We start from the raw sequence: 72,089 nt of genomic DNA, 5'->3' as shown, positions 1-72,089 counted from the left end.
ACAACCAAAACTACCAGCATAACCTTCACTTCTTTTATTTGAGAGGAAGGGTACCTGAAATTTTCGGCAGCAGTGTAATACTTGTTTTGGGGAACTACTCACACAGTAACAAACAGATACTTCTGCGATTTTGAGTGCCTGCACTTCTAAATTTCCATTTCAAGTACCGAGAATAACATAGCAAAACTGTAGCATATACGGCTTGTTTACATGCCAGCATTTTTAAATTGGTTAGTGGGAGATTTTGAAAAGCAAATTGGGGGAATGTATTTTCTCCATAGGCTTATATTGAAGTATCAGAGATATTTTTTCTTTGGGGGGGAGTTGCTTGGTCAACTAAAATGAAACCATTCTTGCTTAAAAATTCAGGAGTTTCCTGCTCGAATCGGGTTTATTGGCATATATGGGGTTGGGTGATTAATAAAAACTGTGAGAAATGTCCTAGCAGACAGCCCGAGCTCTGAGCCATCAATCAAGGCAAGCTAAGCCCATCTAGCTCATAATCACAAGACAGTAATACAACCCAGACAGTCGCCACAGGCAAAGCCAATGGCAGAAATGGTCTATGAAATTTGCATAATGAAGACAGACTGTTGTGCTGTGTGGATTGGTCTAAATTCTTTTCGGTGGGTGCTAATACCTATGCCAAGAGGCAAACTTCAATTTGGCTCAGTGAAGGCCATTATATGGATTTACATTATTCAGTATAAATAGGTTGCAAGTTATTTCTCGGCAGTGACATTCTAAACAAGGTTCTGTCTGTTTTTCCACGTTAGGGTGTTGATATTGCAACACTTAGAGCGTCACCTAGTCATAATAGTCCTTTTATGGAAAGCCGTTCATGTCAAAATTACAGCTCCCTATATAGGACACCTCCTGGAATGCATAGCGTGTTGCAAAATTAATATGACCTACACCAGAATGAATGTACTATGTGTCAAAATAAGTATGATACCTGGCAGATTGAATCTAACTTGAACCAAAACAAATATGAAACCAGGCAAAGTGAATATGCTACTTAGTGATTATTATGAATAACTCACACTCAGAACTGAATAAGAGATATACTGAACTATATATAAATCATACTGAAATAAATATGGCCCTCACTGTAAATAATAAAGCAATCACTGAAACACATACAATATTTGTCAAAAAGAATGAGACATTTCTTGAAATGACTGACATATGCCAAGAGGAATATGACACACATTGGAATGAATATGACAGCTTGAAATGAATATAAGGTACTGAAATTAAAATGCATTATTCTGTATGGAATATAATGTGCAATGAACATTACATTTATAAAAAAATGAATATGGTTTGCATTGAAAGTAATATGATACACATTGACATGATTATAATATGTGTAGCAATTGGTATGAGTCATGTTAACATCAATATCATGCATTAATATGAATGAGACATCTATTGAAAGGAATATGACACATGCTAAGATGAATATGACATGAAATAAATATGAGCCCTTTTGAAATTAATTCAACATGCCTTAAACCGAATATGACCAATGCTGACATTAAAATGAAACTTGTCAAAATGAATGTTATGCTTTGAAATCAATGTGATACACAGCGAGATGAATATTGCATATATTGAAATGTATTTGACCTATGTTGAAATGGATATGACCTATATTAAAATTATAATGTCAGGTGTTGAGATGAATATGACATCCACTGACACTAAAATGCCATTCGTTTAAACAGTATGACACATGTAAAGATTTATATATACCATTTTCAAATGAATATGATATCTGATGAAGTTGATTTGACCCATATCAAAATTAATATGACATTCATTAAAATTAATATGACAGTTATTGAAATGGATATGAAACTATATGAGATAAATATAGCATGCTTTGAAATTAATAAAGCACATATCGAAATGAACACAAGCCATGTGTAAAATAAAATGCTCACTGTTTAAATATGGCTTGCCTTGAATCGATGTTGATTTGCTTTAAAATTAACAATACATATTGAAATTAATATTACATATTCTCAAAGGATATGGTATGAACACAAATCAATTAACTAAAATAAATATATGTTTTCGACTATGTGCTGCATATAGTTTTTGCCGGCTTTTGGACCATGAGCACTTTACCACTGCTGACCAGTGCTAAAGTGCAAGTGCTCTCTGTCTAAAGTGACCTGATGATTGGTTTATCCCTGATTGGCATAGTTGTGTTACCCGTAAGTCCCTAGTATAGTGCAACATGTGTGCCCAGGACCTATAAATAAAATGCTACTATTGGGCCTGCAGCACTGATTGTGCCACCCACATGAGTAGCCCTGTCAATATGTTTCAGACCTGCTACTGCAGTGTCTGTGTGTGCAGTTTTAAACTGCCATTTCAACTTGGCAAGTGCACCCACTTGCCAGGCCCAAAGCTTCCCTTTTACTACATGTAAGGTACCCCTAAGGTAGGCCCAAGGCAGCCCCATGGGCAGGGTGCAGTGTATTTAAAAGGTAGGATATATACTGGGGTATTTTACATGTCCTGATAATAAAATACTGCTGTAGGAAAGTACCATCTTTCTTGGCATGTTACCCCCATTTTTACCTGTATGTCAGTATGTTATTGCCTGTCTCACTGGGATCCTGCTGGTCAGGACCCCAGTGCTCATAGTTTATGGCCTAATGTGTGTGTCTATATAGTGCTTGACTGTGTCACTGAGGCTCTGCTAACCAGAACCTCAGTGCTAATGCTCTCTCTGCTTTTAAATTTGTCACTGTAGGCTAGTGACTTAATTTACCAATTTCAATTGGCACACTGGACCCCCCTAATAAGTCCCTAGTATATGGTACCTAGGTGCCCAGGGCATTTGGGTTCCAGGAGATCCATATGGGCTGAAGCATTTCTTTTGCCACCCATAGGGAGCTCAGACAAACTCTTGCACAGGCCTGACATTGCAGCCTGTGTGAAATAGTGCACACACTATTTTACAGCCATTTTCACTGCACTTAAGTAACTTATAAGTCACCAATATGTCTAACCCTCACTTGCTGAAGGTTAGGTGCAAAGTTACTAAGTGTGAGGGAAGCCTTGCAATAGCAAAGATTCCCCCACATAGTCCAGGGCCATTTCCCGGGACTTTGTGAGTGTGGGGACGCCATTACACAGGTGCACTACATATAGGTCAATACCTATATGCAGTTTCACAATGGTAACTCCAAATATGGCCATGTAACATGTCTAAGATCATGGAATTGTCTCTCCATTCCAAATCTGGTATTGGGGAGCCAATTCCATGCATCCTGGGTGTTCCAGCATTGCCAAACCAGCTCTCTGAGACTTGCCCTGCAGCTACAACTGCTGCCACCTCACAGACTGGGTTCTGCCCTCCTGGGGTCTGAGCAGCTCAGTCCCAGGAAGGCAGAACAAAGCATTTCCTCTGAGAGCATGGTGTTACACCCTCTCCCTTTTGAAATAGGTGTTACAGGCTGGGTAGGGGTACCCTCCCCAAGCCTCTGGAAAAGCCTTGAAGGGCACAGATGGTGCCCTCCTTGCATAAACCAGTCTACACCGGTTCAGGGACCCCTTGTCCCCTGCTCTGGTGCAAAACTGGACAAAGGAAAAGGAGTGACCACTACCCTGTCCATCACCACCCCAGGGATGGTGCCCAGAGCTCCTCGAGTGTGTCCCAGACTTCAGCCATCTTGCTTTGCAAGGTGTGGAGGCACTCTGGAGGGCTCTGAGTATCCAGTGCCGCAGGTGATATCAGAGACCCCACCTGATAGGTTCTTACCTGATGAGGTAGCCAATCCCCCTCTAAGGGCTATTTATGGTCTCTCCTCTCGGTTCTCTTCAGATTCTGCTTGCAAGTTTTCTCCAGCAATCCTATGCAACTACTACTTCACCCTCTGACCTCGGATCAACCGCAGCCTGCTCCAGTAACCGCTGTAACAGCAACAAAGTATCCACAAGGGATACTTTTCTTCTGCAACTTCGGCTCGAGCCAGCAACTGCAACAATTTCCACAGTGTGTACGCTCTGGGAAACTTCCTGTCTTCATCCTGCACAAGGACCGAAGAAATCTCCCGTGGGATGACAGAGTCACTCCCCTGCTCACGCAGGCACCTTTCAAGATAACAACCAGTACCCTTGGACTCCTCTCACAGCGACGAGCGTGCTCCTAAGGACACAGAGGGTGGACCCCATCGACATAGGCTGTCCTGAGGTCCTGCTGATGCAATTTGGAGGAGGTAGGACCTTGCCTTTCCTGAGAGTAACGGTACCCCTGTGTACTGCGTCTTCTTCATCTCCTGAGGCCTCTGTGCACTATTTGCAGAATTCCTTTGTGCACATCCTGGCCCAGGTCCCCAGCACTCCATTCTGTGATGCGCAACTCGCTGAGTTGTTCTCCTTGTAGGTTAGAAACATATGTTTAAAGGAGTGTTTTGTGGTACAAGTACATACCACCGAAACCTACTCTGAAGTGACATGAGTCTGCATTTGCTATGCCACATGTCCACACATGCACAGGGAAGATACTTTCCGTGCCCACCATGCAAGCCCTTTCATTGTCACTCAAGTGTAAGGGTGAAGTCTGTACTATGATAGTTGCCTGTAGGGACTATATGCATTGAGTCAGTGTTGCAGAGAGTAAATGTGTTTGTCCAGTCAGGCCTAACGAGTTTACCCTTCGGAAACCACATTGCTGTGTGGTGTTTCATTGTGGCTCACATCACAGTACATGTTGCTGGGGCATCGAATACCTGATGTCTTTATGCTTGCTTAGTCATTGTAGGCCTTGAGCAGGGTAGTGGATTAGTCAGCAGATGAATCCAAAATTGTGTAGTCATGTCCCTGTACTTATTGGCATGTGATTCACACTTGTGGTGTGTTTACAAATTGGCCATTTTATGCTTGGTGTTTCTGACATGTGTGACACAACCATTTGAGCAAAAACTTGTGTTTGTAATCGCTTGATTTGTTTCTTGCATCCATATAGGTAAACAACCATCGAAAGAAGAAGATTTGGAGAGCCATTGTCCAGGAGGTGCAGATCTGGGGTTCCATAGCCAGCAAAGTGCCCACTGTTGCAAGAGGTAGAAGGACTTGAGGTGCTGGGCCAGAAGATCTCAGAGATTCAGATAGGGCTGTCCTTCCAATGTGGGCGGCCACACCTCACATATAGTTGCATGCCAACCTGTCTTTGGAATTGGACATATGTAATGGGGCTACATTTTATGTGGTGCCACAGACAGGAGTGTGTCACCATTGATTGTTGGCTCACACATACTCTCACCCGTCATTGCATGTCATTTGGCATGTACAACTTCAGTAGCAATGAGAGATATGACATGTAGGGCTAGAGTTTTTACACACACTGCCCATTCCCATGCCATTGATGTGGCATCAAGGGGCAAAGTGCAATGCACATGTTAAATGGGAAAGATTTGTTGCCTCACTGTTGGCACACATCATGGAGTGACTTACAGTTTTGTTGGAATCACATGTAGTTGGGTAGAACCATTCATCCACGGACAACTGGGTTTGCAGGACCAAAATGGAGACAGTGATGTAGCTTCCCATTGAGCAACATGCCCAGGGCCTTCTACAAGTTAATGTAAATCCCTGGGCCTCTCCAATATGCAAAGAACTAATGGCTTCTACTGATGCAATCAGAGTTTGTCATTGCAAGGGGTGCCATGTAGTAGTGGTGATTTTCCGGGGGCTACCTGTTTCATTGTGTTATGTATTTTAGCAACATATCTCCCTGTCAATTTGCACATTTTGACTACAGTGTACATTTCCATGCCAAATATGTAGTATATCTGATCAACATTGGTACTACCTCCATGACTCAATTAGGACAATTTACACATGGTGAAGTGTGCATTGTTGACATGTTTCCAGTGTGACGTGAGCATTTCCATGTCACCTTCTTCAGGAGACTGTACTGCTTTCAGCAACATGGCAGGATTTGGAGCATCATTTCTTATTGTTGTGTTATTGAGCGGGTGACAAATAGATGTTTGCATGACCTTGTGTGGGATCTGTTGGAATGAACTTGGCGTTGGCCTACTATTGTAAGACAACAGGTATGCTCCATAAGGCAAAGCGTTGAAGGTGCTATGGTCTTCTACTTGTTCAACAGTTATTATGACTGCACACCTTCACCCATGCAATTGGAGATCTGAGACCTGATTTTTCTGTGGGCAACTGTTGACAGTTCATATGACATACATGCATATGTATGATTCATGTAGGAACCACCTTGAAGTAGTTTGTTGCTAGGGCTTACTTGACATCATGGTACTGTTTGTAAATCACAGCTTTTGTTCAGGTGTGATCAGGAACATGTGGAGACCCTTTTCCCCTTTGTATTTGTAGCATCATCCCAGGCAAGTGAAGGAGACAGGGCGAAACCAAGTGGGGAAGCATCTGGCCATGGCACCTCCAGTCATGACACCACGGACACGGAGGGAACCAGTGGCCTGGAAGGTGAGGAGAGTGCCAACGACGACACAGGATCAACCTCGTCATCTTTAGATTCTACCTCCAGTGGCCACTCCCTAGTGGTGGGGGACCCATCAAGACCTGTTCCTGTACCATCCTTATCTGCCACCCCCAGTACTAGCACCACCCTTCCTCTTTGCTCCCCACCCGGTTGGCCATGCCCACTCACCTAGGAGGGTGGGCGACTCCTTTGCCCTAGGTACCTCAGTGCCAGCCCCTGTTACTCCTGCTGCCCTGAGTGAGAAGGCTATTGACCTCCTGAGGAGTGTCAGGAGGTCAATAGCCTTCTGTGGAGCTGACTGCCATTGTGAATACCATCCAGGAGTTGGTAAGCCAACTTCAGACAAATGGTTTCCTCAAAGACATTCATAGTGACATGGTAATCAATCAATCAATCAGGAATTTGTAAAGCACACTACTCACCCGTGAGGGTCTCAAGGCACTGAGGAGGGGAGAGGAGAAAGGGGGAGTATTCCTACTGCTCAAACAACCAGGTCTTGAGAAGTTTCCTGAAGGTAGGGTGTTCTTTGGTCTGGCGCAGGTGGGTTGGAAGAGTGTTCCAGGTTTTGGGGGCGAGGTGCAAGAATGATCCACCGCTGGTTGTAGTTCTGCGGATGCATGGAACGCTGCTTTCGAGGGCGAGGTCGGCAGAGCGGAGATGCCAGGTCGGGGTGTAGAAGGAGAGCCGTCTGTTGAGGTATTCTGGTCGGGTGTTGTGCAGTGCTTTGTGAGCGTGGGTGAGAAGTTTGAAGGTGATTCTTTAATTGACTGCGAGCCAGTGCAGGTTTCCAGGTGGTCTGTGATGTGGCAGTGGTGGGGGATGTCCAAGATGAGGCGTGCAGAGGCGTCCTGGATGCAGTGCAGTCTCTTCTGGAGTTTGGCCATGGTTCCCTTTGTAGAGGGCATTGCCGTAGTCCAGTTTGCTGCTTACGAGGGTTTGGGTGGCTGTTCTTCTGGTTTCAGTGGGTATCCATTTGTAGATCTTTCAGAGCATGCGGAGGGTGTTGAAGCAGGAGGAGGAGATGGCGTTGACTTGTTGGGTCATGGATAATGGGGAGTCCAAGATGAATCCTAGGTTGCGTGCGTTGTCAGTGGGAGTCGGAGCAAGTCGGAGTGGGTGTCGTCAGCGTGTGAGATGATGGTGAGGTTGTGGGATTGGGTGATGTTAGCAAGCAGGGCCATGTAGATGTTGAAGAGGGTCGGGTTGAGGAACGAACCCTGGGGTACGGCGCAAATGATTTTGGTGGCCTTTGAGCGGAATGGGGGGAGGCGGACAGTCTGGGTTCTGCCGGTAAGAAAGGAGGTGACCCAGTCCAGGGCTCTGTCGCAGATTCCTGCATAGCTGAGGTGTGAGCGTAGGGTGTGGTGGCAGATGGTGTCGAACGCGGCCGAGAGGTCCAGGAGGATGATGACCGCGGTTTCACATTTGTCCAGTATGGCTCTGATGTCGTCGGTGGTGGCGATGAGGCCGATTTCTGTACTGTGGTTGCAGCGGAATTCGGATTGGGAAGGGTCCAGGGTGCAGTTTTCCTCAAGGAAGCGGGTTAGTTGTCTGTTGACAGCATTCTCCATGAATTTTGCCGGGAAGAGGAGCAGGGCGATAGGCCGGGAGTTCTTGAGGTCCTTACGGTCCACCTTGGATTTTTTGAGGAGGGCGTTAATCTCTGAATTTTTCCAGCTCTCCGGGAAGGTGGCATACTCGAAGGAGCTGTTGATGATCTTCCGTAGTTGGGGTGCAAAGACAGAGCTTGCTTTGTTGTGGATGTGGTGAGTGCAGGGGTCATATGGAGAGCCGGAGTGGATGGTGTTCATGATTTCGATGGTGTCTGGCCTACAGAAATCTTTTCAGGCTCTGGCCTCCTCAATGATTACAGCAATCTATCCCAAATCCTCACTCCCACATCCTCTCTCTTCCCTATCCAAATTCCCTATTCCCCTACTTGTCCTAAGCACACAGACACATCCGCATGCACCAACCTCAACACACACAAGCAGCACACAGCGACACAAACTCTACCAGGCACACCGGCATGCAGGCACTCAACATTCACCAACAGACACCACATCAGCCACCATTTCAACAGACACTCCCACCGACCCACACACCAAATCCACCATTCCCACAGACACCACCACAACACCCAGTGACACATCCATCACATCCACCATACACCCAGACAACATCTGTGAGAAAGTAACCTCATTGTAGCATGGTTACCCCACTTTTGGCTTGTTTGTGAGTGTATGTCAGTGTGTTTTTACTGTCTCACCGGGATCCTGGTAGCCAGGACCCCAGTGCTCATAGTTTGTGGCCTACTGTGTGTTTTGTCATTAATGCTTAGCTGTGTCACTAAAGTATGCTAACCAGAACTTCAGTTCTTATGCTCTTTCTGCTTCCAAATTAGTAACTATAGTTTAGTGTCTTCATACGCCAATTCCAATTGGCACACTGGATCCCCCCCTTGTAAGTCCATAGTATATGGTACCTAGGTACCCAGGGCATTGGGGTTCCAGGAGATCATTATGGGCAGCAGCATTTATTTTGCCACCCATAAGGAGCTCAGACAATTCATTTCACAGGACTGCCATTGCAGCCTGAATAAAATAGTGCACACACTATTTCACAACCATTTTCACTGCACTTAAGTAACTTATCAGTCACCTATATGTCTAACCTTCATTTACTGAATGTTAGGTACAAAGTTACTAAGTGTTAGGGCACCCTTGCACTAGCAAAGGTGCCCCCATGCAGTCCAGGGCTAAATCCCCAGACTTCATGAGTGCGGGCCACCATTACACATGTGCACTACATATAGGTCAATACCTATATGTAGCTTCACAATGGTAACTCTGAATATGGCCATGTAAGGTGTCTAGGATCATGGAATTGTCCCCTCATTCCAAATCTGCTATTGGTGGGCCAATCCCATGCATCATGTGTGCTCCATCATGGACCCACAGTACTGCCAAACCAACTCTCTGAGGCTTGCACTGCAGCTACACCTGCTGCCACTTCACAGACAGGGTTCCGCCCTCTTGGGGTCTGAGAAGCCCAGTCCCAGGAAGGCAGAACAGATCATTTCCTTTGGGAGGAGGGTGTTACGCCCTCTTCCTTTGGAAATAGGTATTATACGTTTGGGAGGGGTAGCCTTCTAGAGCCTCTGGAAATACTTTACAGGGCACACATGGTGCCCTCCTTGCATATGCCAGTCTACACCAGTTCAGGGACCCCCTGTCCCTGCTCTGGCGCAAAACTGGAAAATGGGAAGGGGAGTGACCACTCCCCTGTCAATCACCACTCCAGGGGTGGTGCCCAGAGTTCCTGTATTGTGTCCCTTGTGTTAGCCATCTTGTTTTCCAAGGTGTGGGGACACTCTGGAGATCCCTGAGTGGCCAGTGCCAACAGCTGACATCAGAGACCCCTCCTGATAGGCGCACACCTGGGTAGGTAGCCAATCCCCCTCTCAGGGCTACTTAGGGTCGGTCCTGTGGGTTCCTCTTCAGATTTGGCTTGCAAGCTTCCACCAGGAATCCTCTCCAACTCCTGCTTCATCCTCTGACCTCAGATCAACCGCAGACCACTCCAGGAACCGTTATAACTGCAACAAAGTATCCAGAATGGCTACTGCGACTCTACAACTTCAGCTCCAGCCAGCAACTGCAACAGTTTCCATGGTGTGCACACTCTGGGGACTCCCTGTCTTCACCCTGCACCAGAACGACCGAAGAACTCTCCTGTGGAGTGACAGAGTCACTTCCCTGCTCCAGCAGGCACCTTCTAAGATGACAACAGGTTCTCTGGGACTCTTCTCCCGATGACGAGCATGTTCCTTAGAACACAGGTGGTGGACCCCTTCGACGCAGACTGTCCTAAGGTCCAGCTGCCCAAATTTGTAGGAGGTAAGAGCTTGCCTTCCCCGTTTGCGACAGTACCCCTGTGCACCAAGTCATCTTCACCTCCTGAGGCCTCTGTGCACTATTAGCAAGAATCCTTCATGCACAGCCTGGCCCAGGTCCCCAGCACTCTATCCAGTGATGCTCAACTCACTGAGTTGATCTCCAGCGTCGTGGGACCTTCTTTTGTAGTGCTGCAGCAACCAGAATTTGCACCTTCTTTGTCCCCGTGTCCTGGGACCTCTGTGGGTGCTGCCTGGTCATCTGTAGGTTCCCTCCAGTGTTGGGAGCTCCCTCTGCCTCCTCAGTCTGAGTTGAGGTCCCCAGGTGCCTTCTGGGTCCAGGCAGCACCATTTTGACACAATCCGCGACATTGCTTGAACCAAGGCTTGTTGGACTAATCCAGCGCTACAACTCACCTGCATCCAACATCTCCACGTGGGACATCGTTTGCATCATGCAGGAATCCACAGCCATCTTCTTTGGTGCTCTTCTGCAGACTTCTTCAAACCGGAGAATCCTCTTTTGCACCATCTTCTAGGTTGGCAGGTTCTCCTGTCCTTCCTGGAATCTTCTGCGACTTCTAGACTTGGTCTCCTCTCTTTACAGGTCTTCAGGTCCAGGAATCCACCATTTGTTTCTTGCAGTCTTGCTTGGTTCTTGCAATAACTCTATTCACAACTTTTAGAGTATCCTAAAGAACTTTGCAGTACTTTACTCCTACTTTCCTGGGCTCTGGGATGGGGTATTTTATCAACCTCTGTGGTTTTCTTACACTCCCAGTGCCCCTCTACACACTACACTTGCCTAGGGGGGAATTCGTGATTCGCATTCACTTTCTTAGTATATCGTTTGTTTTGCCCCAAGGCCTATTTCTTCCTATTGCATTCTATGGTATTTTCTATTGTTTGCACTAACCTATGACTATTTACTTACCTGATGTTGGTGTCCAGTGTATATATTGTGTATAATGCTTACCTCCAGAAGGAGTATTGCCTCTAAGATAGTTTTGGCCTTGTGTCACTAAAATAAAGTACCGTTATTTTTGATAACACTGAGTATTGTCTTTTATTGTGTATAAGTACTGTGTAACTATAAGTGGGTTTGCAGGAGCTTTGCATGTCTCCTATGTAGGAAAGTACCATCTTGCCTGGCATGTTACCCCCATATTTCACTGTATATATGTAGTTTTAGTTGTATGTGTCACTGGGACCCTGCCAGCCAGGGCCCCAGTGCTCATAAGCGTGCCCTGTATGTGTTACCTGTGTTATGACTAACTGTCTCACTGAGGCTCTGCTATCCAGAACCTCAGTGGTTATGCTCTCTCATTCTCTTTCCAAATTGTCACTAACAGGCTAGTGACCAATTTCACCTATTTACATTGGCATACTGGAACACCCTTATAATTCCCTAGTATATGGTACTGAGGTACCCAGGGTATTAGGGTTCCAGGAGATACCTATGGGCTGCAGCATTTCTTTTGCCACCCATAGGGAGCTCTGACAATTCTTACACAGGCCTGCCCTTGCAGCCTGAGTGAAATAACGTCCATGTTATTTCACAGCCATTTACCACTGCACTTAAGTAACTTATAAGTCACATATATGTCTAACCTTTACCTGGTAAAGGTTGGGTGCTAAGTTACTTAGTGTGTGGGCACCCTGGCACTAGCCAAGGTGCTCCCACATTGTTCAGGGCAAATTCCCCGGACTTTGTGAGTGCGGGGACACCATTACACGCGTGCACTATACATATGTCACGACATATGTATAGCGTCACAATGGTAACTCCGAACATGGCCATGTAACATCTCTAAGATCATGGAATTGTCACCCTAATGCCATTCTGGCATTGGGGAGACAATTCCATGATCCCCCGAGTCTCTAGCTCAGACCCGGGTACTGCCAAACTACCTTTCCCGGGGTTTCACTGCAGCTGCAGCTGCTGCCAACCCCTCAGACAGGTTTCTGCCCTCCTGGGGTCCAGCCAGGCTTGGCCCAGGAAGGCAGAACAAAGGCCTTCCTCAGAGAGAGGGTGTTACACCCTCTCCCTTTGGAAAAAGGTGTCAGGGCTGGGGAGGAGTAGCCTCCCCTAGCCTCTGGAAATGCTTTGATGGGCACAGATGGTGCCCATCTCTGCATAAGCCAGTCTACACCGGTTCAGGGATCCCCCAGCCCTGCTCTGGCGCGAAACTGGAAAAAGGAAAGGGGAGTGACCACTCCCCTGACCTGCGCCTCCCCTGGGAGGTGCCCAGCGCGCCTCCAGTGTGCTCCAGACCTCTGCCATCTTGGAAACAGAGGTGCTGATGGCACACTGGATTGCTCTGAGTGGCCAGTGCCAGCAGGTGACGTCAGAGACTCCTTCCGATAGGCTCCTTCAGGTGTTGCTAGCCTATCCTCTCTCTCCTAGGTAGCCAAACCTCCTTTTCTGGCTATTTAGGGTCTCTGCTTTCGGGAATTCTTTAGATAACGAATGCAAGAGCTCATCAGAGTTCCTCTGCATCTCTCTCTTCACCTTCTGCCAAGGAATCGACTGCTGACCGCGCTGGAAGCCTGCAAAACTGCAAAAAAGTAGGAAAGACGACTACTGCAACCTTGTAACGCTGATCCTGCCGCCTTCTCGACTGTTTTCCTGGTGGTGCATGCTGTGGGGGTAGTCTGCCTCCTCTCTGCACTAGAAGCTCAGAAGAAATCTCCCGTAGGTCGACGGAACCTTCCCCCTGAAACCGCAGGCACCAAAGAACTGCATCACCGGTCTTCTGGGTCTCCTCTCAGCACGACGAGCGAGGTCCCTTGAACTCAGCAACTCTGTCCAAGTGACTCCCACAGTCCAGGGACTCTTCAGTCCAAGTTTGGTGGAGGTAAGTCCTTGCCTCCCCACGCTAGACTGCATTGCTGGGAACCGCGTGTTTTGCAGCTGCTCCGGCTCCTGTGCACTCTTCCAGGATTTCCTTTGTGCACAGCCAAGCCTGGGTCCCCGGCACTCTAACCTGCAGTGCACGACCTCCTGAGTTGTCCTCTGGCATCGTGGGACCCTCTTTTGTGACTTCGGGTGAGCTCCGGTTCACTCCAATTTGTAGTGCCTGTTCCAGCACTTCTGCGGGTGCTGCTTGCTTCTGAGAGGGCTCCTTGTCTTGCTGGACGCCCCCTCTGTCCCCTCACGCAATTGGCGACATCCTGGTCCCTCCTGGGCCACAGCAGCATCCAAAAACCCTAACCGCGAGCTTTGCAGCTAGCAAGGCTTGTTTGTGGTCTTTCTTCAGGAAAACACTTCTGCACAACTCTTCACAACGTGGGACATCCATCCTCCAAAGGGGAAGTTTCTAGCCCTTGTCGTTCTTGCAGAATCCACAGCTTCTACCATCCGGTGGCAGCTTCTTTGCACCCACAGCTGGCATTTCCTGGACATCTGCCCACTCCAGACTTGATCATGACCCTTGGACTTGGTCCCCTTGTTCCACAGGTACTCTCGTCAGGAAATCCATCGTTGTTGCATTGCTGGTGTTGGTCTTCCTTGCAGAATTCCCCTATCACGACTTCTGTGCTCTTTGGGGAACTTAGGTGCAATTTGCACCCACTTTTCAGGGTCTTGGGGTGGGCTATTTTTCTAACCCTCACTGTTTTCTTACAGTCCCAGCGACCCTCTACTAGGTCACATAGGTTTGGGGTCCATTCGTGGTTCGCATTCCACTTCTAGAGTATATGGTTTGTGTTGCCCCTATCCCTATGTGCCCCCATTGCATTCTATTGTGACTGTACATTGTTTGCACTGTTTTCTATTGCTATTACTGCATATTTTGGTCTTGTGTACATATATCTTGTGTATATTTGCTATCCTCATACTGAGGGTACTCACTGAGATACTTTGGCATATTGTCATAAAAATAAAGTACCTTTATTTTTAGTATATCTGTGTATTGTGTTTTCTTATGATATTGTGCATATGACACTAGTAGTACTGTAGGAGGTTCACTCGTCTCCTAGTTCAGCCTAAGCTGCTCTGCTAAGCTACCTTGTCTATCAGCCTAAGCTGCTAGACACCCCTCTACACTAATAAGGGATACCTGGGCCTGGTGCAAGGTGTAAGTACCCCTTGGTACCCACTACAAACCAGTCCAGCCTCCTACATTGGTTGTGCAGCGGTGGGATAAGTACTTGCAACTACTTACCACTTTTTCATTTTGTACTTTTCATAAGAGAAAAATATACAAAACAAGTTCAGTGTATGTACACCTAACCAAAAAGGTTTGCTTTTCTTCTCTTACTCTCTTTGCTAAGTGCTGAAAAGTACCTCTAAACTTTCAAAAAGTTCTTTAAAAGTTTTAAAAGTTTTTTTTCTGTTATTTAAAAAGTTCTGAAACTTTTTCTTTCTTTTTCTGTCCCTTAAACCTTTTCTATAATGTCTGGCACAGGTCAAACTGTTGATCTGACCAAACTTGCTTATGATCACCTTAGCAAGGAGTCTCTGCATTAAAAGAGGTTTAGGGGTAGGGAAGAATCCCTCTAGAGAACTGTTAGTTAACATGCTCATTGAACAAGATAAGACCTTAGTTGGGACTTCTGTTAAGAGATTAGCTGGTGGTTCCCACTCTGATTCTGGGGCACACCTAGTAAAGGAGTTAGAAGGGAACCTTCCCAACCTGCCCATTAGCAGGCCACCTAGCATTGCTGGTACTAATGTGAGTTCTCATCACAGTAGGAGTGTTACTTCTGTAGGCCAGAATGTTAGAGTGCCATCTGTTAGGGACAGGTCTCCCTCTGTTCATTCTCACCATTCTTCTGTGTCAAGGCATGCTCAACCCACCGTCCCTGAAGACAGAGTGTTAGAAAGGGAGCTCAATAGATTGAGAGTGGAAGAATCCAGGCTGAAGCTCAAGAAGCAACAGCTGGATTTAGATAGACAAGCATTTGACTTAGAAAAAGAAAGACAGGGGGTGGGGTTAGAACCCCATGGTGGCAGCAGCAGTATTACAGATAGTAATCCTGTAAAAGAGCAAGATTCTAGGAATCTGCACCAGATAGTTCCCCCTTACAAGGAGGGGGATGACATTACCAAGTGGTTTGCTGCACTTGAGAGGGCCTGTAATGTACAGGGGGTCCCTCAAAGGCAGTGTGCTGCTATCCTATGGCTATCTTTCAGTGGAAAGCGTAGGGATAGGCTCCTTACTGTGAAGGAAAGTGATGCCAATGATTTTAAAGTTCTTAAGAATGCACTCCTTGATGGTTATGGCTTAACCACTGAACAGTACAGGATCAAGTTCAGAGAAACCAAAAAGGAGTCTTCACAAGACTGGGTAGACTTTGTTGACCATTCAGTGAAGGCCTTGGAGGGGTGGTTACATGGCAATAAAGTTTCTGACTATGAAAGCCTGTATAACTTAATCCTGAGAGAGCATATTCTTAATAATTGTGTGTCTGATTTGTTACACCAGTACCTGGTAGACTCTGATCTGACCTCTCCCCAAGAATTGGGAAAGAAGGCAGACAAATGGGTCAGAACAAGGGTGAACAGAAAAGTTCATACAGGGGGTGACAAGGATGGCAAGAAGAAGGAGTTCAAGCATTTTCTGCACCTCTTGCTTTATGCAGTCTCTGACATGGTCAGTCTGCCTATAGATCTTACTTTTGACAGGCAAGCTGTCTCCAGTATCTATAGTGTGCTCACACCAAGAAGTGGTGCCTGGCACAGTAGAGAAGAGTTCAGAAAACTGACCCAGGAGATTTATGCAGTGGTCTTTCTGCTCAGCAGTAAGACAATCTGCTAGTACTACACCTTCCACTAGAGCATCTTGTTCTGTGGAAGAGAAGAGATCAGGGAGAGGGTCACTCTCTTCTTCCTGTCCCTCATCTGTTGCCATGAGCAGGGTGAGATCAGCCCTGTCATAGTAGGGTTTCAGGCGATTGACATGGAGCACCCTAAGGGGACTCCTGGCAGTGCCTAAGTCAACTAAGTAGGTGACTTCACCCTTCTTTTCAACAATTATGTGGGGTCCACTCCATTTATCTTGGAGTGCTCTTGGGGCCACAGGCTCCAAGACCCACACTTTCTGCCCTGGTTGGTACTGAACCAAAACAGCCTTCTGGTCATGCCATTGTTTTTGGATCTCTTGGCTGGCCTGAAGGTTTTTACTGGCCTTTTTCATGTACTCAGCCATTCTAGATCTTAGGCCAAGTACATAGTCCACTATGTCTTGCTTTGGAGCTTTTAAAGGTTGTTCCCAACCCTCCTTAACAAGTGTTAGAGGACCTCTCACAGGGTGTCCAAATAGGAGTTCAAAGGGGCTGAAGCCCACTCCTTTTTGGGGTACCTCCCTGTAAGCAAAAAGGAGGCAAGGTAATAGGATATCCCATCTCCTGCGGAGTTTTTCAGGGAGTCCCATTATCATTCCTTTGAGAGTTTTATTAAACCTCTCAACCAGTCCATTTGTTTGTGGATGATAGGGTGTAGTGAAGTTGTATGTCACGCCACATTCCTTCCACATGGCCTTTAAGTAAGCAGACATGAAATTGCTTCCCCTGTCTGATACCACCTCTTTTGGGAAGCCCAACCTGGAAAAGATTCCCAGGAGGGCCTTTGCCACTGCAGGAGCTGTAGTGGTCCTTAGAGGAATTGCTTCAGGATAACTGGTAGCATGGTCCACTACCTCAAGATAAACCTATTGCCTGAAGCAGTAGGAGGGTCAAGGGGGCCAACTATGTCAACCCCTACCCTTTCAAAGGGAACCCCAACCACAGGTAGTGGAATAAGGGGTGCCTTTGGAGTGCCACCTGTCTTGCCACTGGCTTGACAGGTTTCACAGGACTTACAAAATTCCTTTGTGTCCTCTGACATTCTAGGCCAATGAAACAAGGGAACAAGCCTGTCCCAAGTTTTCATTTGCCCCAAATGTCCAGCTAAGGGAATGTCGTGGGCTAGAGTTAGGAGGAACTTTCTATACTCCTGAGCAATCACCAATCTCCTGGCAACTCCAGGTTTTGGATCCCTTGCTTCAGTGTACAAGAGGTTGTCCTCCCAGTAAACTCTGTGAGAGTCACTGACATCCCCATTTGCTTGTTTGACAGCTTGCTGTCTTAGACCCTCTAGTGTGGGACAGGTCTTCTGTGCCACACTCAGCTCCTCCCTGGCAGGCCCCCCTTCACCCAAAAGCTCAGCAGTGTCTGCTTCCAGCTCCTCTGGTGTAGGTTCTGCACAGGGTGGAAATTCTTCTTCCTCAGAAGAAGAATCTACTGTAGAGGGAGGGATAGTAGGTAGTGTTTTACCTTTGCTAACCCTAGCTTTAGGGAGCACTTGATCCATTCTTCCAGGATCCAAGTCACCCTGTCCTTTTTGCTTTTTGGCCTGAGCCCTGGTTAAAGCAAAAATATGCCCTGGAATGCCCAGCATTGCTGCATGAGCCCCCAACTCCACTTCTGCCCAAGCTGATGTCTCTAAATCATTCCCTAATAGACAGTCTACAGGTAAATCTGAGGCAACCACAACTTTGTTTGGGCCAGTAACCCCACCCCAGTTGAGATTCACAACAGCCATGGGGTGGCTAAGGGTGTTGTTATGAGCATCGGTTACTTGGTACTGGTGACCAAGTAGGTGTTGTTCAGGGTGGACCAGTTTCTCTATTACCATTGTAACACTGGCACCTGTGTCCCTGTAGGCCTGAACCTCAACACTATTTATTAGTGGTAGTTGCTTGTACTTATCCATGTTAAGGGGACAAGCAACCAAGGTGGCTAAATCAATAGCCCCCTCAGAGACTAACACAGCCTCTGTGGTCTCCCTAATCAGGCCAACCCCAACTAAGTTACCAAAGGTGAGCCCAGCTACTCCCTTGGACTGGCTATTAGTAGGTTTGCTCCCACCACCGCTGCTATTACTAGGGGCACTAGGTGTAGCAGCAGGGGTTGTAGTGGTAGGAGGCTTGGTGCTTTTCTATGGACAACTGGGATCTGCTGTCCAATGGCCTTTTATTTTACATAAATAGCACCATGGTTTATTTTCTTTGTTTTGATTTGAAGAGGATTTGGGCCCACCACCCCCACCAGAGTGTTTTTGTGGGCCTGATGAAGACTTATTTTTAGATTTGTCCCCACCCTTGTCAGAAGACTTACCATCCTTCTTCTTGCCATCTTTGTCACCCCCTGTATGAACTTTTCTGTTCACCCTTGTTCTGACCCATTTGTCTGCCTTCTTTCCCAATTCTTGGGGAGAGGTCAGATCAGAGTCCACCAGGTACTGGTGCAACAAATCAGACACACAATTATTAAGAATATGCTCTCTCAGGATTAAGTTCTACAGGCTTTCATAATCAGTAACTTTACTGCCATGTAACCACCCCTCCAAGGCCTTCACTGAATGGTCAACAAAGTCTACCCAGTCTTGTGAAGACTCCTTTTTGGTCTCTCTGAACTTGATCCTGTACTGTTCAGTGGTTAAGCCATAACCATCAAGGAGTGCATTCTTAAGAACTGTAAAATTATTGGCATCACTTTCTTTCACAGTAAGGAGCCTATCCCTACCCTTTCCACTAAATGATAGCCATAGGATAGCAGCCCACTGCCTTTGAGGGACATCCTGTACAACACAGGCCCTCTCAAGTGCAGCAAACCACTTGTTAATGTCATCCCCCTCCTTATAAGGGGGAACTATCTTGTGCAGATTCCTAGAATCATGCTCTTTTGCAGGATGACTATTTGGAATACTGCTGCTGCCACCATGGGGTCCAAACCCCAACCTCTGCCTTTCATTTTCTAAGTCAAATGCTTCCCTGTCTAGATCCAGCTGTTGCTTTTTAAGCTTCAGCCTGGACTCTTCCACTCTCAATCTATTGAGTTCCCTATCTAACACTCTGTCATCAGGGTGGGTGGGTTGGGCATGCCTTGACACAGAAGAATGGTGTGAATTAACAGAGGGAGACCTGTCCCTAACAGATGGCACTCTAACAATCTGGCCTAGGGGAGTAATTTCTATACTGTGATGAGAACTCACATAAGTACCAGCCTTGCTAGGTGGCCTGCTAAGGGGCAGGTTGGAAAGATTCCCTCCCAAATATTTTGCTAGGGGTGCCCCAGAATCAGAATGGGAACCATCAGCTAATTTCTCACCAGAGGTGCCACCTAAGGTCTTATCTTGTTCAATGAGAGTATTAACTAACAGTTGTCTTGAGGGATTCTTCCCTACCCCTAAACCTCTATCTACACAGAGACTCCTTGCTTCCTTCCAGCTAAGGTTGTCATAAGTTGTGCTGGCCAGATCAAGAGTTTGGCCTGTACCAGACATGATAGAAAAGGTTTAAGGGACAGAAAAAGAAAGAAAAAGTTTCAGACTTTTTGAGGAACAGAAAAAAACTTTTAAAACTTTTTAAGAACTTTTTAGAAAGTTTTAGAGATACTTTTCAGTACTTAGTAAAGAAGTGAGAGAAGAAAAGCAAAACGTTTTGGTTAGGTGTACATACACTGAACTTGTTTTGTATATTTTTCTCTTATGAAAAGTACAATGACAAAAGTGGTAAGTAGTTGCAAAGTACTTATCCCACCGCTGCACAACCAATATAGGAGGCTGGACTTGCTTGTAGTGAGTACCAAGGGGTACTTACACCTTGCACCAGGCCCAGGTATCCATTATTAGTGTATAGGGGTGTCTAGCAGCTTAGGCTGATAGAAAAGGTAGCTTAGCAGAGCAGCTTAGGCTGAACTAGGAGACGAGTGAAGCTCCTACAGTACCACTAGTGTCACTTGCACAATATCATAAGAAAACACAATACACAGATATACTAAAAATAAAGGTACTTTATTTTTATGACAATATGCCAAAGTATCTCAGTGAGTACCCTCAGTATGAGGATAGCAAATATACACAAGATATATGTACACAATACCAAAAATATGCAGTATAGCAATAGAAAACAGTGCAAACAATGTATAGTTACAATAGGATGCAATGGGGAAACATAGGGATAGGGGCAACACAAACCATATACTCTAGAAGTGGAATGCGAACCACGAATGGACCCCAAACCTATGTGACCTTGTAGAGGGTCGCTGGGACTGTAAGAAAACAGTGAGGGTTAGAAAAATAGCCCACCCCAAGACCCTGAAAAGTGAGTGCAAAGTGCACTGAAGTTCCCCCAAGAGCACAGAAGTCGTGATCGGGGAATTCTGCAGGAAAGACCAACACCAGCAATGCAACAATGATGGATTTCCAGACGAGAGTACCTGTGGAACAAGGGGACCAAGTCCAAAAGTCACGATCAAGTCGAGAGTGGGCAGATGCCCAGGAAATGCCAGCTGTGGGTGCAAAGAAGCTGCTACTGGACAGTAGAAGCTGAGGATTCTGCAAGAACGACAAGGGCTAGAAACTTCCCCTTTGGAGGATGGATGTCCCACGTTGTGAAGAGTTGTGCAGAAGTATTTTCCTGAAGAAAGATTGCAAACAAGCCTTGCTAGCTGCAAAGCTTGCAGTTAGGGTTTTTGGATGCTGCTGTGACCCAGGAGAGACCAGGATGTCACCAATTGTGTGAGGGGGCAGAGGGGGCGTCCAGCAAGACAAAGAGCCCTCTCAGAAGCAAGCAGCTCCCGGAGAAGTGCTGGAACAGGCACTACAATGTGGCGTGAAACAGTGCTCACCTGAAGTTGCACAAGAGAGTCCCACGCCGCCGGAGGACAACTCAGGAGGTCGTGCAATGCAGGTTAGAGTGCCGTGGACCCAGGCTTGGCTGTGCACAAAGGAAATCCCATAAAAGTGCACAGGAGCCGGAGTAGCTGCAAAACATGCAATTCCCAGCAATCCAGTCTGGCGTGGGCAGGCAAGGACTTACCTCCACCAAACTTGGACTGAAGAGTCACTGGACTGTGGGAGTCACTTGGACAGAGTTGCTGAGTTCAAGGGACCTCGCTCGTCGTGCTGAGAGGAGACCCAGAGGACCGGTGATGCAGTTCTTTGGTGCCTGCGGGTGCAGGGGGAAGATTCCGTCGACCCACAGGAGATTTCTTCGGAGCTTCTAGTGCAGAGAGGAGGCAGACTACCCCCACAGCATGCACCACCAGGAAAACAGTCGAGAAGGCGGCAGGATCAGCGTTACAAGGTCGCAGTAGTCGTCTTTGCTACTTTGGCTACTTAGGAGAGAGGATAGGCTAGCAACACCTGAAGGAGCCTATCAGAAGGAGTCTCTGACGTCACCTGCTGGCACTGGCCACTCAGAGCAGTCCAGTGTGCCAGCAGCACCTCTGTTTCCAAGATGGCAGAGGTCTGGAGCACACTGGAGGAGCTCTGGGCACTTCCCAGGGGAGGTGCAGGTCAGGGGAGTGGTCACTCCCCTTTCCTTTGTCCAGTTTCGCGCCAGAGCAGGGCTGAGGGGTCCCTGAACCGGTGTAGACTGGCTTATGCAGAAATGGGCACCAGCTGTGCCCATGAAAGCATTTCCAGAGGCTGGGGGAGGCTACTCCTCCCCTGCCTTCACACCTTTTTCCAAAGGGAGAGGGTGTAACACCCTCTCTCTGAGGAAGTCCTTTGTTCTGCCTTCCTGGGCCAGGCCTGGCTGGACCCCAGGAGGGGAGAAACCTGTCTGAGGGGTTGGCAGCAGCATCAGCTGCAGTGAAACCCCGGGAAAGGCAGTTTGGCAGTACCCGGGTCTGTGCTAGAGACCTGTGGGATCATGGGATTGTGCCAACAATGCCAGGATGGCATAGAGGGGGCAATTCCATGATCTTAGACATGTTACATGGCCATATTCGGAGTTACCATTGTGAAGCTATACATAGGTAGTGACCTATGTATAGTGCACGCGTGTAATGGTGTCCCCGCACTCACAAAGTCCGGGGAATTTGCCCTGAACAATGTGGGAGCACCTTGGCTAGTGCCAGGGTGCCCACACACTAAGTAACTTAGCACCCAACCTTTACTAGGTAAAGGTTAGACATATAGGTGACTTATAAGTTACTTAATTGCAGTGAAAATGGCTGTGAAATAATGTGTGCATTATTTCACTCAGGCTGCAGTGGCAGGCCTGTGTAAGAATTGTCAGAGCTCCCTACGGGTGGCATAAGAAATGCTGCAGCCCATAGGGATCTCCTGGAACCCCAATACCCTGGGTACCTCAGTACCATATACTAGGGAATTATAAGGGTGTTCCAGTATGCCAATGTAAATTGGTGAAATTGGTCACTAGCCTGTTAGTGACAATTTGGAAAGAAATGAGAGAGCATAACCACTGAGGTTCTGAATAGCAGAGCCTCAGTGAGACAGTTAGTCATAACACAGGTAACACATACAGAGCACACTTATGAGCACTGGGGCCCTGGCTGGCAGGGTCCCAGTGACACATACAAGTAAAACAACATATATACAGTGAAAAATGGGGGTAACATGCTAGGCAAGATGGTACTTTCCTACAGTCATAAAAATAAAGTACCTATATTTTTAGTATATCTGTGTATTGTGTTTTCTTATGATATTGTGCATATGACACTAGTGGTACTGTAGGAGCTTCACTAGTCTCCTAGTTCAGCCTAAGTTGCTCTGCTAAGCTACCTTTTCTATCAGCCTAAGCTGCTAGACACCCCTCTACACTAATAAGGGATACCTGGGCCTGGTGCAAGGTGTAAGTACCCCTTGGTACCCACTACAAGCCAGTCCAGCCTCCTACATCCTAGTTCAGCCTAAGCTGCTCTGCTACAGCTACCTATATCAGCCTAAGCTGCTAGAACACTACTACATTTCACTAATCAGGGATAACTGGACCTGGTATAAGGTGTACGTACCTAAGGTACCCGCTACAAGCCAGGCCAGCCTCCTACAACAGCTCACAACCCACAGCCCCACACACCTCAGTCACCATACCCCCAGACACCACCGCAACATCATGTTTCCATCCGAAACACCAGCTCCGTCGGCCTTTTTGGCCTGCCTCGCCACCGCAGTGGTCTGCGCTGCCTGGTGGTGCTGGCGGGACTGCGGCAGTCTTTGCTTATGGGACTGCCAGCATCGTAATACTGTGGTCTGACTGCCAAGCAGATGGCGGTCACACCGCCTCCATGGTGGTGCACAAACCGCCAAACTCGTAATGTGACCCTTTGAGAATATATAACATTAATTTCAATATGTAATATTCATTTTAAAGCAAATCCACATAAGTTCAGAGCAAGCCATATTAATTGAAACAGGAGTCATATTCATTTAAACATAGCTTGTGTTCATTTCAATATTTTCCTAATTAATTTCAAAGCATGTTACATTTATCTCACAGTTTCATTTTCATTTCAAAAAGTGTGATATTCATGTTACAGAATGTCATATAACTTTTGATGTGGGCCATATTAATTTCATCAGGTGTCATATTAATTTCAAAGTGGCTCATATTCATCTTAACATGTGTCATGTTCCTTTCTATGAATGTCATTCATTTCAATGGATGTCATATTCACCTTAACCATTGTCATAATAACTTTAACACAGGTCATATCCATTTCAACATAGGTCATATTAATTTCAATATATGCAGTATTTAATTTGCTGTGTATCATATCAATTTCAAAGCACAACATATTCATTTTGACAGGTTTCATTTTAATTTCAGCATTGGTCATATTCAGTTTAAGACATGTTGAATTAATTTCAGTGGAGCTCATATTTGTTTCAATGCATGTCATATTCATCTTAGCATGTGTCATATTTCTTTCACTGGATGCTTCATTCATATTAACACATCTTAATTTTAACATGAATCATATCCATTGCAACATATATCATAATCATGTCAATGTATATCATATCGCTTTCAATGCAAGGTGTGATAAATGTCATGATCATTTTAACGTTACTCCTATTAATTTTAAAACATGTCAAATTTATTTCAATGAGGGTCATATTCATTTCAACGTAGGTCATATTCATTTTAACATGTGTTATATTCTTTTCAATCAAGGTTAAGTTTATTTCAATGGATGTCATATTCATATTAACTCTTGTCATATTAATTTTAAGATGCAACGTATCAATTTTAACATATATCATATTAATTTGAATATCTATCATATTAGTTTGAATATGTGTCATATTAATTTAAAGGTGTGCCATATTCGTTTTAACAAATCTCATGTGAATTTCAGCTGTGGTCATACTTATTTGAAGACATGTCAGCTTCAATTCAATGGGGTTGCATTAATTTCAACACAAGCCATATTAATTTTTAATCATCTCCTATTCATTTCTGTGTGTCTCATATTCGTTGCCATCTCGGTAATATTCATTTCAACACAATTCAAATTCATTGCAACATGGTTAATGTTCATTTCAATGTACATTGTATTAGTTTCAATGTGCATTGTTTTCTTTTCAGAATATAATATATTAATTTCAATACTATATATTATTTTCAATCGGCCATATTAATTTTAATGTATGTCATATTTCTCTTGGTATAAGTCAATCATTTCAAGAAATGCCCCATTCTTTTTGGTGAATATTGTATTCATTTCAGTGATTGCTTTATTGTTTACAGTGAGGGCCATATTAATTTCAGTATGATTTATATATATTTCAGTATATTTCTTATTCAATTTGGTGTGTGTGTTATTCATATTAATCACTAAGTAGCATATTCATTCTGCCAGGTTTCATATTTGTTTTGGTTCAATTCAGATTCACTCTGCCAGGTATCATAATTATGTTGACACATAGTACATTCATTCTGGTGTGTGTCATATTCATTTTGCAGCACGCAATGCATTTCAGGAGGTGTCCAATAAGGGGAGCTGTAATTTTGACATGAACGGCTTCCCATATCTTTTACTACCATCTAGTGGACACTAGTGAGAATCAACATGCAGTAACAACTAAAACAACAGTGGGTCTCGTTTGCTTCGAGTTAGAGCTATTAGGTTTGTAAATTCCTAACTGGACTTTTCTTGTTACATAAATTGAAAAGGAAAAGTAAAACAGTTGATAGAAGCGAGCCGATTCAAAGTGCCACAGCCGCCGTGAGAGTTATTGGCTCCCTGAGTGAATGCCTAAACCCGAAACCAGAGGCAGGGCCACACGCTGTAACAGTTGCATTTATTTTATTCGTGACCAGGAAATAAGCCTTCTATATTCCTGTCCCGATGTGGGGCACTAAGCGTGGTGATCATGTTTGGCGCTGAGTCTCTACATACATGTGTGAGAAAGTAGCCTCTTTGTAGCCTTGGTACCCCAACTTTTGGCCTGTTTGTGAGTATATGTCAAGGTGTTTTCACTGTCTCACTGGGATCCTGCTAGCCAGGGCCCAGTGCTCATAGTGAAAACCCTATGTTGTCAGTATGTTTGTTATGTGCCACTGGGACCCTGCTAGCCAGGACACCAGTGCTCATATGTTTGTGGCCTATATGGATGTGTTCCCTGTGTGATGCCTAACTGTCTCACTGAGGCTCTGCTAACCAGAACCTCAGTGGTTATGCTCTCTCTGCTTTCCAAATTGTCACTAACAGGCTTGTGACCAATTTCACCAATTCACATTGGCATACTGGAACACCCTTATAATTCCCTAGTATATGGTACTGAGGTACCCAGGGTATTGGGGTTCCAGGAGATCCCTATGGGCTGCAGCATTTCTTTTGCCACCCATAGGGAGATCTGACTATTCTTACACAGGCCTGCCAGTGCAGCCTGAGTGAAATAACGGCCACGTTACTTCACAGCCATTTACCACTGCACTTAAGTAACTTATAAGTCACCTATATGTCTAACCTTCACCTGGTGAAGGTTGGGTGCAAAGTTACTTAGTGTGTGGGCACCCTGGCACTAGCCAAGGTGCCCCCACATTGTTCAGGGTGAATTCCCCGTACTTTGTGAGTGCGGGGACACCATTTCACGCGTGCACTATATATATAGGTCACTACCTATGTATAGCGTCACAATGGTAACTCCGAACATGGCCATGTAACATGTCTAAGATCATGGAATTGTCACCCCAATGCCAGACAATTCCATGATCCCCCAAGTCTCTAGCACAGACCCGGGTACTGCCAAACTGCCTTTCCCGGGGTTTCACTGCAGCTGCTGCTGCCAACCCCTCAGACAGGTTTCTGCCCTCCTGGGGTCCAGGCAGCCCTGGCCCAGGAAGGCAGAATAAAGGACTTCCTCAGAGAGAGGGTGTTACACCCTCTCCCTTTGGAAAAAGGTGTCAGGGCTGGGGAGGAGTAGCCTCCCCCAGCCTCTGGAAATGCTTTGATGGGCACAGATGGTGCCCATCTCTGCATAAGCCAGTCTACACTGGTTCGGGGATCCCCCAGCCCTGCTCTGGCGCAAAACTGGATAAAGGAAAGGGGAGTCACCACTCCCCTGACCTGAACCTCCCAGGGGAGGTGCCCAGAGCTCCTCCAGCATGCCCCAGACCTCTGCCATCTTGGATTCAGAGGTGTGCTGGCACACTGGACTGCTCTGAGTGGCCAGGGCCAGCAGGTGATGTCAGAGACTCCTTCTGATAGGCTCTTACCTGTGTTACTAGCCTATCATCCTTCCTAGGTAACCAAACCTCCTTTTCTGGCTATTTAGGGTCTCTGCTTTGGGGAATTCTTCAGATACCGAATGCAAGAGCTCACCAGAGTTCCTCTGCATCTCCCTCTTCACCTTCTGCGAAAGGATCGACCGCTGACTGCTCAGGACGCCTGCAAAACCGCAACAAAGTAGCAAAGACGACTACTGCAACCTTGTATCGCTTCATCCTGCCGGCTTTCTCGACTGTTTCCTGGTGGTGCATGCTCTGTGGGTAGCCTGCCTCCTTCTTGCACCAGGAGCTCTGAAGAAATCTCCTGTGGGTCGACGGAATCTTCCCCCTGCAACCGCAGGCAACAAAAGACTGCATCACCGGTCCTCTGGGTCACCTCTCAGCACGACGAGCGTGGTCCCTGGAACTCAGCAACTCTATCCAAATGACTCCCACAGTCCAGTGACTCTTCAGTCCAAGTTTGGTGGAGGTAAGTCCTTGCCTCCCCATGCTAGACTGCATTGCTGGGTACCGCGTGATTTGCAGCTGCTCCGGCTCCTGTGCACTCTTCCAGGATTTCCTTCGTGCACAGCCAAGCCTCGGTCCCCGACACTCTAACCTGCAGTGCACAACCTTCTGAGTTATCCTCCTGCTCGTGGGACTCCCTTTTGTGACTTCGGGTGGACTCTGGTTCACTCCTCTTCTAAATGCCTGTTCCGGTACTTCTGTGGGTGCTGCCTGCTTCTGTGAGGGCTCCCTGACTTGCTGGGCGCCCCCTCTGTCTCCTCATCCAAGTGGCAACACCCTGGTCCCTCCTGGGCCACAGCAGCATCCAAAAACCCTAACCGCGACCCTTGCAGCTAGCAAGGCTTGTTTGCAGTCTTTCTGCGTGGGAACACCTCTGCAAGCTTCTTCACGACGTGGGACATCCATCCTCCAAAGGGGAAGTTCCTAGTCCTCTTCGTTCTTGCAAAACACCAAGCTTCTTCCATCCGGTGGCAGCTCCTTTGCACCCTCAGCTGGCATTTCCTGGGCATCTGCCCACTCTCGACACTGTCGCGACTCTTGGACTTGGTCCCCTTGTCTTACAGGTACTCAGGTCCGGAAATCCACTGTTGTTGCTTTGCTGGTGTTGGTTTTCCTTGCAGAATCCCCCTATCACGACTTCTGTGCTCTCTCGGGGTTGTAGGTGTACTTTACACCTACCTTACAGGGTCTTCGGGTGGGCTATTTTTCTAACCCTCACTGTTTTCTTACAGTCCCAGCGACCCTCTACAAGCTCACATAGGTTTGGGGTCCATTTGTGGTTCGCGTTCCTCTGTGCTCCTATTGCAATCTATTGTAACTTTACACTGCTTGCATTGCTTCCTTTTGCTATTACTGCATATTTTTGGTATTGTGTACAGATATCTTGTGTAGATTTGGCATCCTCATACTGAAGGTACTCACTGAGATACTTTTGGCATATTGTCATAAAAATAAAGTACCTTTATTTTTAGTATATCTGTGTATTGTGTTTTCTTATGATATTCTGCATATGACACCAGTGGTATAGTAGGAGCTTTGCATGTCTCCTAGTTCAGCCTAAGCTGCTCTGCTATACCTACCTTCTTTCAGCCTAAGCTGCTAGAAACACCTCTTTTACACTAATAAGGGATAACTGGACCTGGTACAGAGTGTAAGTACCCCTTGGTACCCACTACAAGCCAGGCCAGCCTCCTACAACATGCAGATCTATATATAAGCTGTATCCCCCTTTAGACAACACTATCTCTACATCGGGCTCTCAGCATTCTTCTTAAGCTTAGAAGACTGAAGAGGTGCAGACCCTGAGAAAATAGTTTCCCGGTGACTCCAGTTGTACTTCCGTCTCATGAAGTAACAGGAGACTGTCTATTGCAGGGGGCCATAATGGCGGCAGAACACTCTTGGGGTTAGGGAATGCGCATATCTCTCACTCCATCTACCACGCCCCGAAACATGTAGGCGTGCTTCAGGTGCAGTGATCCCAAATTACGTGTTGAGGTCGGGTGAGGCTGTTCTGTTCATTCAAATAAGTTGCTGGAAGAGGAGCCTGTTTCATCTTATCCATGTGCTTCTGACGAACCAACAATAGCACAAAGACTGGACTCATGCTAGAAAAGTGGTGACACGTTGGAATGGGTCAGTCTTTCTGCAATAAAGTGCTCAATTAAATGAAATGGGAAAAAACTAAAATTTGTTGAGCCAAGCATATGAGTGCACATACTTATTCTGTGATGCTTGTTAGAGGGAAATCTGTTAATAAAATAAAACAAATCATTTTGACACAATAATATAAGTTTAATCGATTTTCAGCTGGGAACAACAGGCAGTCTCACATAGAGGCCATGACTGAAGTGCAAAGTTCTGGTTCAAACACCAGTAGCATTTATACTGTAAAAACCACAAAAAACTGTGGTTAAGAGTTCAGCATTTACGTAAGCAACTACAAGCAGTACAGATAAGGTAATGAGGTGCCTCTGGAAAGAAGCACTTGCACTTGTTGGCCTCATGGGTGGGCAAGTTACAGTGACGTCATTCACCATATCTATCTTTCTGCACAACAAGAGATTATATGTTGCGTGCTGCTCATGGTAGCCCTGCCTTGCAAATACTTATCTGACCCTTTACACAATTCCCCTTAACACGATATGAATGGCTTGTGGTTTTTAGGACCCCTGTGCTAAGGAAGGATACACCCTTCTGTTCCACCCTGTTTGTGCTAAGTGAACATTATGAAAGCAACAGTTGGTGCAGCTTTAAAGAAAAACTCTCATTCTAATGTGGCTTGGGCCTCTTGTGTGTTTCAGCACAGCTAACTTAACAATGCAGCATGTGTATATGTTTCCTAAGTAAAAAGTGTTTGTTTGTCCTAAATATGACCTGCCTTTTCTATTGATCCCACAGTCTGTCTTTTTTTAACATGTCATGTATTAAGCCTTTCACTACTTACATTGGTTTACAACTATCTAGCCTAAAATGTTTGTATTGGGATTTGGGAACTTTTGTTTGTTTGTATGAGATGTATTCCTATTCTTCCTACATCATTCCTCCCTCTAGTTGATTATTCAACTACTTTTCCTACCTTCCCATCTACTAATGAAACTAGGGGAATCATCACATACCCACTACTCTCCCTCCCAATTTAGCTGTCAACCTTTTGCAACATGCTATTATTACCTGAAAAATAAGACACATCAAAAGCAACAACACAATCAAAGGCAACAAGGCCTTGAACAACCCCGACATCCAGGACGGCACCCATTCGATCCAGCCCTCGAACCACCCATCAGGGGCACCCCCCTCATCGATCATTTTCTTTTGTAGATCATGCAATGTCTGAATGGCCTGAGTTAATGTCCCATTGTCCACATCATTGGCTGGCACATAAAGATCCAATCTTCTTACACACCCCTCCTTCCATGGCCATCATTAAATCAAATACATATCTGTGTTGCATTAACATCAGCCTAAGGGCTCGAAGTTCTTCCTTGATAGCATTGAACCCATCTTCAATTGCATTTATGGTCTTCATCAATTCAAAGTGTGTGATCTGCAGCCAGCGTGCAGTTGCCTTCGCCTGAATGAATGGTAGGATGCTACCAAAAAATATTTGGGCATCATTAAATAGTCTATGTTCCTGTGGAACGTCTTTCCACACTTCAGTACCAAGAAACTCAGCAGCTCGTTTTGTCCGATAATGGTGAAGCAAGGTTGTTGGATGGCTCATGGGATGGTCATGTAACTGAGAGATGTCCACACCTGGTATCACCAGGGAGGGGATGTGCAAAGTTACTAGGGAGCAGAGGCCATTCCAGTTCGGGGGTAGTTGCATGTGGAGCCGGGCCCCACACATCCAGTAGTGATCCATCAGGCTGGAGGTGCCGCCCTGCATATCAGCGTTGTAGGTGGTGATGTTGCAGTTGAGGTTACTCCCCACCTTCATTGTCCCATTCCCTCTGAAACAAAGAGAAAACTGTGTTAATTTCATTGCTAATCTAGGGTGTATGGTAGTCCCTGTCCATGTATATCTCTGTATGTTCGCATCCCATATTTCCTGACACTGGCCTATTATCTTATTAAAGCTTAGTGGACCTTGTGTCTCTGTACCATTTATCATGGGCAAATACTGATCTTGTGATACTAATAACTGGCCTGCCTGCGCAATCAGGAAGCAGGGGTTTAACTCGTGCAGTAACAGGACTAACGTGAGTTGGCTGTAGCTGTGCTCTCATTCTGCATAAAAATAGGTGCAGGAGACAATGTGTAATGTTTGGGGATACCTTTTTAGGGAGATGCAATTTATCTACTCCAGCAGCATGGGGGATGAGAGAGCATACATAACAACTGGTGTTGGATGTGGATGTGCCTATACTGTGCATGTGCTGATACCACACATTGTCAAACAAAGCAATATGGAGAAGGTGATGGTCAGTATCATTATCAACAGTTCTACGCATGCGTGTAATAATTAATATAGGATCAAAAACAATTAAAATATCCAAGGGCTAAAAGCAGTAAAATCAGTGCAACGAGGAGGAAAAACAAACATAAAATACATAACTTAAAAGAAGAATTGTCTAAGATTGAGGCTTTAGAGGGAGGTTTTACTCCGGTTGCTTCTCCTGTTCTCCCCCCTCTTTTTCCTGCTCGGTGTCCAAAGGGATGGATGGCACTGGGAAGGGTCCATTAAATTTGCAGTTCTTCCATTGTCTTGCAAAATTGCTAAAGTTCCCAAAGGTAATGGTGTTTGTTGATTCTTTACAGGAGATACGTTGGCGCGCTTCTTGGCTGCACGTGTAACCTGTTTAGAGAAGAACTTTGCAACTTTGGTTAGCTCAGACATGTATTCATTCATTTCAGTTTGTACAACTTCAGGTGCACTCTCAGTCTCCAACTTATGTCTGGTTGGTGGCACAAATGTGCTCATTGTTCTACCTGTCACTATTTGATGAGGAGTCAAATAGTGCTCTGATCCTGGGGTATTTCTCAAAGCAAAGAGGGTTAACAGACTTGGCATTATGGTGAACACAAGGTCCTGCTTCAATCCACCTTGAGAATGGGCAGACTACAACTATAAGATAGCGATAATGATTGCATCTGTCAATCATATCAATGTAGTCAAAGTGCAGTTCCTTAAAGGTACCTTGTGGGCGAGGTATTGTAGAAGCTATTACCTTAGAGGTGGGATTTGGTGAACACTGCTGGCACACTGTGCAGGTGTGTGTGTGTACATTATAATAATCTCATGTAAGTAAGGGACAAACCAATCCTGACGTATTTGGAGGGACATATTGGCGGTCATTCTGACCCTGGCGGTCAAAGACCGCCAGGGCGGAGGACCGCAGGAGCACCGCCGACAGGCCGGCGGTGCTCCAATGGGGATTCCGACCGCGGCGGTAAAGCCGCGGTCGGACCGGCACCACTGGCGGGCTCCCGCCAGTGTACCGCCGCCCCATTGAATCCTCCACGGCGGCGCAGCTTGCTGCACCGCCGCGGGGATTCCGACCCCCCCTACCGCCATCCAGATCCCGGCGGTCCGACCGCCGGGATCCGGATGGCGGTAGGGGGGGTCGCGGGGCCCCTGGGGGCCCCTGCAGTGCCCATGCCAATGGCATGGGCATTGCAGGGGCCCCCGTAAGAGGGCCCCTACATGTATTTCACTGTCTGCTGCGCAGACAGTGAAATACGCGACGGGTGCAACTGCACCCGTCGCACAGCTTCCACTCCGCCGGCTCGATTCCGAGCCGGCTTCATCGTGGAAGCCTCTTTCCCGCTGGGCTGGCGGGCGGTCTGAAGGCGACCGCCCGCCAGCCCAGCGGGAAAGTCAGAATTACCGCCGCGGTCTTTCGACCGCGGAACGGTAACCTGACGGCGGGACTTTGGCGGGCGGCCTCCGCCGCCCGCCAAGGTCAGAATGACCGCCATTGTCTTTAGCAGTATGTGAAGGAAGATGTAGCTGGTTTAGAGCTATCAGTAGCAATGCTTGGGACATGACAGGCTTCCCTGTTGATATTTGTCTGTATATTAAATATGTTCCTGTCTGTATGCATACTCTGGCTTCCCACAACTGTTTCTCATGTTCTGGTGCATTTTCTTGTATCTCTCTTATATGCAGATGAGCTGTCTCTGTGTAATGTCTGGATGCATTCAAAGGGTCTGAAGGTGTCTATGTTTCACTAGCTAACAAAACTGTGGTATGTGTATCACGAAGAGGGTGTGTTGCTGCATTTTTGGCTGCCCAATCAGCCAGGACATTTCCACGGGACACAAAATCTGAGCATTAGTGTGGACTGCGCATTTCACTACTGCAACTGCATGTGGCAGTGTTAAAGCTTGTATCAAGTCCTCTAAAAGGGGACGATGCATGACAGGGCTTCCATCAGACTTGAGAAATCCCCGTCTATTCCACTGCATAATGCTGGAATGCACTGTTATAGTGACATAGGCTGAACCAGAGTATACTGTTATTGTTTCTCCTTCCCCTTGTTTGAGAGCTGCCCCTAAAGCTACTAATTCAGCAGCCTGGGCTGAATATTGAGATGGCAAAGTTATCTGTTCAGTTATCTGCAGTGTGTCTGAAGAGTTGTGCTGCATCGCTCTGACCACTGCAGCACTTGTATGTCTTACTCCTGTGTCCTGATCTATTGTGGAAGTTTCATCCACAAAATATACAACACTACCTGGAATGGGGTCTTCTGTCGCTTGGCTACACGCATCTGGAGTATATGTGGCACAATCATGGGCATCATCATCAGTGTCTGAAATAGGGTGTGCAAAGAAGGTAGCAGGATTGACTTGTGTGGCATTTACCACCTTCAAGGATGTTAGTGATAATATTATCTCGTAGCCTGATACTCTCCGTGTTGTTAATGTTGTTTTAGCTTTCTGAATTATTGCAAACACAGCAGGTTCAGCATATAGGGTCAAGGGTGCACCCATGACAATGGGAGCACTTTTCTCTACTACAAAGGCTGCTGTGGCTAGTGCTTGTTCACAAGGGTAATTACTTTTCATGACAGAATCAAGTAGGCCACTAAAATATGCAACTGGTTTGTGGCCTAAAGGATACTTTTGGGTGAGGACAGCCGTCATCACCTGGCCATTACAGTGGCAATTCCTTCCTCTGTTTTCTTGGCTAGTTTCTGCTGGACCAATTTAGCTGCTGCTTTCTCTATTTTATCTTTCTCTCTCTTTTCCTTTTCTTGTCTCTTCTTACAAAAATGTATTATGTGTGCTTGTATCTCTCTCCATGGTTTGGCCTCTAAGGCAACTATATTATCTAATTGATCCTGCACTTCAGCTGGCAGACGCTTTTTCACTATATTGAAAAATAGTATTGCATTCTGTCCAGTGACATCCCAACTCTCCCCCACTTCCTGTGTCCATTTTTCCTTCATTCTGCTAAGGAATTGGGCTGGGTCCTCATTTGGCTGCATTGCTTGTGCCATAAGGGACCCAATGTCTGGCCTGTCTGGATACATTTTCCTCAGTTGTTTCCAAACAATTCCCCTTACTCTATTAAAGGGTGCCCCATCACATTTTGGGTTAGTCAATGTCACATCTTTTACTCCTGCCTTTGTGAACAGTGTGTCTGTCTCATCTCCTATAAGGGAACTTAGTAAACTCTTAATGTCCCCTATTGCAAGAGTAATCCCTGCAATATGTTTCTCCAGAGCTGCTATCAATTTCCCAGCACCCTCAGCAAGTTGTGGCAACTATTTTTTAAGATTTTCTTTGTCCATCTGGAGCCACGGTATATATTGAGGCACCCCTGGGCCCTTGAATATCAAGGGCAGTTGTGACAGGACTGTAGTCCTATTGCCAGTATGGTGACGAGAGTCATACTTATAAGCATATCTCTGCCACACTCTTAGGCTTTCCTGCATATAGGGATAATCCCAGTAAGGATCCACTGTGGCCTAAAAAATGCACATTTCTGCATTAGCCATGTCTCAGGGTTCAAAGGAACCCTTTTGCGGCCATGGTGTCATCGGTGACGCCAATCCTTCTGTCCAACCTACTAGGTTGTCAGTAAAAGGGACAACATTATACCAACTATTTTCATACTCAGCTACTATTTAATTGGGCGTCAAATTATTGCCAGGGCATACAGGGAATGCATGTGCCATGTCTTTCCTCAGTGTCATTTTTCCTGCCTTATCAAATGTTCCCTTTCTCTCATATGGGCGTGCATGCGCCCCATCAAATACTAATCTCTGTAATTCTCTTGGCTTCTTTTGTAAAGTCTGTCCTGTCTTATTGTTTTCTTCTCCCTCACAGGCATATTGTGACTGTTCCTTGTTATGGTCCTCAATAAGGGACATTCTTTTAACATGTTCAGTGATGTCATCTAATGCCCCCTCTGATCCTTTGTAAGATTTTTCTAAATCCAGATCTTTTTCACCTAAGCTGCTGTGTGTGGCGACTGTGTCATCTAGTCCTTCTTGTTCAATCATTTGTGGACTAGTGAGGGCCCTTGACTGCCTCAGGGGCCCGTCCTCCTTTTCCCAAGTCGCTCTTTTGTCTACCCGTCCATCTTCCTGCTCTGTGACCCACTTGCCTACAGTATTCTCTTCTGCTCCTGAGTGCATGAACCTCCAGCACTCTGTGGGAGGACTTTCTGGTGTGAAAGCTAACCTTCTTGCCTTATTTATAATATTGGTACTCGTTGTTTTCAAAACACCTTCCTTTTTTCTAGCCCCATCCATTCTCTGTGCCTCTCTTGATCCCTCATTAGGTATACCTTTATTTTTTCTAGTGGGGGACATCTCGTCCTCCAAATGAAGTGTAAATGTGGCATCTAGTGTCCCTATGTATTTAGTACTGTCCCCACCTGACATTTCCCGTGGTGTACTGGCCATTTGAGGACATGGAGATGGGTGAACATATTCTCTATATTTAGAAAAAGATTCTTATGGTGGGTTATACTCTGGGTCTGTATATCCCACAGCAGGGGGATGTGAAGAGGTGGGTAATGAGTGTGGGGCACCAGGTTGCAATGTATACATGCCCTGTACCTTAGCACTGCCTAACCTTAATTGCACATCTTGATAGGGGGGTGGAGGAGCCGAAGGGAGGGTCTGAGGCTTTGTATTTGACTCATTCATATTTGTTTCACAAAAGACCCTCCATATGTCTAGTGTGATCTTCCTTTTCTCTAGTTTATTTCCCTTGTATTTACTCTGTAGGAAGGTGGCCTTGTGTTCTATTATTGTATTATCAAATGTGCCCACTTTGGGCCATACATGTGCAAGTTTTAATGTTGCTTTGTGCCATTCCTTACAGTATTTTCCTATCCTTTCCCTGTCTCCTGAGAACATGTTAACCATGTGTTCTAAAGGAGACCCCATGTCTGTTTAGTGAACTTAATCTTTTGTACTATATGTTTTACACTCTAAATGGGCTTCTATTTACTTCCTATGGTATTTCCAGACTTCACATAAACTATTATTAGGCTGTGAAGGTGAACATCAGATATATATATATATCCCTAATCTCTGAAAGACTTTGTTCATTTATATATAGATATATATGGTAGGTGCATTTATGTGTGGCCTAAGTGGTTTGTTTGCCTGACACAACAAACAATGTTATTGTGATCTATATACATGTTTATAAATTACTCATATCCTAAATTCCACCCTGGGAGGTCCCCAATAAATGCATACAGTAGGAGGTCTAATACTAAATCTCAGTCTGTTTATTATTGCAGGGAATTCATGTGGCTGTTGCCCATGGTTCCACTGAAAAATTGCAGTAACTTCAATGTATTCACTTTCTGGTCACAAGGTAGCTCCAGTGTCACACATGCAAAAATTAAAACAAAATGTATTTATTTTTAGAGGCCTTCAAATGAATGCCTTACTCTTGGAAAGACAACTGCAACAGGTTTTGTACATTTCAAAATAAACTCTTTTATTTTAATTATGTGAATATCCTGTTCACATCTATATGAAAGGTAGTTAAATATATTTGTATGTATAGTAGCTGATTATTCTCCTTCTATTTGTATACCTTCAATATATATGTGTATGTCCCAGTCTATACTATTTGATAATTCATCTAGCCTCCAATCTTAAGGCTCTATAGTTTCATAATGGGGATAATAGTAGTGTCAATATTTGTTATGGGGTTCATGAGGCTAGTACACTACTTTTAACTTGGAGGATAATGTCCTTGTATTAGTTCTTTGAATATTTTTTATAATTGTCTAACAGGCATTTCTCTTATGTCATTGTAGGTTGTTTTTAGGCCTAGAGGTGATACTATAAATACCTATGCATTCATAAACTTCTGACTTAAAAAATGATTCTATGGTATTGATATTGCTAATCTACTAAGGTCAGTTCTGTTGCAGAGGGTGACAGCCTGACTGTTATAAAAATTAATAATTAATTAAGGGATGTGGAATAAATTGACTTTTTGGGACTTTTTGGGACCTGTCAATTACTTTACTTTTGAGTATACTGTTATAACTTAACCTTCATAAGAATAGGAGGTCTGATACTTATTCCTAAATTATACACTAAATAACAAACTTATATATTGACATTATTATGTGGCCACATTTCTGTCTATACATGCATATACATACACAGTAAATTTTAGTATACATACACAGTAATTCTTAATTTCATACTAGGGCAAACAAAATACTACTGGTCACTTCCCTCTGGATTCATAGAGGGGGCAACCTTTCACTATTTTCAACCAAAAAATGGTGACTTCCAGATTTAATATCTGGGTTAGGTTGACATGAGTGTTCTTTAAAACATACACTGATTGCTCAGCCCCCAAGTCCAACACTACTTCTGACCACTTTTGACTTACTTAGTCAAGCTCCCTGTATCTTCCGGACTTACCACCGGGATCCCTTAATATTATCTCAATTCATACACAATCTTGCATGCAAACACAAAAATTACATATATTACAGTGTCAAAATTGTAAATGTCTTTATAAAATAAAAGGAACAGACCTCGTACTTTGTCCACCTCACTACCTTCCACTGAGACCCATCTGTCCCCACGAAATCAGAGATTTTTACATAAATGTTGGCATCTCCCTTACCTCTTTAAAATGTGCACAAATCACCTCGTGGAGACAGGCAGGGCCCCCAGTCCAGCAGTTGGTGAGATCAAAGTAGAGCTCCTAGGCTTTTAGCTCGCCAATATGTTAGAGGGAAATCTGTTAATAAAATAAAACAAATCATTTTGACACAATAATATAAGTTTAATCGATTTTCAGCTGGGAACAACAGGCAGTCTCACATAGAGGCCATGACTGAAGTTCAAAGTTCTGGTTCAAACACCAGTAGCATTTATACTGTAAAAACCACAAAAAACTGTGGTTAAGAGTTCAGCATTTACGTAAGCAACTACAAGCAGTACAGATAAGGTAATGAGGTGCCTCTGGAAAGAAGCACTTGCACTTGTTGGCCTCATGGGTGGGCAAGTTACAGTGACGTCATTCACCATATCTATCTTTCTGCACAACAAGAGATTATATGTTGCGTGCTGCTCATGGTAGCCCTGCCTTGCAAATACTTATCTGACCCTTTACACAATTCCCCTTAACACAATATGAATGGCTTGTGGTTTTTAGGACCCCTGTGCTAAGGAAGGATACACCCTTCTGTTCCACCCTGTTCGTGCTAAGTGAACATTATGAAAGCAACAGTTGGTGCAGCTTTAAAGAAAAACTCTCATTCTAATGTGGCTTGGGCCTCTTGTGTGTTTCAGCACAGCTAACTTAACAATGCAGCATGTGTATATGTTTCCTAAGTAAAAAGTGTTTGTCCTAAATATGACCTGCCTTTTCTATTGATCCCACAGTCTGTCTTTTTTTAACATGCCATGTATTAAGCCTTTCACTACTTACATTGGTTTACAACTATCTAGCCTAAAATGTTTGTATTGGGATTTGGGAACTTATGTTTGTTTGTATGAGATGTATTCCTATTCTTCCTACATCATGCTGTACGAGCCCTTCTGTCTTGATGTCCCGAAATTAAACGGTAGCACCAAAGAATGTTGAAAGTATACGTTATTAATGAGGCAGGGAATGCAGGTATATTCAGGACCATTAAAACTAAGGAAGGGTTGATTGAGCCCATGGTGCCTTTTTGGCGCAAAGCATATTTTTTGTTATTTTCACTCTTTCTACAATGGTTGACATTGTTTCACACTTAAATACTCAAAAGTGTTCATAGTTTAAAAAACACATTGTCTCATTCACTCTCTAGACTCTAGGGAGATTATTTACTAGTTATCTTATTAGGAAAAAAAGCGCCGAACCACGTAGTGCTGTGACTCTGGGAGAGTACCATAACTCAGAAATGGCGCTCTACAATTTACTAAAGAAACCTCTTCAATCCGGCCCAGCTGGAAGTGACTGCCATGAGACGCTGCAATCAGCTTTGGTCCTTAGGGTTAACATCGACTTATAACACTTGATACGTATAGCACCTAGAAGGGTGCGGGAGACAACAGTCAAACGTATATACCTAGATTGGCTTGCAAGCCTTTCCCCTCTCATCCAGGAAGTCAGCCCTCGAGACGGTACTGTGGCCAATATGTGACCTACTCGCTAGTTACCTCATTAGGGAAAAAAAAGCGCAGAACCACGTAGCGCTGTGACTCCGGGAGAGTACCATAACTCAGGAATAGCGCTCTACAAACAATTTACTAAAGAAACCTCTTCAATCCAGCCCAGCTGGAAGTGACTGCCATGAGACGCTGCAATCAGCTTTGGTCCTTAGGGTTAACGTCGGCTTATAACACTTGACACGTATAGCACCTAGAAGAGTTCGGGAGACAACAGTCAAACGTATATACCTAGATTGTCTTGCAAGCCTTTCCCCTCTCATACAGGAAGTCAGCCCTCGACCTCGAGACGGTACTGTGGCCAATATGTGACCTACTCGCTCTCACATTTATGTGAAAAAAAACCTTTCTAGACAACACACACACTTATTTTATACTCCTCAGTTGCCTCATCGCAGTCCTGCTCTTAGCGCCACTAGTGGCCATGGGACATTTTCTACAGCAGGGGAGGTGGTCTGGAACAGGCACAGGATCCCAAGCACAGTTAAAAGAACAAGAAGTTATTCTGCCGACTCTCCCCATACATGTTCACTCTGATTGAAAGCAGCACATGACTGACTCGCCATTGCTCCTGAACCCATCTACACTCTAGTCGTCAGGGTCGGACTGGGCAATTAATAAGTCAGGGAACCAACATAAGTAAAACAGTTTCCCATAAGCGAGCCTCTGGCCATCGTGAGCATGAAGGGGTCCCACAACAGCTATTACCAGTTGTAAACTCCCAACCAGATTTTTCTTGCCACGTTGAACGCAAAAAACTCCGCGATCGCGCTGTTACAGTTCACTCGTAATAAAACCTATCGGCAAAAGTGCAATTATGTACGTAACCGGCAAAAATGCAATTAACTGTGTAACAGGGTCGATATTATGCAAAGTGCTCGACTTCTGCCAAGCGAGATCGCGCTGTGAAAATAGAGAAAATGTAGTCCACAAACCTAACAGGAAACAGCGAGGCTCGTATGTTTCCAGTACTTGGTCGCTGCGCACGAGGAGGGCTAACTACCGGAAAAGGCATGACATATGCGTGCCTTGCACTAATGAAAGCAAGCAGATTCTAACAGGCAAGCCCACGAACCAATGAAAGACACTGACGTGAGGTGGACGGGGCTCCGAGCCCTTTTCTAGTTCCTAAAGCATCTCGCTAGCGATACGCATACGCAAACGCATGCGAAGCAGGCTCAACCCTAAAAATTGACCCAATCCAATTTATGTGCAGTACATCAGACGAGCAAACGTCCTTATAATCACCTAATGTTGCACGTTGGTAAAATGCCCAGGTCAAAATTCCGAAATGTTTTCTCCCTTATCATATTTTCAGTAAACATTAGTAACAATTTTCTATTATAAAATGAAGTGGAAATGTGGTCGTAGATATGGTGAATTGATCTAATGTAAATGAAGAACACCTGCAGTGTGCAAGGAATTGTGCCATAAAAAATAATAAATAAGCAGAGAGGGCTCCTGTGTACCTCCTCTTTATATACTGATGCTATTTCATGTTTATTAGGAGTAATAGCTAATCCAGGGAAGGGTCCTTTGCAATGCATGGATACAGAAGTGTCCACTTTTGAAAAGGAGGTGCAACGGTTACCATTTCGAGTACTTGGGCCACCAAGCTTATGTTACCCTCTGTATTGCTGGGACATTCCCTTCCGGCTCCTAGAGCCAGTGATGTTAGTATTTCATGCTTTTTCATTCCCTAAGATTCAACATGGTTTCTCGCCATGCCCCCATGAGCTAGTGTTTAAGAATTGGAAACTAACAAAATGAAATACAAAAACTTCATTGACTCAAAAATGTATCATGTGAATATTCTCATCACGCGCACAGCACCTTATTTCACACATCCTGCATACCGCCATAAGAGCATGCAATATTAAACACAAACAAAACCTGGCCGCTAGCCACCCACCTACAAAAGACACCGCAGGCACAATTACTTCATAAGCCAGGCCTGTTGGCTCTGTCAATGTTTCTGTACACACTTTGGCAGCACTGTTAATTAATGCTTCTCCTACGGACTTTTGTGAGTATCCTGCACGGATCCAATCCATATGCTACAAGCTCCTCACTGAACTACTATAGGAACCGATATTCTGTTCTGCAGAAATTCAACTGAGCTTCTGTGGCAGGGCCTGCCTTGGGCACGGGCAAGCTGCGATGAAGGCCACCAAATTTTGTTTGGCCTGAAGCTCTATCTGAGCAAAGGCCCTCCCTCTAAGCATGCTTTTACAAGCCTCGCACTGAGCTCCTCCAGGGACCAATTTACTATTCTGCAGAGATTCTGGTGAGCTCCTGCAGGGATCGAGCCAATCTACTGCAAGTACCTTACCACGTTCCTGTAGGGGGTAATGTTCAATTCTGTAGGAATTCAACTAAGCTCCTACAGTTATTTCTAACCACGCTTTTGCAAAACTCTCACTGAGTTCCTGCAGAAACCAATTTTCCATTCTACAGGGGCTCACTTGCAGTTCTGAAGAGATCTAACTGATCTACTACAAGTTCTGTTCTGCTGAAATCTCTGCTGTGCGCCTGCAAGGATATTGAACAATACGTTTGAAAACTTCTCACTAAGCGTCTGGAGTAATACATCTTCTATTCTGCAAGCATTCAGCAGAATTCCTACTGGGATCCAACCATCCTACTACAAGACCCTCACTGAGCTTCTGTAGGAAAAAACATTCAATTCTGCAGGCATTTACTGAGACCTTGCAGGCACCTCTGACAATGCTTTTGCAAGCCTCTCATTGAGCTCCTGTGGGAGCCAGACTTCTTTTCTGCAGAGATTTGGCTGAGCCTCTGGAAGACTCAGCCCAACCTACTACAAGCACCTCACTGAACTCCTGTAGGAACTAATATTCTCTAACACAGTGATTTAACTACATCCCTGCAAGTATCCAAGCAATCAAGTGCAAGCCTCTCACTAAGCTCCTGCAGGAATTAATCTTCTATTCCTTAGACAGGAACCAATCTCTGTCCTGCTGGGATTTCCCTGGACAACTGTAAGTATAAAATTGGTCAACTACCATCACCTTGTCAAGCTCCTGTAGGAACCAATCCACTAACCAGCATGTACTATAGTCAGCCCTTTCAGAATTCCAACTCTGCTACTAGAGATACCTCTTTGAGCTTATGTAGGGAAATACTGATGAATTGCTTTGACTCAACTGAGTTTTCAAGTACCTGATGAAGCCACGCCAGATAATCATATAAGTTCCTACAGCCAGAAACATGATCTGCCCATTCTGGCACATAGTCAGCAGATTTGTTTCTCAGGCTCTTTAATCTCCCTTGCACCTTTCAAGTCTTGCAATATCCCACCTTAAACATCCTGTTTTCCCTGCCCACTACAATTCATGATGAGTGAATTTACCCTGTCATGGTTTGGGGTCAGATGGACGGAATTCAGAAGCCCACCTGTATACTTGATTACAACAAGTAAATGAGCGTAGAGGAGAAGAACAACCAGGTTCTTCAGCCATACAATGCGAGTCATAAAACTCACACTTGGTATAACAAGCTATTTACCGCCTGATCTAGATGGCAACATACAACATGTATGCTGTTCATCCTCATACCACAATGAGAAGATTCATGTCTTTCCTTGACTTTCAGTTGACCTTCATTGAAAGTCTTACTGCTACAGAAGCAACAGCCTATACTTTATATGCTCTGGAGGACGTGGCAAGGCTGCAGGATCAACACTTTGCCAAACTCATTCATGACGCAGCTAAAAGGACTCTTCCCTTTCACCACTGTAGAGTCTACTCCAAGCAAGAAAAGTGGCAGAAGAGTTGTTGTTTTTAATTGCTTTATTTTGTATCAGACAAAAGTGGAAAATTGACTGAGGTAGAGCTGTCATTGGGTAAACCTTTCAATGGCTGTGCATGGATACCTACCTTCCATGTGTCACTCATTCACTAGGCAAGCAGCTTTAGAATTGTTCTTCCTCTATTTTTCCTCTATGGCCTGCTTAATGCCTTTATTCATCATTAGAATGTGGTAGGTGTTCTATTTGTGGACTGACAAGTGCATTATAGTCCCTTCACAGCACATAATGGTGGATGCAACATAAGTCGCATTGTCACAGATTACCCTGTGTGATAAACAGGTAAATTCTTGACTATTTTTTACGTGATTTTTGGGAACTTATGTATATAACACAAGGACCACCCTGACTGCCCACGTGAACCAGAGTAAGTTTACTAAGTCAAACAAATGTCCAGTGGGACTAATTTACCAACACTTCTACCTTTAAACTCAATAAGCAATTTCACACTTCCAAAGCAAAGATAGAGGTGTCAGTGAAAGAGTCCCGCTATACCTTTGTTTGGTGTACTACTGTAGGGAACTTAGGCAGTTTCCCCCCGCATATTTGCCTTAGTTTCAAAGGTAGATGTGACACTCAGTTCGAGGAATGTGGATGCATTCTTGGACACCCCCAAACTGCATCCACAAATACGAAGGAGTTGGATTTAGTATAGTGAGTGTGCTAAAGGGGCATGAAAGGCATGTTTTGAGCTTCCTGTGGCTAGTGACAGAAGGCATTAGTATAGGTTCACTTGGCAAGTATACAGGATTAGTCAGGGCGTTGATGAGGACAGTAACATGAACAGGTAGGAAAAGCTTAGGCTTGGTATGCTTTCAAAGGGATATTGCATAGGTAGAAGGCCGATAGTCAGCCTTGACTGTTTCTGCATCGGCGACAGGACAGCCTCCTAGGTGATAGTATGGTTTGCACAAAATCATAACATTACAGATAACTCTGCATCCAAAGCCACACGTATGGGTAAAATGTTTGTCCTGCTTACTATGTTCATCCTCTGTAAGGACTTAGTAGATATTCTGTTTGCTGTACGACAAGTGTATTACAAGTGTATTACAATCACAGCAATGCACATAAAAGTGAATGGGATAAATGCCACTTTCTCACTGACTACTCTGAGTGTCGAAATCTAACAATCTTCGTAGTATATTATGTGCTCTTTAGGGAACGTAGTCAGTCCCCGGCATGTTTGCCTACGTTTCAAAGGTAGATATGCTCAGTGTGAGGAATGTAAGCCTCAGAAGGCATTCTCTGACCCCCCCAACTTGCATTCTAAAACTAGATGGAGTTGGATTTAGCAAAGTGAGTTCATAAAGGTTGTCTTCCTGAGCCTCATGTGGCTGTCATGAAAGCCATAAGTAAAGGTTCACTAGGCATGCGTTTTGGAATTGTTCAGAATTGAGACAGGTGTTTGACAGGTGGCATAAATGTAGGCAAATTGTGTATTTATTTGTAAAGGCTGTGGAACCACCAACCGTCAAAATGGCATGATATATGTGTTTATAGAGGTTTGTTTGTGGTGTGTTTGTGTGCAATTTGGTTAATGACTGTTCAGAGCTTCCAATCTGTCGCATATGAATGTGAAGGGCCCTTGAATGGCGGCAGTATGCTGATGTGAGTGCACTGATCTGTTGGAGTGGGTCTGTGCCCTTCGGTATGAAAGTCTTGTGTGTGGTGCACGAATGGTGTGTGCTTAGACCATAAAGCAGTTGGTGCTCTGATGTGGCTTTAGGGCTCACCTTCAGTAGTTGTGGTTTCAGTAGTCAGGTACTGTGATAAGTATTTTGTTTTGGAGCTAGCATTTCTGGAGGTACTAAAATCAACAAGTGTAAGTGGTGGATTAACATTAAAATGCCATGGATGGCACAGTCCTGAAATCCTTCCAGGAACTTCAATAGGACTACCAACTACATTGCAGCCAATTTTATCACTACTTACAGCTAAGACACACGACCACTCCATGCATTAAATATGTTGACACACTCCCGGAATTCAATCTAGTGGCAGGAAAACTCCCGTTAGGTGACTTAGGGGACAACAAAATCTCCCAAAAATATATTGCACCTTGGTGATCAATAGCACACATACATTTAGGGCACTCCGGCGTTCCAAGGAAACTGACATAGACACCCTGGATAATGACCATTGATCCGAGGTGATATGGGCACCCCGGGAAGCAGACATTTCAACATGCCTTGACCTTATCCTCTAGGCCTCTCCATTACAAAGAGAGACATAGCTAGGGCATGGAAGTCAGATAGTGTGCCCTCTATAAATGTATGGAAGCAGAGCCTGGATCACTGTATGGGGCTCAAACTTCCGGTCTTCCAAACGGGATGCCCTCACAAACACCACAAAATATGGAGGAGGTGGGCCAATTACAGGGGTATAGTGCTGACTCCTGTTCATACCTCTCACTCATGCCTGGAAAATGAGGTCAGAAATTACTGTATTCCATGATGTGACCCGGACTATCTGCTGTATACTGTATAATTTTGGGGAAGCAGGGACCAGAGAGGGTTTGGGGCAAAGGGTATGTTGGCTATTTGTGCTTAATTTACGTTAATGTTTTGAGTTTTTACTGCAAAGTATTTTCTGTATCCTGTCTGCCCAGGCCGGTTTATGTGGAAAATATAATAGCATTTGTCTTGAAAAAAATATTAATACCAGATTTATATCTGTGGTGATAAGGATACTCAGTTTCAATGGTGACAGAGTATTCTTACCATGAAGATTGTGGCCTACCTGCCCCATATATGTGCAGACAGACCACGTCATGGTTACCCTGACTTCCCTAACTACTGACACCATCCTGCTACATCTTGCTACTGATCCCTCGCAACCACACCCCGCTCTCACCCAAACATCCCTGCCCTCACCTAACTCAGTCCCAGGATCACATGCTTTTTCATGAGCGATATCAGCCACCCAAGCATTGGGTAGCATTTGTCCAAGAATCTCAGTTGACAGTGCAAGTGCCATGTTTCTTATTGTATGCCAGCTCCATGACTATTTGGGATTTAGCACTCAGTTTGCATTCTGTTGCTCTCAACAAGCCGCATGTTGTATCATGTGCTGAAGTCCTGGAAGAACTCCATCTTGCGAGACTATAGCAACCACAGTGGCCATCTTGGGCCAATTCAAACCATACCCAATAGCGACTGCATGCTTTGCTTCATGGCTTCCACCTCAGAAAGACAAGACCCACTCACCTTGGGAAGAAGGGTCTCAACTTCTCTGATGCTCGCCTCACCAAGCAATCCTTGACAGGATTCTTCAGTGTAATGTCGCGGCCTTGTTTACAAACTACAAAATAAAATAAAAGGAAAAGTGTTTTTTAAAACGACAACGTTTGAAAGAGCATGCTACTTTCAAAAAAACTAGCAAGGACAGAAGGTCTCATGAGCATAACATGTTAGGATTCATTGCTATTGTAAGCACCAAGGTACAAAAGACAAACAAGAGTGGATAAATTGTTGGTGATTGTAATTATTGTGAACAGTGGACTGTTCATTGCATGTTGTGTGAAGCAACACAACCTAGATTGGAACTGCTACTGATTTTTATAGGTAATGACACATTAGGTGAATGTTTCAAGCATTGCAATTTGTGATGCAAGTTGCTGATGTTAACCCTATGTCTGTGTATTTCAGATCTGACTATGTGACCAATAACCATATGACTGATAACCAAATCCAATTGCCAAGGGAACTGGCTGATTTATCCATAAATGCTCTATAACATTACTTCTTCCTCCAGCTGCTTCACAGAATACTTTAGCATTCACACTAGAAAGGAATCATTAGGTAATGGAGGTTGTGGGCAAAATGCATCAAAGAAATAGGTACTAATTTTTGCCTTTCCTTTAAGGTTGACGTCTATCAAACATCAAACCATTGCCAGAACAGACCCCTTCCCAGGTTCTGACCTCGCTGCTTGTGAGTCACTTAAAGTCTCAGGTAGGGACAGTTGGAGAACTGTAGTATGGTCAATATCGTCTCTGCAAAGGCACATCGTGGGCCTTATAAGGTAAGACCCTACATTGTTAGCCCTGACAGGCCATCGGTGTAATCATGGGAAAGACTACTCCATCTCTGGCATAGTTGCACTTCTGCCAAGTCCCTATGGAGTAAAGGCCATCTGGGGCCGACCTCTATGCGCCCCCCACCTAATTTAGATGTTTGGACATAGAGGTCAGTTGTCACTGTCTGTCCCCACCTGGAAAACCATGGTCGTAAGGGGCAGTGAAAACTGTCTAGTACCCCATTTGCCATGGGAGATAACTCCCATGGTGAGAGGGTTTAGGAATTTTGTTAAATTAAGAAAAATGAATGGCCCCATCATGTGGATAGAGCAGTGAGTCATATAGATAAGGACATGGACAGGAACCACCCAGGCCACTTTCCAGTCATTTCTACATGTAGCTGACGGAGTTATCTCAGCATGACAAACAGTAGGTCCTCCACCAGGGTAACAGAGTCTCCTTTGTCAGCCAAAACGTAAATATAACCCTTACTAAGAACTTATAATTCATTTATTTACTTTTTGTGTTGGAAATTTCTGAATTCTGTTGAGATCCACAGGGAACCAACCAATGTTTCCAAGTGTCTATATATAAAAACTTACCCCAATTTTTGTGGTTGGCACTAGCGCCCACAATTAGAAAATGCAACATAGACACATCAAATTTGTGCATCGAAAACACACCTTTTTTCTTACATTTGGGTAGCTGTGGATTTTGAGCCCTAACTCAGCTGGCACCTATCCGAACCTAGAAGACCTACAAATTGTTTTACAACTAGACAGCCGTCGGAGTCAAAATAGGCATGACCAGTGTGGCTCTCACCAAGTAATTTTACCCAGAAGCCCTTGCAAATCTCAAACTTCGGCAAGAAACCAATATGTTCCTCATATTTTTATGACAGATAATTGTGGAATTGGTGGAGACACAATCTCCCTACTACCCTAAGTTTCCATGCTTCTCCTGAGAAAAACAGTACCCTACTGGTGTGGTTGGGCCATGAGACCACAGCACAAATGCCTTAAAACACTACATTGAGAGATAAGCAACAGAGGATCTGCTGTATTTGGGGATGTTCTGCAGCGCCACACAAATGAAAACCCACGAACCAGGGACATTTTTAAAAAAAGACAACCAGGGGAGTCAAGGGTCGTGCTCTTTGAGTGGATCCTTCAAGCTTTTCTTACCCACAGTGTCCTGCAAATCTCAAGCTCTGCCTGAAATCACACATTTTCCTCCCATTTCTGTGATGGAAACTTCTGGAATTTGCAGGAATCCACAAAAATCTTACCTGCATTACTCCACTTGTGCTGATATAAACACTGCCTGCATGTCTAGCTTGGACTAGTGCTTGCTACAAGAACAAATCTAACCAAAGTCAATGAGAGCCCTCACAGGGGCCTATAATCCACAGCTGCACACATTGCAAAAAAAGTATCCATTTTAAGTTTAAAAATGTGATGTGTTTATGTTGTGTTTTGGACTATTTCCTGTCACAGACACTAGGTGCACCCACACAAGTGAGGCTGCATTTTTAATGGAAAAACTAGGGGAATGCTGGTGGAAGGACAGTTGTGGCTTCCTGCAGATTCCAGAACTTTCCATTACGGAAATGTGAGGAAACTTTGTTTTTAGTCAAAGTTTAAGGTTGGGAGGAAAAACAAAAATGGCGAGAACCACACAAGCTGTCCCACCCTGATCCCCCAGGAATCTAGTTTTCAAAAATAGGCAAGTTTGATAGGTTTCTCTTGGTGTTGGCTGAGCGGGGGCCCAAAATCCACAGCTACCCATTTTGCAAGAAAATGTCAGTTTGGAGTGGGAAATTGTGATGTATCCATGTTGCGTTTTGTGACATTTCCTGTTGCAGGCACCAGGCTTAGCCACACAAGTGAGGTACCATTTGTATCGGGAGGCATGGTGGAATGCTGGGTGGAAGGATGTTTTCTTTGCAGATTTCGGAACTTCCCATCACAGAAGTATGAGGAAAATGTTTTTTTTAGTCAAAGTTTGGGCTTTGCATGGGATTCTAGGTTAAAAAAAAACATGTGAGATCCATCCACATCACCCCACCCTGAATTCATCCAGGTGTCTAGTTTTCAAAACTGTGAAAGTTTGCTAGGTTCCTTTAGGTGCCAGATGAGCTAGGGCCCACGCTTTGCAAAAAAAAGTCTGTTTTGAGTGTAAAAATGTGATGTATCCACTGTTATCAGGAGACTTGAGGAAATGCTGGGTGGCAGGAAGTTTGTGGTTCCCCACATATTCCAGAACCTTCCATCACAGAAATGTGAGGAAAAATGATTTTTTTCTTCAGTCAGTTTGAGGATTGCAAGGTATTCTGGGTACAAAACTTGGAGAGAGCCATACAAGTCAACCCTCACTGGGTTCCTCCATGTGTTTGTTTGTAAAAACAATGTACAGGTTTTTCTGGTTTCTCTATTTGCCAGCTGAGCTAAGACCCAAAATCCACTGCTACCCACAATGCAAAAAAAAGGTCAGTTTTGAGTGGGAAAATGTGATGTATACATGTTCGTTTTGGCCCATTTTCTGTTGCGGGCATTAGGCCTACCCACACAAGTGAGGAACCATTTTTATAAGGAGACTTTGGGGAATTGTGGGTGGAAGGAAGTTTGTGGCTTTCCACATATTACAGAACTTACCATCACCGTAATGTGAGGAAAACGTGTTTTAGTCCAAAGTTTGAGGATTGTAAGGGATTCTGTACAAACAAAAGCCTTGTGTGAGCCACACAAGTCATCCTACCCTGGATTCCTCCAGGTGTCTAGTTTTAAAAGCAATGCAAATGTGGTTTCCCTAGGTGCCGACTGAGCTAGGGCCCAAAATCTAAAACTACTCACTCTGCAAAAAGAGGGTCACTTGTGAGTGGGAACATGTGATGTATCCCTGTTGCGTTTTGGACAACTTCCTGACTCAAGCACTATATGTACCCACACAAGTTAGCTGCCATTTTTATCGGGAGACTTAGGGGAATTCTGGATGGAAGGAAGTTTGTGGTTCCCTGCAGATTCCAGAACTGTCTGTCACAGAAATGTGATTAAAATGTGCTTATTTTGTTAGTTTGAGATTTGCAAGAGATTCTCGTTAAAAAAAGTTGGTAAGAGCCACGCAAACCACCCCTCCCTGTAATCCTCCAGGGGTCTATATTTCAAAAATGTTCACATTTTCTTGATTTACCTAGGTGCCTGCTAAGCTACGTCCCAAAATCAACAGCTGCCCACTTTGCAAGAAGAGTCAGATTTGAATGGAAGAATTTGATGTATTCATGTTTTGTTTAGGGCATTTTCTGTCGTGGGCACTAGGCCTACCCAGGCAAGTGAGGTAACATTTTGTATCAGGAGACTTGGGGAAATGCTGGTAAAAGGAAGATTGTGACTCCCTGCATATAACAGAACCTTCCATCAAAGAAATGCGAGGAAAATATGTTTTTTTAGTCAAAGTTTGAGGATTGCAAGTGAATCTGAGTAAAAGAAAATCCTGGTGATAGCCACACAAGTCACTCCTCCCTGGATTACTCCAGATGTCTATTTTGAAAAACTGTGAAAGATTTGTCTGTTTTGCACATTGCCAGCTGAGCTAGGGTCTAAAACCTGCAACTACCCACTTTGCAGAAAAAAGGGTCAGTCGTGAGTGGAAAAAATGTGATGTATCTGTGTCAATTTTGTTTTACTTTTTCCTGATGCGAGGTCTATACGTACCCACACAAGTTAGGTTTCATTTTTAATGGGAAATCTAGGGGAATACTATGTGGAAGGAAGATTGTGGCTTCCCGCAGATTCTAGAACTTTTCAACAAAGAAATGTGAGGAAAATGTGTTTTTTTAGCCAGTTTGAGGTTTGCAAAAGATTCTGGGCAATAAAAGCCTGAAGAGAGCCACGTGATCACCTCTTCCTGGATTCCTCCTTGTGTGTATTTCTCAAAATTGTGCACTTTTCTTAGTGTAGGAGGATGGCCTGGTTTGTAGTGGATAAGTAAGGTACTTACACCATATACCTGGTCCATTTATCCCTTACTAGTGAAATGTAGACAGTGTCTAGAAGCCAGGCTCTCTAGGGTTAGCTGTATCTGAGCAGCCAAGGCTTATCTAGGAGACATGCAAAGCTCATGCAATACCACTGTAGTCACACAGTACTCACACACATGAAAGAAAATACTCAGAGTTACAAAGATAAATGTACTTTATTTTTGTGACACAAATGCAAAAAATACCACAAAGGCTATACTCCCTTAGGAGGTAAGTAATACACAATTATATACACTAGTATGCAGGAATAGCTGTAAAAACAGTTAGAAAATAGTGGAAGTAGTGAAAATCACAATAGTTAGAAATGGGCCTGGGGGAACACAAACCATATACTAAGAAAGTGGAATGCTAATGTTGGTTTCCCAACTAGGCAAGTGTAATGTGTAGAGGGGCGCTGTGAGTATTAGAATACACCAAAGGTAAGTAATAGAACTCACCCACAGCCCAGGAAAGCAGGAGTAAATCGTAGTAACTTTCTTAGAACACAAAAGAACACAAGAAAGAAGATTATGCAAGAACCAGAAAAGACTGCAAGACACCAACGATGAATTCCTGGACCTGAAGACCTGTGGAAGAAGGGGACCAGGTCCAAGAATCCCAGAAGAGTCCAGGGAGAAAAGGAGCCCCTGCTAACTCAGATGAAGCTGCAAAAGAAGAACCACCAGTGCAGAACAACAGTCTTTACTGCACCCAAGAAGATGGATGCAGGTTCCTGGTTGGGGCAGATGATGTCCAACGCCGGATGGATGGTTGCCGTCTGGTTTGCGTTGCTGGATTTCACCAACAAGCTTTGGCACATGCAAAGCTTGCAGTTAGCAGAAAATGGTGCTGTCTGGGAGCAGGAGGGACCTGGTGGACTCTAACCAGGAGGGTGAGTAAAAGGGGGCTCTCAGCAACTCAGAGAGCCCAAAGAAGACCAGGCAGCATGCACAGGAGTCCCACTTCATGGGGACAAGGAGGGTGCAAAAGGAGGCCCGCTCAGTACTACAACAAAGGATCCCACGCCGCCGGAGAACCACTCAGGAAGCTGTGCGTCGCAGGATAGAGTGCTGTGGCCAGAGCTGTACGGTGCACGAAGGACTTTGTGAAAGGATGCCAATAAGCCTTGGCAACTGCGAAACACACAGTGCACTGGTGTACTGTTCTGCGTGGCTCCCCAGAGATTCCAGAACTTTCCATCACAGAAATGTGAGGAAAAAGTATTTTTTAGTTGAAGTTAAAGGTTTGCAAGGGATTCTGGGTAAACAAGCAGGTGGAAGCCTTGCAAGTTACCCCACCATGGATTTCCCAAGGTGTTTAGTTTTCAAAAATGTAAAGGTTTGCTAGGTTTCCCTCGGTGATCCTCTTGCATTCACATTATTTGATTCACTATTGATGCCTATTTGAATTTGACTAACTAATCATTTTTCACCTTCTGTAATGATCTTCACTTTGAATAAATCCATTAGGTCTAAATCAATTATTTTAACTGCTTAAGGCTTAGTTTTATGAAGGCTCACTAGATCTTACGGAGAACGGGACAACACAGGTCCCGGGTCTCAACTCTTTTAATTTACTAATTGAAAGCTTTGGCAGATTTTTGGTGGGGAACGAAGGCAGTTAAATGATTGATTTTTGGAAAGGAACGCTTGACAAGAACATTTTCCAATGAATCAAACTAACAATTTATATGAATTTGTTAACCTAATTAGTGAAAAACTTTCTACCCAAAAAATGTCGGAACTTGGAGAATAGTTTGGATTAATTTCAGGGCACATGTAGGTGTTATGGGGAGCTGAATTACGTGAGTAATAATAGGGTTTTCCGGGATGAGTTTTCAGGCTCAGAGAATCTTGTCTCACAACGTGTGAATTTTTTATTTTGTACAGTGAGCCTTATTTCAATTGTGTTTTGTTTTGCGCATGCTTCAAAAATTCAAAGCTATATTGTATTGAATTGTGATGTGTTGCACAAACATTTGCAAAATGTTCACTTTAATGAAGAAATATATATATACGTGAATAATGTGTATAGGTTTTAGGATTTGCAGATAAAGGTTACAGGTTTATGCAAAATAAAAAGTTTGAGATATTACACGTTTGTTTGTTGAATGGACCTAGGCCAAGACCTGTCGGGTTAGTGACTGGGGCAATGTCATCTGCTGTGCTCTGCGTACCTCCTACTATTCTTACTTGAAATTAATAGAGTATTATTACCTGCATTGGGTATACCTGACCCCTAAACTACTCAATAGGATATTTCCAGGGTCCCAGGTAGCTTGAAGGTGTAGGACTGCCCAATTCTCACTCCATATTGGGAAACCGTGACAGCCCATGTCTATACTGCTATGAGCCACAACCTTGATAAGCCTCCAGCTGTTTGTTTGTTGGGATTGTTTCCCAGTCCCAATACTAGAATCATCACCTTCAGGTTTGCTGATCTGGCTTTCATTCTAGGATGTAGGCATGTCTCCATGTATTGGAAATCCCCTACAAGTCCCTATTTACTGGGATGGTGATGAGAACTGTCTAGCTGGGCAGAGTGCAAGAGCGCCATTAAGAATCTCGAGGTACAAAGTGGACAGCGAGACCCATACATTGCTCTAGCGTGGATTCAGTAACTATGAGACACACCACAGATAGGCAGGAATGGTTGCCTACCACCTGCCCCAGGTGCGGACTCAGCAGGAGAGTGCTGAACAAGCTCTCTTCCAAACAAAACCTCTACGGACATATCTATCGCCCTCTTCCTCCTGTGTGCAAGGAGACCCCTAGTAAGTTACCCCCTGCAACTCTTCCAGCACTCTATGCTCCACCAAGCCTTACAATCCCTTTGTTGGAATCATCAAATATACCCCAGAGGCACAACACGTTTTGGTACATGGGGTTGGAATTTCAGTTTACTTGCTATTTTGTGTCCTTCAGCCTTCTCTCTGCAACATTTCCTTGGCTTTGCCGGCCTCACTAACATTATTTGTTTATGCGATTCGAGTAAATATAACTGTTGGAAAGTAGATTATTGGTAAGGGTAGGAAAGTACCTACACTTAGCAATGGGCCACGAACCCCCACTAGGTCCAGTCAGGTATTAATAATTTAATGCCTTCTCAACCCTTGGTAGCTTGGCAACGAGGGACAAGCCTTAACCTAGGAGACAGGTGTATAAAGCATTTAAAAATCATGAAACAGTAAATAAGTAAAACACAAAACAGAATAAAAATTCAACACCAATTTATAAGAATGGAGTATATTTATATCTTGAAAATAACACCAAAACGGTTAAAATGGCAGAAGGAGAACCGTAGATATGAATTTTTAAAGTATTAATGTTTTTTAGAGCATAGAAACTAAAAGTGGCACTCAGGATATCTGGTCACACCTCGACTGTGGCAAAATCAAAGTTAGAGGCCGACCACGATGGAGCCTTGTTCAGCTACAGTAAGTGGGAGCCCTTGGTCAAAAGTTTACCTTCGGATTTAGGGCCAGATGTAGGTACGAAAAAATTTGCGACTCGCAATTTGCGAGTAAGTGCGACTCGCAAATTGCGTGTTGCTAACAGAAATGCAGGTACAATGTCAGTGTACAAATTGCGACTCGCACCCGGAGTCGCAACGCAGAGAGCGAGTCCGCTGTTTACGAGGTCGCTTTTTGCGACCGCGCAAAAAACGAACTCGCAATTTGCGAGTGGGTGTCGCAAATTGCGAGTACCATGTAAATTGATTGCAGGTGCTGCAGAACACTCCAGAAACCACTCCAGAACACTCTGGAAACACTTCCTGGCACATGATGATGACATCACAGCCAGGAAGTTAACTAATACACCTGGGAGGAGGGAGGACCACACCCATTTTAAACTGCTGAACTGCACACAGGAGGAACAGCAGCTACAATGGAAGAAACTCCTAGAAAAAGAAAACAAAAATTCTCAGAGACGGCGCTGGAGGTGCTGACAGACGAATGCTGTCAGCACTATGATGAACTATTTGGAAAGGCAGCCCTCAATGTGCCAGAAGCCACCAAAAGACAACTCTGGCAGGAGATCCAAGAAAAAATCAACTCCCTGGGGGTGAGCCACAGGAGTGTGGAAGAGATAAAAAAACTGTGGTATGACCTCCGCTCCCGGACCAAGGAGAGGGTGGCTGAAAGGCTCCGGGAGATGAGAGGCACAGGCGGGGGACCATCATCAGTACCACCACCCACACCCCTGGAAGAAAGGGTGGAGGAGACCCTGGAGCAGGAGGCAGTGTCAGGATTTGGAGATCTGGACACCTCTGAGCCCACTACATCAACCGGTGAGTACCATGTGATATGCCTGTACCCCTATCAATGCATATTGATATCTTGTTTCACTGTTCCTACAAATATTTTTATTATATATATGACAAATGCCTATAAATTATGTTAAAAAATGTTTGGTGAATAAAGGTGTGTTGCGCCACACTAAGTTTTAAGTTGAAGTTTATGAAATCCCTAATAGTTTAGTTATTAGTGCAAACTAATCAGTAGTAGTGGTGTTTATTCTGTGTATGAGGATAGATGGACTTTTTCCAACGGTAAATTGCCACTGTTCAAAAGCCTATCTTGGTGTGATTGGTAGCACTTCAACATCAATAACTTTTTATTTCGGTTAAAAACCACTGAAAGCAGAGTACAGTTTTTATATTAACTAAAACATTCAAAATGTGGTCAACCAGTCACATATTTCAAAATAATCTAATCGTATAAGTACAGTAGGCCTACTAGAAGTTTTTTTATGATGGACTGGTAGCAGTCTAAAAATCTCAACCCATACTGCCTAATACACAAAACAATATTAACATTTCTGAGCCACCTTATCTTAGGCACATGCAACTGCAAAAAGGAACCTTCTCACTCCAAACACTATGGCCAACACCGCGGGCGCGGCGGATTACCGCTACCCATATTATGACACACACATAGCAATCCGTCACTATAGAGCCGCACACACAAGTCCGCCAGGCCAAAGGTCAGTGATAAACTGGCGGTACCAAACCCCACACCGTCACGCCAACAGAACTACGCCCACAGCATTATGACCCACGAATCACAGCGGTGGACATTCAATGGCGCTAAACCATTGGCGGTAAATACCGCGGCGCTCAAAATACACACACTCAAACAAAACAACACTACATTGGACAATTCAAACTACACACACCTTGTAGGAGGGTGGCCTGGCTTATAGTGGGTACCTGATGGTACTTACACCTTGTGCCAGGTCCAGTTATCCCTTATTAGTAGATTAGTAGTGCTCTAGCAGCTTAGGCTGATAGAGGTAGCTATAGCAGAGCAGCTTAGGCTTAACTAGGAGACATGCAAAGCTCCTACTATACCACTTATGTCATATAGGTACTATATCATAAGAAACACAATACTCGAGTTACTAAAAATAAAGGTACTTTATTTTAGTGAAAATGTGCCAAAAATATCTCAGAGGATATACTCCCTTAGAAGGTAAGTAAAATACACAAAATATACACACAAACTAAAATCAGGTAAGTAAAACAGTCAGAAAGTATTGCAAACACTGTAGAATTTAACAGGATGCAATAGGCCTAGGGGCAACACAAACCATATAATAAGAAAGTGGAATGCAAACCACGAATGGACCCCTAGGCTAGTGTACTGTGTAGAGGGTCGCTGGGAGTGTAAGAAAACACTATGGGTGTCCAAGATACCCCACCCCAAAACCCTGGAAAGTAGGTGTAAAGTACTACTATTTCCCCAGAAACACACTAAACTTGTGATAGAGGATTGTCCAAAGACCACAACCGGCTGCAAAGCACTGAAGATGGATTCTTGGACCTGAGGACCTACAAAGGAAGGGGACCAAGTCCAAGAGTCGTAAAAGTGCCCAGGGGAGGCAGGAGCCCACTAAACCCCGGATGAAGGTACAAAATGGCTGCCTCTGGATGGAAAAAGCTGAAGATTCTGCAACAACGAAAGGTGCTTAGAACTTTTCCTTAATGCAGAAGATGTTTCACGGAGTGCTGAAGGATGCCGAGTTGTTTCTTTGGCAAAAGACTACAAACAAGCCTTGCTAGCTGCAAAGATAGTGGTTGAAGAAAAAGGATACTGCCCGGGCCCAGGAAGGACCAGGATGTTGCCACTTGGGAGAGGAGACAGAGAGCGCCCTCATCAACGTAGGGAGCCCATGCACAGGAAGGTAGACCCCACAGAAGTCCTTGAGCATGGGTTCAAAAGACTGAGCACAGTGGTCATCTCAACACTACAAAAGAGGATCCCACAAAGCCGGAGGTCAACTCATGGAGTTGAGCAATGCAGGACGGAGTGCTGGGGACCTGGGCTTAGCTGTGCACAAAGGATTCCTTGGAAATGTGCACAGAAGCCATTGCAGCTGCAATTCACACAGTGCACAGGATTACTGTCTGGAGAGTGGAGGCAAGGACTTACCTTCTCCAAATTTGGACAGTTGGACCACTGGACAATCTGGGTCACTTGGGTTCACCACCTGTGTTCCAGGGGCCATGCTCGTCAGGATGAGAGGGGTCCCAGAATACCGGTGATGCTGAAGTTTGGTGCCTGCTGAAACAGGGGGAAGATTTTTCAACCCACAGGAGATTTCTTTGTGGCCTCCAGTGCAGGATGAAGGCAGGCAGCCCCAAAGCATGCACCACCAGAACCAGTTGAGAAAGCTGCCAGGATTAGGCGCTACAATGTCGCTGGTAATCTTCTTGCTACTTTGTTGCAGTTTTGCAGGCGTCCTGGAGCAGTCAGTGGTCGATCCTTGGCAGAAGTCCAAGAGAGAGGTGCAGAGGAACTCTGGTGAATTCTTGCAAGTTGTTATCTGAGTAAAAGCCCACAGGAGAGACCCTAAATAGCCCTGAGAGGAGGATTGGCCACCTAGTGCGGTAGGCACCTATCAGGAGGGGTCTCTGATGTCACCTGCTGGCACTGGCCACTCAGAGGCCTCCATTGTGCCCTCACACTTCTGGATTCAAGAAGACAGAGGTCTGTGACACACTGGAGGAGCTCTGGGCACCACCCCTGGGCAGGTGATGGACAGGGGAGTGGTCACTCCCCTTTCCTTTGTCCAGTTGCACGCCAGAGTAGGGACTGGGGGTTCCCTAAACTGGTGTAGACTGGCCTATACAAGGAGGGCACCATCCATGCCCTTCAAAGCATTTCCAGAGGCTGGGAGAGTCTATCCCTCCCCAGCCTTTAACACCTATTTCCAAAGGGAGATGGTGTAACACCCTCTCTCAGATGAAATTCTTTGTTCTGCCTTCCTGGGACTGGGCTGCCCAGACCCCAGGAAGGCAGAACCCTGTCTGTAGGGTGGCAGCAGCAGTAGCTGCAGTGAAAACCCCAGAGAGCTGGTTTGGAAGTACCCGGGGTCCATAGTGGAGCCCCGGGGATGCATGGGATTGTCACCCCAATACCATATTTGGCATGGGGGGACAATTCCATGATCCTAGACATGTTACATGGCCATATTCGGAGTTACCATTGTGAAGCTACATATAGGTATTGACCTATATGTAGTGCACACGTGTAATGGTGTCCCCGCACTCACAAAGTCTGGGGAAATTGCCCTGAACTATGTGGGGGCACCTTTGCTAGTGCAATGGTGCCCTCACACTTAGTAACTTTGCACCTAACCTTCACTAAGTGAAGGTTAGACATATAGGTGACTTATAAGTTACTTAAGTGCAGTGTAAAATGACTGTGAAATAATGAGTGCGTTATTTCACTCAGACTGCAAGGGTCGTCCTGTGTAAGATTTGTCTGAGCTCCCTATGTGTGGCAAAAGAAATGCTGCAGCCCATAGGGCTCTCCTGGAACCCCAATACTCTGGGTACTTAGGTACCATAAACTAGGGAATTATAAGGGTGTTTCAGTGTGCCAATTAGAATTGGTAAAAATGCTCACTAGTCTATAGTGACAATTTTAAGGACAGAGACAGCACAAGCACCGAGATTCTAGTCAGCAGAGCCTCAGTGACACAGTTAGTCACTACACAGGTACACACATTCAGGCCACAAACTATGAGCACTGGGGTCCTGGTTAGCAGCATCCCAGTGAGACAGGCAAAAACAAACTGACATACATGTAAAAATGGGGGTAACATGCCAGGCAAGATGGTACTTTCCTACATACCTGACACACATACACACACCACACCCACACACACACACCACTATAAAACACACGCACACACTACCAACAACCCTTTACGACAAAAACAAATTGCCAACTGAGAGGGATAGACCAAGAGCACCCACAGAACCAGAGCCACATAACACCATCCCCCATACAATCAATCAATCAAAGAGATTTATAGAGCGCGCTACTCACCCGTGAGGGTCTCAAGGTGCTGGGGGGGTGGGAAAGGAGTAGGGGGCTGGGGGATCACTGTTCGAAAAGCCAGGTCTTGAGGCTCTTCCTGAAAAGTAGTAGGTCCTGGGTCTTGCGGAGGTGGGTGGGGAGGGAGTTCCAGGCCTTGGGGGCTAGGTAGGAGATCCACCATCCACACACCTTACAGCACATACCCCACACATCACCCCACACACCCTTACACACACCACTCACCCTACACCCATGGCACCACAAAGAAACCACAGGTTCTCAGAGGAGGAGCTAAGGGTCACGGTGGAGGAAAATATCCGGGTAGAGCCACAGCTATTCGGATCACAGGTGCAGACATCTATTGCTAGGAAGATGGAGCTATGGAGGAGAATCGAGGACAGGGTCAACGGCGTGGGACAGCACCCCAGAACAAGGGATGACATCAGGAAAAGGTGGAACGACCTACAGGGGAAGGTGTGTTCCGTGGTAGCAAGACACCAAATAGCAGTCCAGAGGACTGGCGGTGGAGCCCCACCTCCTCCCCCACAACTAACAACATGGGAGGAGCAAGTCTTGGCAATTATGGGGGTCATTCTGACCTCGGCGGTAAAAGGCGCCTACCGCCGGTCAGAAATCCTCCATAATTCCGCCGCGGTCGCGGTAACCCGCCACGGTCATTCTGACCCGCAGCAGCCAAACCTCCGAAAATCCGACAGCCACAACAGACCACCAGACCAGCGGTCGGCGGAAAAGTGGAGGTGACCAAACCTCCACCGTCACACCAACAGAAATACGCCCATGCCATTACGACCCACGAATCCACGCGGCGGTCTTTCAAACGCGGTTTTCCATTGGCGGTACACACCGCCGCGGTCAGAATACACACAAACGAACAAAACACAGCCACATTGGCCGAATTGAATTCCACACACCTGATACACCTACACACACCACTCCCACACACACAATACAATATAAAACACACACCCACATCACCCACAAACCCCTACGACCAAAAATTCAGAAAGAAGCACTGAGAGACACAGCAGCGATCACAGAATACCATCACACAGAGGCACACTACACCATCACCCACACAATATCCACACACAAAACAACACACACCACCACACTCAACACACTTAACTACACATACTCCACCCCACACATCATACACACCACTCCATGGCACCCCAAAGACACCCCCGCTTCTCAGACGAAGAACTCTGGGTCATGGTGGAGGAAATCGTTCGGGTAGAGCCCCAGCTATTCGGCACACAGGTCCAATACACCAGCATTGCCCGGAGGACGGAGCTATGGCAGAGGATTGTCGACAGGGTCAACGCTGTGGGACAGCACCCCAGAAATCGGGAAGACATCAGGAAGCGATGGAACGACCTACGGGGGAAGGTGCGTTCCATGGTATCCAGGCACAACATCGCCGTGCAGAAGACTGGCGGAGGACCCCCACCTCAACCCCCACAATTTACAACATGGGAGGAGGAAGTCTTGAACATCCTGCATCCTGACGGCCTCGCAGGAGTCGGCGGAGGAATGGATACTGGTAAGTTGAAGCTTCACTACTGCTTCCCCCCCACCTGCATGCCAAATCATACCCCAACCCTCACCCCCATCCTCGAACCCCACCCTCACCCCCACCCCCATCCTCACCCCCACCCTCACCCCCACCACCATCCTCACCCCCACCACCATCCTCACCCCCACCCCCAGCACACCTATTCCCTGCCAATGTCTCACCATCACAACCCACACATCCCAAAACCTAGGCCTGCATGCGTCCACTAAGCATGGACACCCATCACCAAAGCATGCCCAATGCATATACACATCCCCCCCACAAGCCACCCTCACCAAAGCCCCCACACACGAATGCCAGCACTTGGGGACACGGGAACCCACAGATACACCCATATGCCACACATTGAAACTAGAACCATACCTCTATACCCCTGCAGGACCCGACCGTCAACACACCGCCACGGAGGGCCCAGAATTCTCCACACCCCCCACCAAAGAGGCCGTCAGCGATGACAGCAGCTCTGTCGACCTGGACACTGATGACCAGCCCGGACCATCGGGGACCTCTGGACAGTCGGTTCCCCTCACACAGGCACAGGCCACTACAGACCCAAACCCCTCTGGGAACACCAGCACAGCTCCCACCCAGCGGGCCCATGCCTCTGTCTCCAGGGCGCGTCAATCTGCGGTGTGTCTACCACTACAGGGCACCCAGGATAACCCACCACCCCAACAACAACAGGGACCTGGGGGCAGTGGTAGTGGGCACACCGGCCAGGGGGCAGAGGCCCAGGGAAACAGGGCAACTCGGAGGGCAGCTGTGCGACAGGGGGGGGACGGGCCCAGGGAACCCACTCTCCACGAGGCCCTCACCACCATCATGGGAGCATACAACCGCTCCCAGGAGACGATGGCGACGGTACTGGCCCGGTTCCAGGAGATCCAGGTACTGCAGGAGGAACACTATCGGGGGTACAGGGAGGACATCAGAGCCCTCACCTCCACCCTGGTTACCATGGTAGGGCTGCTGCAGGACCTCATCAACACCAGGACGGACACTCAACAACAACAAAGGGCCCCTGCCACTAGCCTGGACCAAGAACAGCCAACCACCTCCGCCGGCGCTAGTGGACAGGAGGCCCCCGCACAACAGCAGCCCACCAGACCCCCACCTCCTGCAGGAGAAGAACCACCCCGCAAGAGGGCCCTGAGATCTCACAAGAAGACAGAGTAGGATGTCAAGACCCTCGCCAGCAAAGGATACCACCTGATGTCATCCCACTGTCCCACATTGTCACCCTGTCCATCCTTGAACTGCCCATGCTCCATCTCTCCACAGGCCTCTGGACAATGCACCTGTGTGACTGTTACTCTGGACTCTGCCATGGACATTCCTTCACCATAGCCCCCACCCACTTGAAACCACCCATCCCATTTTGAGCACTGAAATAAACACCCATTTTGCACAAAACTATCTGGAGTCTGGCTGTGATTTCAAAATATTGTAATTGACATGACTGTGCAAATATGTCCTTGTACATAGTGAAGTCAACAAACAGCTGCCACAAAGCTGTAGTCCATGGGGAAACGAAGCACAGGACTCGTAGTGGGGGCCCCAGATCTGAAATAGGGAGGGAAAAGCCACAACTCAGTCATCATACACTGGGGCAAATAGACAGGCAGCAGAGATGCAGGAGAGTAGTTCACATTTACTAAATTATGTTTGAATTGTTACCTGTGTCCTATTGGAAGTACTGTTCAATGATTCTGTCCCTGTTGTCTGTTTCAGCCCCGTCGTCTTCCTCCTCGTCACTCTCCACAGGTTCCACAGCTGCCACTACACCACCGTCTCGACCATCCTCCTGCAGGAAAGGCACCTGGCGGCGCAAAGCCAGGTTGTGAAGCGTGCAGCAGGCCACGATGATGTGACACACCTTCTTAGGTGAGTACATTAGGGATCCACCTGTCATATGCAGGCACCTAAACCTGGCCTTTAGGAGGCCAAAGGTGCGTTCGATCACCCTCCTAGTACGCCCATGGGCCTCATTGTACCGTTCCTCTGCCCTGGTCCGGGGATTCCTTACTGGGGTCAGTAGCCACGACAGGTTGGGGTAACCAGAGTCCCCCAATAGCCATACACGGTGTCTCTCTAGCTGTTCCATCACGTAAGGGATGCTGCTATTCCTCAGGATGTAGGCGTCATGCACTGACCCAGGGAACTTGGCATTTACATGCGAGATGTACTGGTCAGCCAAACACACCACCTGGATGTTCATGGAATGGTAACTTTTTCTGTTCCTGTACACCTGCTCCCTGTCTCTTGGGGGAACCAAAGCCACATGGGTCCCATCAATGGCACCAATGACGTTGGGAATATGTCCAAGGGCGTAGAAATCACCCTTCACTGTAGCCAATTCGCCCACCTCAGGGAAAATGATGTAGCTCCTCACGTATTTCATCAGGGCAGACAACACTCTGGATAACACCTTCGAAAACATGGGCTGAGACATCCCAGAAGCAATTCCCACTGTTGTCTGAAATGACCCACTTGCCAAGAAATGGAGTACTGACAGGACCTGCACCAGAGGGGGAATCCCTGTGGGTTGGCGGATGGGGGACATCAGGTCGGGCTCCAGCTGGGCACACGGTTCATGTATAGTGGCACGGTCAAGCCGGTAGGTCAGGATAATGTGGCGTTCTTCCATTGTCGACAGGTCCACCAGCGGTCGATACACGCGAGGATTCATCCGTCTCCTCACCAAACCCAGCGGACGGTGCCTAGGAAGGACAACATGGAGCACAGAGTCAAGCAACCCACAGGTACGTACTCACAGCTTGCACAGTAAACGATTCTCTATGCAGTGAATGGCGTGTCTGAGTGGCTATGCAAGGCCTAGGCCTGTGTGACGCAGTTGAAATTGAGCCATGTGGACCCTCGAAATGGCGGCTGCCTGACCTGTGAAGTGTGACAATGGGATGTGAGGTCAATGCGCTGGTGTGGCACACCGCGGCGGTCGGCGGTCGAAGACCGCGGCGCGAAGCCGCATTGGTTAACATTGAAGCCTATGGGTTTCAGGAGCCAATGGCGAAGGGCGCCGGCGGTGGTGGTACGCACCGCCGCGGTACGCACCGCCGCGGGCGTGACCGCCATTTTCTATCTACTTATCCACTTGCGACTTGAACTTTCACAGGAGAGGACCTATACTGCAAGTGTTGCTGTCACCTCGGTCTGGAAGGGACAATGGCTGCTGCGACTGGGGAAAGGGCCCCTGCCTTCACTGGAGAGGAGTTGGAGAAACTTGTGGATGGGGTCCTCCCCCAGTATGCGCTACTCTACGGTCCTCCAGACCAACAAGTGAGTTTAATTCAATATGGATTTGGGGCCACTGGCTGGCTTGGGGGCATGGCGGGGGGCCTGGCGGGGATGGGGGGAATGTTGGGCCTGGCGGGGGGCATGGCGGGGGGCCTGGCGGGGATGGGGGGCATGTTGGGCCTGGCGGGGGGCATGGCGGGGGGCCTGGCGGGGATGGGGGGCATGTTGGGCCTGGCGGGGGGCATGGCGGGGGGCCTGGCGGGGATGGGGGGCATGTTGGGCCTGGCGGGGGGCATGGCGGGGGGCCTGGCGGGGATGGGGGGCATGTTGGGCCTGGCGGGGGCATGGCGGGGGGCCTGGCGGGGATGGGGGGCATGTTGGGCCTGGCGGGGGCCTGGCGGGGGGCCTGGCGGGGATGGGGGGCATGTTGGGCCTGGCGGGGATGGTGGGCGTTGGGCCACTGGCAACGAAAATGCAGACAAACTTGAACGTGGTATTTCTCCCTCCCTGTACGTGTCACATAGGTCCGCGCCCATGAGAAGATCGGGATTTGGCGTGCCATCGCCAAGGAAGTCCGGACCCTGGGGGTCCACCATCTACGGGGCACCCACTGCCGCAAGAGGTGGGAGGACATCCGCCGCGGGACCAAGAAGACCGCCGAGTCTCTGCTGGGGATGGCCTCCCAACGTAGGCGGGGTGCCTGCCGTCAACTGACCCCCCTGATGTTCCGGATCCTGGCGGTGGCCTACCCTGATTTGGATGGGCGCGTGAGGGCAGCACAGCAGACACAAGGGGGTGAGTACAAGCATTATCTACTCTGTTATCGCACAGTGGAGGTGTCTGGGTGGGGGAGGAGGGCTGTGGGTCCCCCTAGGCCAGGGCGATATCTGTAGGCTGGGCACCCCCGTAAGCCCCTGTGTCCCCAGCCACCACCCTCAGTAGTGTGTCAGTACAGCCATCCCTGGGCCGTGTCATCCATGGGTGCAGTTGTCAACTCTAGGCGTGTAGGGCATGTTCCACGGAATGCGTAGCGGACCCCAAGTGCGCAACTTAGTGCAGGGGGCATCTGTGTCTGTCATGTCCGCTAACTGTACCGGTGCTCCATGTACTCAAATTCTCTTTATTTCTCTCTCCCCCCCCCTTTTTGTTTGTCTTTCTGTGCTTGTGTGCATCAGCATCATCAGGCGGAGGAGAAGTGGCATCGGGGCAGGAGGGAGCTGCATCTCACATGGCCCAGGAGGGCCATGCCACAGAGTCTGACTGGACCAGTGAGACGGAGGGCGAGGGGAGCTCCACAACGGGGACGACTGGAGCCTGCAGCGACACGGACACGTCCTCGGAAGGGAGCTCCCTTGCGGGGGTGGCACCATCCGTGCCCCCCGCCATTACAGGTACAGCCGCCACCCAGCGCACCATCTCCGCCCTCCCAGCAGCCCCTCAGCGTTCGCCCCGTGCCCGCTCTGCCAGGAAGCCGGGCATCTCCTTCGCCCCAGGCACCTCAGGCCCTGCCCCTGTTACCCCCGCTGCCCTCAGTGAGGAGGTCATTGACCTCCTCCGAACGCTCATTGTTGGGCAGACTACCCTTTTGAATGCCATCCAGGGGGTGGAGAGGGAGGTTCATCGCAGCAATGCGTACCTGGAGGGCATTCATTCGGGTCAGGCTGCCCATCAGCGATCGTTCCAGGCTCTGGCCACAGCACTGACGGCAGCCATTGTCCCTGTCTCCTGCCTCCCTCTATTAACTCCCTCCTCCCAGTCTCCTGTTCCTCTGCCTGTCCCACCCACACCATCAGACCAGCCTGCACACACCTCAACACCCAAGAGCAGCTCATCCAAACACAAGCACCACAGATCACGCAGACATTCACACAAGCAACATTCCGATGCAGACATGCCAACAGTCACTACCACCTCTGTGACCCCCACCTCCTCGTCTCCCTCCTCCCTCCCTGTGACGTCTACACTCACACCTTCATTCACCTCACCATCAGCCAGTGTTTCCATCACCAGCACACCCTCCAGTACAGTCCGCACACGTGCAGTCACCACCCCCACTGCCATTTACACGTCCCCTGTGTCCTCTCCCACTGTGTCTGTCACCCCCTCTTCCACACCACACAAACGCAGCCACCCACCCACCCAACAGCCATCCACCTCACGACAGCCTCCCGCTCCTGCACCTAAAGACAGCAAACTTGTCTCGCCTACAACCACATCCTCTCCCTCCACTCCCATACCCACTGTACCTACCACTCTCCATTGTCCCAAGAAAATCTATCTCTCTACTGCTACCTTCTTTCCTGACCCTGAGCCCCCCCCTCCTTCTCGTCGGGGTAAAAAGAGCACCTCAGCCACCACCAGCCCTGCAGCCCCCTTGACAAGGGTGCAGGGGTATTGGAGCCCACCAGCCCGCAGGTCTGGATCTTCGCCCAGCAGCAAGGGGACAGCCAGCCCACCCCCTGGGAAGAGGAGCAGAAGGCGGAAGGGCCGCCGCCGGAGCCCGGATTCGATATCCCCCCAGGACACTAGCCAGCCACCGTCAACAGCCACAGCTCCAAAGGGAGGAAAGGGCCACAGACTCCCGACTAAGGAGGGCAAGGGCAGCAAGGCGGAGAAGTCAGGCAGCAGGCCTGCTGCCCATGGAGGACCCGTCACAGCTGCCCAGGAGGAGCCCACAACCCCCATAGCCGCTGCCCCGGGAGGAACAGGCACAGCTGCCCCGGGAGAGCCCACCACCCCCATAGCCGCTGCCCAGGGAGGACCCAGCCCAGCTGGCCAGGAGGGCCCCACCACCCACAGCCCAGGTGGGCATTGAAGGAGCACCATCCCCGCTGCCCAGGAGGGCACCACCAGGCAATGAGCAGTTGGCCATAGAATGTCCGCCGTTTCTAGCACCGCTCCGCTGGGGACCGCCGTCTCAAGAACCGCTGAACTGGGCCCTTCAAGGCAAGAACCGCTGAACTGGGCGCTTCAAGGCAAGAACCGCTGAACTGGGCCCCGCCGTCTCCAGCACCGCTCCGCTGGGGACCGCCGTCTCAAGAACCGCTGAACTGGGCCCTTCAAGGCAAGAACCGCTGAACTGGGCCCTTCAAGGCAAGAACCGCTGAACTGGGCCCCGCCGTCTCCAGCACCGCTCCGCTGGGGACCGCCGTCTCAAGAACCGCTGAACTGGGCCCTTCAAGGCAAGAACCGCTGAACTGGGCCCTTCAAGGCAAGAACCGCTGAACTGGGCCCCGCCGTCTCCAGCACCGCTCCGCTGGGACCGCCGTCTCAAGAACCGCTGAACTGGGCCCTTCAAGGCAAGAACCGCTGAACTGGGCCCTTCAAGGCAAGAACCGCTGAACTGGGCCCCGCCGTCTCCAGCACCGCTCCGCTGGGGACCGCCGTCTCAAGAACCGCTGAACTGGGCCCTTCAAGGCAAGAACCGCTGAACTGGGCCCTTCAAGGCAAGGACTGCTGAACTGGGCCCCGCCGTCTCCAGCACCGCTCCGCTGGGGACCGCCGTCTCAAGAACCGCTGAACTGGGCCCTTCAAGGCAAGAACCGCTGAACTGGGCCCTTCAAGGCAAGGACCGCTGAACTGGGCCCCGCCGTCTCCAGCACCGCTCCGCTGGGGACCGCCGTCTCAAGAACCGCTGAACTGGGCCCTTCAAGGCAAGAACCGCTGAACTGGGCCCTTCAAGGCAAGAACCGCTGAACTGGGCCCGCCGTCTCCAGCACCACTCCGCTGGGGACCGCCGTCTCAAGAACCGCTGAACTGGGCCCTTCAAGGCAAGAACCGCTGAACTGGGCCCTTCAAGGCAAGGACCGCTGAACTGGTCCCTTCCAGGCAGGAACCGCTGGCCCTTTGGCAGACGTGGCAGGGCAGGATCTGTCTCGGGCAGGGCTGCAGGATGTCCTCTGGCCAACATGCCTCCTCCAGTGGCAGTGGAGTCTGTTATGGACTGTATGGACTGTGGCTTTGCTCTCCCCAGGATGGCCCAGTGGGCAGGCCACCCACTGTATGGACTGTATGGACTGTGGCTTTGCTCTCCCCAGGATGGCCCAGTGGTCATGGAGTCCCCTCGTGGATCTGGCGTCGTGTACTCAAGTGGCTGAGGTGCCCCCCCTTCCCTTCCCCCTAAGGTGCCTGTCCTTTTTTCTTTCTGATGCCCCTGCAGTGTTCTCTCCGTGGAGTTCTTGTTGTGGGACTGGGCCTTGCCCCTTTGCTCAGGACCCCTGTGGTCCATGGACAGTGGTTGGACTACATTTAGTAGCTGTATATATTTTGTACATAGTTTATTTATTTATTGGGATTACTGCTGTCCAGATTTCAATATATCTGCCCGTTTAAGTTCTCTTCTTTTGGTCTTTGCATTATTTCGGAGGGGGGGGTTTGTGGGTTGTGACAGTGATCTGTGGGAATGCATTGATGTGTGTGTTGTAGTGGGTGTGGGTGGGTGGGTGTGTGCCGGTAATCTTTTCCCTCCCCTGTGTCGTAGGTGCAGTACTCACCGATGTCTTCCGCGCCGCCGGGCGTGCTCCTGGTACAGGAGCAGGTATAGGAGTGCGGGGATGACCTGCAACTCGGGTTCCATACTGCCGGAATCTCGCGTGGAGTATGTGGAGGTGAGCGTTTTCCCGTTCGTAGTCTGTTTCCGCCGTGTTTTTATCGGCGGTGCTCCCGCCCCGGAAAAGGTGGCGGATTGGTGGGTCGTGATAGGGTGGGCGGTACATTGTCTGCCGCCTGGCTGTTGGCGGGGACCGCTGCGCTGTTTGTTTGTTCCGCCGTGGCGAGCGGAGTGTTAATGCGGCGAGCTGTGTTGGCGGTTCCCGCCAGGGTCAGAATTGCATATTTTGGACCGCCGGCCTGTTGGCGGGTTGGCCGCCGCTTTATCACCGACCGCCAGGGTCAGAATGAGGGCCTATGTATCCTGAGGGCCTGGCAGGAGTAGCAGAAGAACTGGACTCTGGTAAGTCACATCTTTAATACTAACATCGACCCTACCTGTATGCCAACACAAACCCCTACCTGTACCTTCACCCCAATCACTCCACCACCTCACATACACACCACCATCACAACCCACACATCCCAATACCAAGCCCTGCACGTAACACCAATGCACAGACCCCAGTCACAGACCTGCATGCACATCCATCAGTAAAGCATGCACACTAGAGACAATCACCTAGCTCACCAAATGACTACTCACCCAAGTCTAAGCTGCCAGGGCAATCACAACCATAGAGGGCAACACACCCATGTACAAGATGTCACACGAAGAAACAATAACACTGCATTTACATCCCCACATGTCCCCCACCCAACGTCACCAGAGAGGAGATGCCAGCAACATCCAGTCCCCCCACAGAAGAGGCCCACAGTGATGACAGCAGCTCTGGACGCCTGGATCTGGATGACCAACCTGGCCCATCAGGGACCTCTGGATAGTCAGTTACCCAGGGACAGTCCCATACCACAACAGAGCTTACCCTCTCAGAAAAAAACAGCACAGCACCCACCCAGCAGGCCCATACCTCTGTCCCCGGGACACGTCAATCAGCAGTGTGTCTACCAATGCAGGAACCCCAGGACACTCCACAAACACAGGACAATCAGGGGCCTGAGGTCAGTGGCAGTGGGCACACGGTTGAGGGGACAGAGGCACAGGACAACAGGGAAGCTGGGAGGACTGCTGTGTGACAGGGGGAGGACAGGCCCAGGGAAGCAACTCTCCAGGAGGCACTTGCAGGGATCCTGGGAGCATACCACCATTCCCAGGAGACGATGGGCCAGACACTGGACAAGTTGCAGGAGACTCAGTGGCTGCAGGAGGGACAGTACCCGGGGGTCAGGGAGGACCTGAAGGACATCAACACCACCCTGGTCACCATTACAGGGGTGCTGGCAGACATGGCCAACACCATGAGGGAGGCAGTGGCACACCAGCGGGCCCCTGACACTAGCCACACTGATGAACAGCCTTCCACCTCCGCTGCCGCTAGTGGACAGGAGGCCCCGCCACAGGAACAACAGGCCACCAGTACCCCTCCCGTGCAGAAGGAGAACCACCCTGCAAACGGTCCACTGCAATCCAGGCAGAAGCCCAAAAATATTGCCAAGATCCCTGCCAGGAAATAGGATTCTCCTAATTGTCACCCTTGTGTCCCACCCTGTCACCCTGTCCACCTTCAACTGCCATTGCTCCAGCTAGTGTGCCCCCTTGGACAATACACCTGTGATACAAATAGACTGGACTCTATCTTGGACTTTCCTCCACCATCACCACAGACCATTGCACATACCCCTCTACTTATTTGCACTTAAATAAACATCATTTAAAAAAATACAAGTGTGGAGACTGTCAAATGATTGAACTATGTATTCGTTTAACAAGCTTTAAACACTGCAATTCAACTGTACAGTGATGTATACATAGTAATGACCTGTAGTTGGCTGCAGTCAACACACCAGGAGCGAGAGTGGGGCACAGATATCTGAAAATAGAGATGCCAAAGGGTACAGTAAGTGGCCATAGAAGTGGGAGAATCCGCCTGCCATGTATAATGTCAAACACAAAAATGTAAAGTGAAGTTACAGTGTCTTACCTGTGTGTCACTGGAAGTACTGTCGTATTATTGCTGCTCTGTTGTCCTCATCCTCTGCCTCCTCATCTTCACTGTCCACAGGGTCCATTGCTGCACATGCCCATCTCCAGCCTCATCCTCCTGCAGAAAAGGCACCTGGCGTCTCAAGGCAAGGTTATGCAACATACAGCATGCCACGATGAACTGGCAGACCTTCTTGGGTGAGTAGTACAGGGATCCACCAGTTAGATGGAGTCAACAAAACCTGGCCTTCAGGAGGCCAAAGGTCCTCTCGATAATCCTTCTTGTCCACCCATGTGCCTCATTGTAATGTTCCTCTGCCCTTGACCTGGCGTTCCTCACTGGCATCAGTAGCCACAAGAGGTTGGGGTAACCACAGTTACCTGCAAATATCGAGGGACAACTGTTAGCCACACACTCACCCTTAGAGCCCACACCATACCCATACACCAACACCTACTGGGTGGGAACCAGGGCTCACCTATTAGCCACACCCTGTGCCTCTGGAGTTGAGCCATCACATATGGGATGCTGCTATTCCTCAGGATAAAGGCATCATGCACAGACCCAGGATACTTTGCATTGACATGGGATATGTACTGGTCCGCCTGGCACACTATCTGCACATTCATGGAGTGAAAGCTCTTTCGATTTCTGAACACCTGTTCATTTCTCCGGGGGGGGACAAATGCAATATGTGTACCATCAATAGCCCCAATTATGTTGGGGATATGTCCCATTGCATAGAAGTTAGCTTTCACTGTGTCCAAATCCTACACCTGGGGGAAGACGATGTAGCTGTATGTATGTTTTATCAGGGCAGAAAACACTCTGGTCAGCACTATTGAGAACATTGGCTGTGACATTCCTGCTGCCAAGCCCACTGTCACTTGGAAGGAGCCAGTTGCCAAGAAATGGAGCACAGATAGGACTTGCACAAGAGGGGGTTTCCCGACAGGGTGACTGATAGCAGATATCAGGG

The 72,089-nt window shown here is 47.0% G+C and overlaps 1 long non-coding RNA gene across 1 annotated transcript; it reads right to left on the bottom strand.

The window, feature by feature from the left end:
- Window positions 1-29,168: 29,168 nt before the first annotated feature.
- On the bottom strand, window positions 29,169-40,465 carry LOC138285044 (uncharacterized). The gene is made up of 3 exons (XR_011201499.1): window positions 40,407-40,465; window positions 37,937-38,053; window positions 29,169-31,667 (listed from the first exon to the last, which is right to left on the bottom strand). It is a non-coding gene; the product is annotated as an uncharacterized lncRNA (long non-coding RNA).
- Between the last annotated feature and the right edge of the window lie 31,624 nt (window positions 40,466-72,089).

This window comes from Pleurodeles waltl, chromosome 3_1, assembly GCF_031143425.1.
Source record: "Pleurodeles waltl isolate 20211129_DDA chromosome 3_1, aPleWal1.hap1.20221129, whole genome shotgun sequence".
Taxonomy (NCBI): Eukaryota; Metazoa; Chordata; class Amphibia; order Caudata; family Salamandridae; genus Pleurodeles; species Pleurodeles waltl.
The sequence above is the reverse complement of the archived record's forward strand: the minus strand, read 5'-3'. Positions and strand labels throughout refer to the sequence as shown.